Source organism: Zingiber officinale, chromosome 4A (genome assembly GCF_018446385.1).
Source record: "Zingiber officinale cultivar Zhangliang chromosome 4A, Zo_v1.1, whole genome shotgun sequence".
Classification (NCBI taxonomy): domain Eukaryota; kingdom Viridiplantae; phylum Streptophyta; class Magnoliopsida; order Zingiberales; family Zingiberaceae; genus Zingiber; species Zingiber officinale.
The window spans coordinates 11,467,737-11,527,713 of record NC_055992.1 but is presented as its reverse complement, the minus strand read 5'-3'; the positions used below and the strand labels follow the sequence as shown (position 1 = coordinate 11,527,713).

General features: G+C 41.3%; 3 protein-coding genes across 5 annotated transcripts; 2 read left to right on the top strand and 1 right to left on the bottom strand.

The window, feature by feature from the left end:
- The first annotated feature begins 24,598 nt into the window (after positions 1–24,598).
- Positions 24,599–26,157, top strand: LOC121973133 (WRKY DNA-binding transcription factor 70-like). The gene is made up of 3 exons (XM_042524719.1): positions 24,599–25,084; positions 25,251–25,355; positions 25,437–26,157. The coding sequence occupies exons 1-3, from the start codon at positions 24,717–24,719 to the stop codon at positions 25,867–25,869; spliced, it is 906 nt and encodes a 301-aa protein (XP_042380653.1). The 5' UTR covers positions 24,599–24,716; the 3' UTR covers positions 25,870–26,157.
- An 11,575-nt stretch (positions 26,158–37,732) lies between these two features.
- On the top strand, positions 37,733–41,154 carry LOC121969538 (probable serine/threonine-protein kinase WNK5). 2 transcript variants are annotated; one of them, XM_042519682.1, is made up of 7 exons: positions 37,733–38,092; positions 38,778–38,815; positions 38,936–39,163; positions 39,251–39,632; positions 39,714–40,056; positions 40,145–40,459; positions 40,553–41,154. In XM_042519682.1, the coding sequence occupies exons 1-7, from the start codon at positions 37,988–37,990 to the stop codon at positions 41,011–41,013; spliced, it is 1,872 nt and encodes a 623-aa protein (XP_042375616.1). In that variant the 5' UTR covers positions 37,733–37,987; the 3' UTR covers positions 41,014–41,154. The 2 variants fall into 2 exon arrangements, with proteins under 2 accessions (XP_042375616.1, XP_042375615.1); XM_042519681.1 differs by having other exon boundaries at positions 39,708–40,056.
- Positions 41,155–42,612: 1,458 nt separating this feature from the next.
- Positions 42,613–47,371, bottom strand: LOC121969539 (prosaposin-like). 2 transcript variants are annotated; one of them, XM_042519683.1, is made up of 6 exons: positions 47,217–47,371; positions 45,578–45,676; positions 44,032–44,228; positions 43,678–43,875; positions 43,193–43,252; positions 42,613–42,995 (listed from the first exon to the last, which is right to left on the bottom strand). In XM_042519683.1, exons 2-6 carry the CDS (start codon positions 45,669–45,671, stop codon positions 42,831–42,833), a joined length of 714 nt encoding a protein of 237 aa, XP_042375617.1. In that variant the 5' UTR covers positions 45,672–45,676; positions 47,217–47,371; the 3' UTR covers positions 42,613–42,830. The 2 variants fall into 2 exon arrangements, with proteins under 2 accessions (XP_042375617.1, XP_042375618.1); XM_042519684.1 differs by lacking the exon at positions 47,217–47,371 and adding an exon at positions 47,135–47,158.
- Between the last annotated feature and the right edge of the window lie 12,606 nt (positions 47,372–59,977).

Sequence of the window (59,977 nt, the reverse complement as noted above, 5' to 3'; positions counted from 1 at the left end):
ATCAAAAAATTTAGTTCCACGACAACTGATCATGTAAAGTTGGTGACTAAAGAGGCTACATAATTAAGTTGCTTTAGGAATCGAACCTGATCGAGTGGATGCAAATTAACTAGTCGCCGTAGAGTTATTTTCATTACATGGAGGACAAAACTAGCTTTTAACGTTCGAGGGGGGTGAGACTCATCAGGACGTTTCTGTCTTACTTTTAGCTTTAGAAAAGAAGTTCTTTAAATCATGTCAAGTAGAAAAACTCTGATAAAGTAGATCGATTCTCTACAGCCGCCACAGAAAAACTGTTCTTAGCTTGCACATCCCTAAACTCGGATAAAGTATATAACTCTGTTCTTATCCATTAGCCCTAAGCTGAACTTGTTGAAATAATAAAAGCATGATTCATTAATTCTTGAGTATATTCCTAAAATATATTCTGAGCATATTTTTAGCATCCAGTTAGGAAGAGAAATATATCTTAAAATGTATATGTGTCTTTTAAAGAATTTCTTTGTATGCAAGAGCGTAGTTATGGGCAGAAGAGGGGTGTGACCTCCCCTCTCATTTTTGGTTTCAAAAAATAATATTATATATTTAAAAACTTTCACAGTCAGTGTTCAGGGTTAGAAATTGAAATTGATTATATAGTTAGAAAGCTCACGACCTAAATTATATATTAATATTAATTTTATTAGAAAATATCATCATACTAAATATTAAGTATTAAATTTTAAAAATAAAATATATAATAATAAATGGATGGACTAAATAGTAAGATACGAAGTGAAAGAGTTATATTAAAATTGAATCGGATTAGAAATAAATCCAACGAGTAAATGCGGAGATATGGATTATCTTAGTTCAAATCAGGATTAATTTGAAGTTAATTTGGTTAAGTTACGATTGAACTAAATTTAAAGTTTAAATGTGTTCAATCGATTTAAAACAAATTAGGATTTTTTTTTTTGAAAACCTCCTTCTATTTCAATTTTTTTCTTTTTCTTTTCTCCATACGCACATTGCAATCCCGTTGTATCGTATGTCACCCCTTCGCCTATCTCTCTTTTTTATTTTTCCCTTCCTCTTCTTCCCCATCCGCTTCTTCCCCTTCTCTTCTTCAACGATAGTAAACTTATAAAATTTTCTTCTCTTATTCTCAAGCACAAGAGAGTTCTCTTTTCTTTTCCAGCAAACCAGAAATGCAGCATCTGTCATCTTCCAGTAACAAAAGCAACCCTCAACCTTGCATCTTCTTTCTCTTCTCGTGCTTTTTAGGATTTTTTATTGGCACCGCAAAGTAATCATATTGTATATGTAGGAAATGGGGAAAGTGGGAACGTGGGAACATGCCCACGTTCCCCACTACTCTTAATGGAAAAGTCCATTATACCCTTAGGTCATTTCCCTTTATAAATAGTGCGTCCAAGGATCATTAAGGGGTACGAGAAAAAAGACGTGAGAAGACGAGAAAGGGAAGAGCATCTGAGGCGGTGGGATTTGGTTCGTGGAATTGCGGAGAGCCTTCCGATCCTGTAATCGTTCTTCCGACAACGAGTCTTGCCGACGTCGATTGCAGATATGCGGGAGATCGCTGTAAGTATTTAATTATTTTGTGCAATTAATTATAATGTAATTCCTACAATGGTATCAAAGCATTAGGAATTATATTTTATTCCTCGTCGTTAAACACGCCGCAACGAGTCACGAGGTGACTTTCGGTCGAAAATCTTCGTGCTCCTGTGGCCGATAGTTTGGTCGCTGCAAAGGAGCGTCAACAACTGCATCGTGTTGAGTTTTAATTCAAACTATTCCTTTTGTTTTTTAGTAATGTATAAGTGTATGCATTTAGTCCCACATTGCTAAGCTAAGAAGGTTGGAAGGCCTTATATATGAAGTTCTTCCATCCTTGCTTAGCAAAGTTAAGGGGACCTACACGCATGCGCGGGTCAAGCCTAAATCAGGTGGTTTCGGGGGGTTCGAGATGGAAATCCATAAACCAGGCGCGACGCACGCGATCATCGCGCGTAGGGGGGGTGCAAATCCCCGGCTTATGGGCCTCCGCGTGAGGAAGGAAGCGACGCACGCTTTGGGAAGCAGTGCTTCAAAGTGAATAAATATGCAGTCTGCTTTCTGATTCTTCACTCAATCAATCTATGCACTGCTTTTCTTTCTCTTCTTCCTCTGTGTGTTCGTCCGCTCCCTTCCTTTCCTTGTTCTGAGTCTAAGGCTTGGTTCCGCAATCTGAGGTTGAGTCCGAGTGCGACGTTCGTTTTGGAGTGCACCTACGGACGACGCGAGTGGTTGTCGGATCTTGGGAGAATTTTACCGGAAAGCCTTTGCACCGTGGGTGACAATAAATTCTCTAAAGACAATCGGCACGCCGGTGCTTCAACCGGAGATAACATTTTCTCGACCTCTCTTTTTATTTACCTGTTTACTGCATGCTTGCTATTTTTGGTGCAATTATATTACTGAGTTGCTGCTCTCGTTCAAATAACTTACAACAACATTTTTAGAGAATTTAGTTTCAGCATCAGTAGACATAATGAATGATAGGGTAACGGGGTCTGATGAGGCTAGTGCTAGACCCGAAAGATTTTTCGGGCAAAATTTCAGACGTTGGCAACAACGGATGAAATTTTGGCTTACTACACTAGGGCTATTCTCCGTTATAGAAATAAATCCTCCTTCACCTGATGAGGAGGAACCTACCTATAGTACTGCCTTACAGAGGTTTAAGTAAAGGGATTATCTCTGCCATGAGAGGATCCTGTCTGCTCTCTCAGACGCACTATTTGATATATACTGTTCAACATCTTCGGCTAAAGAGCTGTGGAAATCTTTGGATAAAAAAAACAACTCCGAAGATTCTGGTTTAGAAAAGTATACTGTGGCAAAATTCCTGAACTTCAAAATGGTTGAAGGCAAATCTGTGATTGAGCAGACACATGAATTCCAAGTTCAAATTCATGGTCTTGCTGAAGGAGATATGTCATTACCTGAAAAATTTCAGGTCTTATCTATCATCGAAAAATTTCCTCCGAGTTGGGAAGATTTTGGCATGACTCTTAAACATTTAAGAGGTAAAATCTCTCTAGAAGATTTGATGATTGCCTTAAATATCGAAGAAGAACATCGGAAGCAACATAAAGATGATGATAAAAGAATGTCTATGGATTTTATTCCAAAGGCAAATGTAGTAGTCTCATCTGACAAGAAGAAATTCAAAAATCAGAAAATGAAGAACAAGATGAAACCCAAACCAAAGGTTCAAAAGAAAAATGGAACCAAACCGTGCTAGGCATGTGGACAAGTTGGGCATTATGCCAAATTCTGCCCTAAGCAAAAGAACAAGAAGAAAAACTAGAGCAATATGTCCAACACCAAGGCACAAGCAAATGTTGTGATTGCTAGTGACGGCACCAGCGATAGGTTTGTTACCTTCAAACCCGAACTAAACTTGATCTATCAACCCAATGAATGGTTAGTTGATACAGGTGCTAATATGCACTGTTGTTCTGATCGCTTTGCCTTCCTTACTTATCAGGTAATTGAAGGCACTTCCGTGACCATGGGGAACCATTCTGCAGCCAGGGTGTTTGGGATAGGACAAGTTGACCTGAGATTCACCTCTGGAAAAGTCCTATCACTGCATGAGGTGCATCATAGTTCCAGCGGTCCGTCAGAATTTGATTAGCATGTCAAAGTTAGTCTGCGCTAGTTATGAGTTGAACTTTAAATGTAATAAAGTTGTAATATTACATTTAGGAACCTTCATTAGAAAATGTTACCTTAATGAAGGTTTATTTAAACTCAATGTAGAAAATATTACTTTAAATAAATCTACTGATATTGGTTGTTCATATAACATTGAGTCTTATGATATATGACATGACAAATTAGGACATGTCAATTTTAATACCATAAAAAGAATAATGAATCTAGACATGATTCCTAAGCATGCTATAAATAATAAGAAAAAATATGAAGTTTGTGTGCAATATAAACAAACCTGAAAATCCTTCAAATCAGTTGATAGAAATTCTGACATTTTAGAATTGATTCATACTGACTGTTGTGAGTTTAACGGTGTAATAACGAGAGACCATAAAAGGTATTTCATTACCTTCATTGATGATCACTCTCGTTATTGTTATGTTTATTTGCTGAAAACTAAGGATGAAGCTTTAGATAAATTTATGGTTGTTAAATCTGAAGCTGAGAATCAAACAAATAAAACTATTAAGAGGTTAAGGTCTGATAGGGGTGGAGAGTTTACCTCGAACCTGTTTCAAAAATTTTGTCAAGATGCAGGTATAATTCACGAGGTAACTGCTCCATATAGTCCTCAATCCAACGGTATAGCAGAACGAAAAAATCGAACCCTTGAAGATATGATTAATTCCATGTTAGGCAGTTCTGGGTTACCCAACTTCATGTGGGGGGAAGCTCTATACACTCTATGTCATGTGTTAAATAGAGTCCCTATGAGGTCTAGGGATAAAAGCCCATATGAGCTTTGGAAAGGCCGGAGGACAAGTTTGAAATACCTTAAAGTGTGGGGGTGCCTTGCAAAGGTACTAGTACCTGAACAAAGAAGGAAAAAACTTTGTCCAAAGACCGTAGATGGTATCTTCTTAGGTTATGCTCAAAATAGTATTGCATATAGGTTTCTAATTATTAAATCTAAAATTTCTGGAATAGATGCAAATACTAGAATTTCGCGATGCTACATTTTTTGAGGATATATTTCTTATGAAGACGAGAACACCTCAGTCTATATCTGGTATTCCTACTAGAGATAATCCTGCTGCCGTAGAGGTTCCATTATCCGTAGTAGGTACACCTTCCTCAAGGCACTCTAGACTAGATGAAGCTAATGAGTATACAGAACCGAGAAGGAGCAAGAGGCAACGTGTGTCTACGGATTTAGGCCAGGATTTTATCACCTATAATATAAAAGGTGACCCTGTGACATATAGAGATGCTATGGCTTCTCCTGAAGCTAAACACTGGAAAGAGACCATTAAAAGTGAAATGGACTCTATTATCTCTAATGCCACTTGGGAGTTGGTAGATTTACCTCCTGGGTGTACCACTATAGGATGTAAATGAGTGTTTAAGAGAACTAAAACCTGATGGGTCAGTAGATAAATTCAAAGCCCGCCTAGTTACTAAGGGATTCAAATAGAAAGAAGGGATTGACTATTTTGATACTTATTCTCCTGTTACCAGAATTACTACAATCTGAGTGTTAATACATTGGCATCCATATATCATCTTGAGGTCCATCAAATGGATGTCAAAATGGCATTCCTTAATGGAGATCTTGAAGAAGAGATATATATAGATCAGCCTAAGGGACATGTAGTCTCTGGAAATGAGAATAAAGTATGTAGGTTAGTCAAATCTCTTTATGGTTTGAAGCAAGCCCCAAAGTAGTGGCACGAAAAATTTGATAGAGCTATGTTATCGTTTGGCTTTAAAATGAATGACTCTGATAAATGTGTGTATGCTAAAATGAAATGTGATAATTATATTATCTTATGTTTATATGTAGATGATATTCTACTTTTTTGTTCTAACCTTTCTATTATTAATGAGACTAAGACCCTCTTAAGTGGTAAGTTTGATATGAAGGATATGGGTTGTGCTGACATGATTTTAGCGCTGAAGTTGACTCGATCAATTGATGGAATAGCAATTTCTCAGTCACTCTATGTTGAGAGAGTATTAGAGAAATATGGCTATAGCCAAGTTAAATCTGTCGTCACACCCTATGATCCTTCAAAAACTCTCCACAAGAATAAGAGTAGTGTGGCAGTGTCTTAATTAAGATACTCACAAATAATAGATAGTCTAATGTATTTAGCAAATTGTTCTAGACCTGATATTTCTTTTGCTATAACGAAATTGAGCAGGTTTACCAGCTGTCCGGACAGAACGCATTGGGATGCATTAGACACAGTACTCAGATACCTAAGAGACACTATATCCTTGGGCTTGTGGTATGGGAGATTCCCTGCAGTCCTAGAGGGATATAGTGATGCTAGTTGGATAGCTGATACTGCTGAGTGTAAAGGCGTTACTAGTTATGTCTTTACACTTGGAGGCGGTGCAATTGCTTGGAGGCCTGTTAAACAGACGATTATAACCCGTTCTACATCTGAGGTAGAATTATGTGCTTTGGATACCACAGTAACTGAAGCTGATTGGCTTAAGGGTCTTCTTTCTGAAATTCCCTTGATGATGAAGCCAATACTTTCTATTTCAGTACACTGTGATAATCAAACAACAATAGCTCAGATTAGAAGCTCCAAGTATAACCAGAAACAGAAGAGACATGTACGAATAAGATTAAAGTCTATTCGTGAGCTAGTGTCTCTTGGAGGACTTGATTCTGAGAAAATCAAGAGATCTAATAAGGGAATGAGACTGAGGCATATCCTGGTTTCACCTATAGCGGCAACCCAACCTATCTGATTGGAGATCGCAAGAAGTATGTTCAATGTGGTATAAACAAATTATAAGGGTGAACCGTAAGCATCAAATTGATTGAGATGTAATCTCATAGTCTCTTCCCGGAATAGATGTTTGATTGCTAGTAAAGATGAGCTTAGGAGCTCTTAATGAGTTCAAGGTCTTAATGACAAGATGCTCGCAGTACATCCTTGGAGAACTCACCTATGTAAGTGTAACTGTGTGGCCGCAGTGTGGAGGGTCTAGGCAACTCTCCTTAGCACTTATGAAATAAGATTTGATGGCATGGCCGTAATGCACCAACCTAGAAGGATTCAACCGTCGCCCGTGATGAGTTGTTACCAATTGATTTTCACATATAAAAGGTTTAAAATCAAGACTGAGTTCTATTCAAACCTATGTGAATAAGATTGGTGTATTTAGGTAAAAATTCAAATCGGAAGGTATTTTCACTAAAAGCTCATTACAACCAAGCCTCAGAACATATCTTTGTTTTCGACCAAAAATAATTTGAATTAGTGGGGGATTGTTGAGTTTTAATTCAAACTATTCCTTTTGTTTTTTGGTAATGTATAAGTGTATGCATTTAGTCCCACATTGCTAAACTAAGAAAGTTGGAAGGCCTTATATATGGAGCTCTTCCATCCTTGCTTAGCAAAGTTAAGGGGACCTACACGCATGTGCGGGTCGAGCCCAAATCAGGTGGTTACGGGGGGTTCGAGCCGAAAATCCATAAACCGGACGCGACGCACGCGATCATCGCGCGCAGAGGGGTACAAATACCCAGCTCGTGGACCTCACGCTTGTAGGCGGCTTGGTTGGTTTTTGCCAGTCTTTGGTTTGGTTCTGTCCCTCGCACCTGGTGGTTTGGTTCTGTCTACGTGAGGAAGCGAAGCGACGCGACTCACCTGGTTGGTTCTCTTCGCGTGAGGAAGCAAAGTGACGCACCTGGTTGTTCTGTTAGCGTGAGGAAGTGACACACGCTTTGGGAAGTAGTGCTTCAGAGTGAATAAATATGCAGTCTGCTTTCTGATTCTTCACTCAATCAATCTGTGCGCTACTTTGCTTTCTCTTCTTCCTCTGTGTGTTCGTCCGCTCCCTTCCTTTCCTTGTTCTGAGTCTAAGGCTTGGTTCCGCGATATGAGGTTGAGTCCGAGTGCGACGTTCGTCTTGGAGTGCACCTACGAATGACACGAGTGGTTGTCGAATCTTGGGAGAATTTTGCCGGAGAGCCTCTGCACCGTGGGCGGCAATAAATTCTCTAAAGACAGTCGGCACGCCGACGCTTCAACCGGAGATAACATTTTCTCGACCTCTCTTTTTATTTACCTGTTTACTGCATGCTTGCTGTTTTTTGTGCAATTATATTACTGAGTTACTGCTCTCGTTCAAACAACTTACAACAACACATCGCAGCAGGAGGAGACTAGCGACAAGGTCACAAGTCAGCGAATTAGTCGCCGCCAGCGTCAGCACTGATGTTTGGCATCGAATTGTGCCAAAATCGTGACAAAGGTCGTGATTTCCATCCAAGCAGGGCTCGGGCCGTGGGGATATGCCAACAATGGCATTCTGTGGTCGGAGATGCCGTCCTGGCTGACGAGCTATGTGTTGGTGGCTGGGATAGACAGAACCATCATCGGCAATCTCATCAGGCTGAGAATGACTCGATTCAGATGCCGGAAAGGACCAAAAACTACCTCTGTAGGTAGGCAGGAGGCTGACATCGCTAGCGACCGAGTCCCGTTGCAATTGCGTGGTGTGCGACGTGCAATGTGCAATGTGCAAAGTGTGCTACGTGGGCAAAGTGCAGCGAAAAAAAATGCTAAGACGAAGCACAATACTTTGTGGTGATTCATTTTTTTTATGGATAAGTTTCATTTAAAAATATATATATATATATATATATATATATAATAGAATAGGATCTGTTGAAAACAAATGCATGCTTACTGTAGAATTTTACGAATACATGCTTAGCATTATTATTATATGCATGTGGTAATTAATTGAATATTAAGTTCAATTAATTCACCTTTTATGAAAAATGGACTAGACCAATTTTGGTCCAATCAAATCATTAGCTGGTTTGACCGTACTAATTTAATCAAAACCCAAATCAATTTGGGTTGATTAATTGGACTCGGACCAAATATGATCAAATAACCAGATTTGTTCTAATGAGTCAAATTTGATCAAATGATTAGATTTGTTCTAATCAGTCGGACTTAAACCAATGGATATTGGTTTGATCAAATAGATTTGAGTTTGATCAATGAGTCTGAAATTGGTAGAAATGGACTTAGATCAAATAGTAACAGAACATAGATACAAAAATTCCTATCCAATTAGATTAGTTCTAATTAAGGACAATGGACCGAGCTTAGGATCTGGATCCCTAATTAACCGATCCAATGAGTCTGACCAATTAGATCAGTTCTAATTGTCGACTTAGACTCCTGAAAATCGAGAAGATTTATTTTTTTTTATTTATTATGTTGGTATTATGCCTATATAAATTGAAATAAGCCAGTTTTGTACTGGTTAGTCGGTTTTGTACTGATTTATTTAATTTCAATTTTTCAGATGGCTAGTCGTGATTTTCGACAACATGAGCTTTGGGAGGAGATCAAGGAGCTTGATTTTGACCCGGTTCAAGGACTCGGATGGCTTATTGGTCGGCTCGATCAATTGTTCTGGAAACTCGACCGAGAAGAGTTTCCAGTCCAAGACACACACAAAAGATGAGCTTTGGTCTATTCACTGTCGAAAAATCTTTGACAGACAACATTCCAACTTTGGGATGATTATGATGGGTACATCTCGTATTCAGAGATGTGCAGACAGTTACTTCATTTCTATTAGGGTCTTGAAGATCTAGAGGAGGATCCAGATGAATTTGAAGAGGATTCAGAAGATCCTGTAGATCCAGAGGAGGATCCAGATGAATCTGAAGAGGATTCAGAAGATCCTGTAGTCTAGAGGAGGATCTAGATGAATTTGAAGAGGATTTAGAAGATCCTAAAGAATCAAAAGAGGATCTGGGAGAGTGTGTGGAGAATCCAGATAAGGATTCGATAGTGAATCCTGAAGTTGTCCTGCCTGAGATTACCCCAAATGAGTCCAAGATGAAAAGGATAATATTGGTCACTACACTAATGTCTACCCTAGTGGGAGTAGTAGTAGCCTATCTAGTTTACTAGAGTTCTGTTATTGTTATTTTTCATTATGTGTGAACAATTTTAGTCCATTTCGTTCATGTCAATCGGTTATATGTTAACAATATACAGCATAATTTTATATTAATGATATATTCATTTATTTATGTTGTATACTTGACATGATGCATGATTAGTTCATGATATATTAAATGATTAGCTCATTTAATTAAAGTAATCATGATTTATTAAATGATCAGTTCATTTAATTAAAGGAATTATGATATTGTAAATGATTAGTTCATTTATTGGGATGTATGTAATAGAGTTGATCAATATTGATTTAATTGGTCATACGAATGATGAATGAAAATATTGTTATCACTTGATTTTGTAAACTAACTCAAATTAATATTGAGTCAATCATAAATTGCATGCATATGATTTACACTGAATACTAAATAATGTATTTATTTATGATAGACTATGGCAACCAAAAACATTATAGCTGAACTCAACAAGGGTGAAAAACTTAATGGGGGATAACTAGAAGATCTGACACCTCAGGATACAATATGTACTTGAGGAATAAGAAGTTCTAGAGGCTGTAAATCAGGTTATGGAAGAACCTGTAGATGGTCCCACTGCACAACACAGATAAGATCTTGATGCTTATAAGGCATGGAAGAAAAAGAACTCCACTGCAAAGGGCATATTAATTAGTTTAATGGTAGATGACCTAGCTTTTGAGTATGAGTCATATCTTTCGGCTCATACAGTCTGGGTAGCCCCTAAAGAAAAATATAGTGGAGTAAGTCTGAGCAAGCTTCGACAGCTGACAATCAGGTTTGACAGCTACAAAAAGCGTCCAAATGTATCAATGGTTCAACACCTCAGTGAGATGTCGAACATGATTCGGGAGCTTAAAACTGTTGGTCATGAGTTAATCGATGAACAACAGGTTCAAGCAGTTATTCATTCACTTCCAAATTCTTGGAAAACCATGAAGCAAACCCTAACTCACAGTGAGAGTATCAAGACTTTCACTGACGTCTCACGCCATGTAGAATTGGAGGCGGAGAGAGTTGAATCTGCAAGGATTTCTGGACAAGCCTATGTGGTTGTAGGTTCTGCTGGATCATCTGGATCCATGAAAAAGAAATGGTTCAAGAAAGGGAAGGGAAAGAAGAGGGAAGCTGCTGCTATAGGGCAGGGCCCAATCAAGAAGATAGTAAAGAAGACTGGAAAGAAACCTAAAAACAAGTTTACTTGTTTTAACTGTGGCAAGCAGGATCACTTCGCTCAGGAGTGCACTGAGCCGAAAAAGGTAAATTCTAGCGTGTCTTCTTTTTCTGAGTATTTTGTTGTTAGCTGATTCTTATTCTTTGTGGATTATAGATTCGGGAGCAACCAACCATGTAGCTCGAGAGCGAGTTACATTTGTAGAGTATCGTCGGGTACTAGCTGGCAACAAGTGGATCTATGTGGGAAATAATGCAAGAGTTGAAGTCAAAGGAGTCGGCACTTGCAAACTCAACCTCCGTGGTGGTAGAGTTTTGTTTCTACATGATGTCCCATATGCTTCTGAAATTCGACGGAATCTTGTTTCCGTTACGTGTCTTCTTGACTTAGGGTATTGTATTAATTTTTACAGTCGATGTGTTGAACTTAAGATTGACTCAGTGTCCATCGGACATGATTTTTTAACAAATGATTTTATGGTTCTTGATGTAGAACCAGATGTCAATTATGCTATTGATGGTTGTTTTTCAAACATTGCTCTAACTAGTGATGCAGACATAACTGATGAGGTTTGACATGCTAGATTAGAACACATAGGATAAGAACGTATGAATCAGTTGGCTAGAGAGGGTCTATTAGGCACTCGGGCTAAGATTCAATTGTCTATATGTGAGTATTGTCTTGCTGGAAAAGCAACTAGGAAACCATTTGGTAGCCTATAAGATCTGAATCAACATTGCAGTTAATTCATTCGGATATTTGTGGTCCGATGAATGTGAAGACTAGACCTAGAGCTTCCTATTTCATTACATTTATTGATTATTTCTCTCGGTTTGGTCATGCGTATTTGATTTTTCACAAATCAGAAGCATTGGATTGCTTCATTCGTTATATGAACGAAGTTGAGAATCAAACGAAACATAAAGTTAAGACTTTACGCACTAACCGTGGAGGGAAATATTTGTCTAATATGCTCAAGATAATATGTAATGATAGAGGGATTATAAGACAACTGACAATCCCTGGAACTCCAAAGTAAAATGGGGTAGCTGAAAGAAGAAATAGGACTCTTCTTAAAATGGTTAGGTCTATGATAGCGCAGGCTAATTTGCCAATCTTCTATTGGGGAGATGCATTATTAACTACAACATATATACTTAACAAAATGCCTTCAAAGTCAGTTCCATCTACCCCATATGAACGTTGGACAGACAGAAATTCAAATTTAAGTAATTTGAGACTCTGGGGGTCAGCTGCTTATGTTCATGATAGTTCTCACAAGTATGGAAAACTGGGACCTAGAGATAAGAAATGTATCTTTATAAAATATCATGAGACCTCCAAAGGTTATGTTTTCATAGGTGAGCAACTAGATGAAACCATCTCTGAAATAGATTCGAGAGATGCAATTTTTCTCGAAACAGAATTCCCAATCAGAGGTGATGTTGATAAAAATGTTCCTCTATTTGAGGAGGATGAGATATTATCAACAAGAGAGGTGTCAAAAGATACACCTGAGTCTAGTCAACCGAGTGGGAGTGATATGCCGAGTCATGAGTTGACTTCTCAATAGCCCAACTTACGGAGAAGTGTTCTTAAGATCAAACCTAAGAAGAGGTTTGATATTGAGAATAAGGCATATTGATTACACTTCCAATTGACGACGACGAACCTCAATCTATTGAGGAAGCATTGGGATGTAGAGTTAGAGAAAAATGGAAAGCTGCAATGATTGAAGAGATAGAGTCCATGATTCAGAATCATGTTTGGGACTTAGTTGATCTTCCTCCGGGCCGAAGGGTTATTGGGAATAAGTGGATTCTCAAAATAAAGAGGAAAGCTGATGGATTGATTAACAGATACAAAGCTCGTTTAGTTGCAAAAGGATATACCCAAATGGAGGGTATTGACTTTGAAGAGACATTTTATCCCGTAGTAAAATTTGTGTCAGTACGAGTTATTTTGGCATTTGTGGCACATTATGACTTGAAATTACATCAAATGGATGTAAAAATCACTTTCCTTAACAGTGATCTTGACGAAGAAATCTATATGGTTCAGCTAGAAGGTTTCATTGCTGAAGGCCAAGAGCAAAAAATATGTAGACTCAGAAAGTCTATATATGGGTCAAAACAAGCGTTAAGACAATGAAACATAAGATTTAACAAAGTTATTTTATCTTATGGTTTCGAGATGATCAATGAGGATCATTGTGTTTTCCTAAAAAGGAAAAAAAAGAAAGTATGTCATTTAATCATTATATGTTGATGATATGCTGATAGCTAGAAATGATATAGGATATGTGAATGAAGTCAAGAAGTGGTTGTCATTATAATTTGATACAACAGATATGGGAGAAGCTGAATATTGTTAGGATCTCTTCGTACGGCTAGAGAGGGGGGGTGTGAATAGCCGACCCCAATTGCTCGCGTTTCTTTCTACAAACTAGGGTTAGCGCAGCGGAAACTAAATGCAGAAAGAAAACAGGAGAAGAAATCAAACCTCAACGCAAGGATGTAACGAGGTTCGGAGATGATACTCCTACTCCTCGGCGTGTCCGTAAGGTGGATGAGCCCTATCAATCCGTCGGTGGATGAGTCCCCGGAGAACCGGCTAATATCAACTCCTTGTGGGTGGAGAAACCTCGCCACAATCACTTGCAACAGCAAGCTAAGAGTACAAGAGAATAGCAAGAACAAAATACAACAGGAATGTAAACACAGTAGCTTTCCTTCTCGTCGACTGGGGTCCCGGATGAAATAGCAACTTCACGGACAGATGCAACAGCAAGTCAGTCGAAAAAACTGTAGGGGAAGCTCACGCGAAGCTTCACCAGCGGTTGAGCTCAGCAAAGCTCGGAGCACCAGAAGAAGCAGAAGCTTCAGGCAGGAGAGAACTTCCAGAAGGAAGAAGAAGTAGCAGAAGGAGAGTATTCACCGAAGTCCTGTAGCCCTCTTTTATACCTGCGAAGAAGAAGAGCAGAGATGCGTCGCAACAGCTAGATTCCTGATCGGTCCATGGACCGATCAGGAACCTCTGATCGGTCCACGACCGATCGGGCCGATCCTAAATCGATCGGCGTCTCTCGATCGGCGTGGACCGATCAGAACCTCTGATCGGTCCATAGGCCGATCAAGCTTCGATCCCTCGTCATCGCATCTCCTCGGGGCTGCGGTCGATCGTCCCAAATGGATCGGTCGGCAGACCGATCCACGGCTTTCTTCAGGTTGCGTTGCCTGATCGGTCTCGGGACCGATCGGATTAGAGCCTAGCACGCCCGATCGGTCACCGGACCGATCGAGGCAAGTTCTGATCGGTCACCAGACCAATCCAAACTTCTCAGCCCTAAACCTAAGGCTTCCACACCAACATCCGGTCAACCTTGACCTGTTGGTACATCATCCCTAGCATCTGGTCACTCCCTTGACCTGCTAGCACTCCCTGCTAAGTGTCCGGTCAATCCCTTTGACCCACTTAGACTTTTCCACACCAGATGTCCGATCATCTCTGATCCATCTGGATTTTCCTCTTCGTGCCAAGTATCCGATCACTCCCTTGATCTACTTGGACTTTCCAACACCAGATGTCCGATCACCCTTGATCCCTCTGGATTTTCCCTTGCCTGGCTTCACTCACCAGGATTTTCACCTAGCTTCACTCACTAGGGTTTTCACCTGGCTTTACTCACCAGAATTTCCACACTGCCTAACATCCCAGTTAGGACTTTCTCACTGCCTGGCTTCACTCACCAGGACTTTCCAACTGCCTAACATCCCAATTAGGACTTTCCCACTGCCTGGCTTCACTCACCAGGACTTTCCAACTGCCTAACATCCCAGTTAGGACTTTCCCACTGCCTGGCTTCACTCACCAGGACTTTCCAACTGCCTAACATCCCAGTTAGGACTTTCCCTCATGCCAAGCTCCCTGCTTGGACTTTTCCCGTGCCAAGCTCCCTGCTTGGACTTCTCCAGTGCCAAGTCTCCATACTTGGACTTTTCGCGTGCCAAGCTCCCTGCTTGGACTTTTCCAGTGCCAAGTCTCCATACTTGGACTTTTCAGGTCAACTAGGTCAACCTTGACCTAGGGTTGCACCAATAATCTCCCAACCATCTATTCTTGTCTCACATCAAGAATAGAACTCTCTCACGAGTGTCAAATATCAACATGCAACTCAACTAGGTCAACCTTGACCTAAGGTTGCACCGATAATCTTCCCAAGTCAAACATCAAAATACAACTCGAGTCAAGTCACCTCGAGTCGGGTCAACCAGGTCAACCTTGACCTAAGGTTGCACCAACACTTTTGATGTACTGAGCCCGTCAGTTAAGTTCCCGTAACATCCTTTTCCTAGCTTCTTCAACCATTTCCAATGTTCTTTCCTTGAACATTCTGGACATTCTCCCTTAGTTAGGTTACCTAACTTGGGTTCTCCAATAATTCTCCCCCTTTTTGACACACATCAAAAAGAATTCCAATGTTCTTCCTCGAACATTCCTTGATATTCTTCCCCTAGCTTAGGTTAACCCGATAACCTAACTTGGGTTCTCCAATAATTCTCCCCCTTTTTGACACACATCAAAAAGAATTCCAATGTTCTTCCTCGAACATTCCTTGATATTCTTCCCCTAGCTTAGGTTAACCCGATAACCTAACTTGGGTTCTCCAATAATTCTCCAATGAACACTCTCCCCTTTTTGACACACATCAAAAAGAAAAAGGAGGGTATCAAGGTCAAGAGTTTCTTCCTAATGAAAGTCCCATACCTTTCATTGAAACTCTTAATTTCCCCCTTGATACTAAACTCAACAATCAACTTAGTGATAATCCCATATCACTAATCCTCAAAAGTCTTAAGGAGTAAAAACTCCCCCTAAAAGTCAACTCCCCTTTGACAATTAGGTAAAACTCCCCCTAAAGGTCAACTCCCCCTTGACCATTGCACCAACAATGTCTTGGAGAGTTTCAAACCTTTAGAAACCCGAAGCTCACTCCCAAAAACTGAAATTTCAGACACCCGCTGAAAATCAGAAACTGGCACGCACTGATCGGTCCTCAGACCGATCAGAAGCCCCCTGGATCGGTCCCCAGACCGATCCATGCTTCAATGATCGCACTGGATCGTCACTGATCGGTCACCAGACCGATCAGGCCTTCCCTGGATCGGTCCGGTGACCGATCCAGTCTCTGAAATCAGAGATTTCTGATTTTCTCCCCGGGAGAAGTTCAGAAACTCACAGAAAATTACAGAAAATTCCAAAAATCGTAAAATTTTAAGGATACATTTCTCATAACATATACTATCAAGGAAAAATAGTTTTCTATGAAAATAGTTTCCATTTTTCAATCTTGATACAAAGTTCAAAAACTTTGAAATAGTTCAAGTTTAACTCAACTTTGTATCACAATGTTTAATGATGAATGCTATCACTAGGAAAGCTTCATCAAGGTTTTTCAAATCAATTTTAAAATGCTTTTAAAACCATTTGAATTTAGGACCATAATCTTAGGGCTAGATGTACATGACTTATACACAAGCTTTCCCTATGATCCTTAATTTCTTGAATTAGGGTCATCTCGGTACAAGGACTATGCACCTTGATCCTAACTCATGATCCTAATATCTCACACACATCTAAGGTGTATCAAACCACATTCAAGTCAATTTGATGTGAGATATGGATTAAGGTCAACTTAGGCTAAGTTCTCATGCATTTTCTAAACACCAATTTGATCTCAATATCAAATTATATGTTTGTCCTTAAATCAATTTCATTGATTATAATGCAAGAGATGATGACATGGCATATAATGATATCATAAGTAAAAACATGTGCCAATGTCATGATGTCATGGCATAAAGTTTAAAAACTTAAATAAAGCATGACATATAAACTAGCCTAAGCATTATCATGACATTTCAAATGATAATAAAACTAAGCATGATGTCATGACATGTGAGGGCAAACAAACATGGCAAGATTTAGCATAAATGACTATACCTAGATTACCTATCTAAGTATCCTTAACCACTTTGCTAACCTAAAATTTAACCCTTGATTGCCCTAAAATGCCAAAATCCTAATTTTGACACTTCTTGAACTCTAGATTAATTCATGCCACTTAAAGATCAAATTTATCCTCAAAACTTGGCATGTTTCATTTTTCCTCGAGAGTTCTCTAGATTTTCCTAAATTGTGCCAATTATAATCATTCTTTTCCATAATGGCACATTTTACTCTTCCAAGGAGTAAATGATAATTCCATTTCATTTTCAAAGGTTCACAAAACCTTGAAAATGCTCCTTGAGTGTCAATTTCCTCAAAGTTGGGTTAACTACCCTTCTTATTGGAGTTGACACTCTCTAACCCATTTATGGGGTAGCGAAGATGCTCCTAGGAACCCAATACCTATTAGAGCTCATTGGGTTCACTAAATATTCACTAGGGATAACTTCCCTAGCAACCCTCCTAATGACCCTCTTAGGCTTTAAAGCCTTGGTCATTTGGGACTCATCAAGATCAACTCTAGGGGTAACTCCCCTTGTGACCTTGGTGATGGTCTTCCTAGCCCTAGATTTTGTTCCATAATCGAATGGAACATTATGATACGTGGGCTTGACCACTTGGGACTTAGGTTTGTGACTCAAACCTTTCTTGTCCTTGGACATTGGTTTTTGACCCTTAAACCCTAGAGATGACTTCTCCAAGTTCTTAAGAGCCTTTTCCAAAGTATCAAGTCTTGACCTCAAGACTTGATTCTCCTTCTCTAATACCTCAAGTTTTAATTTGTCATTGTTCTTTGAGGCATTCCTAGGCATGTGTCTAGTTGATTTGGGATTCCTACCTAGGTTTTCCTTAGCCTTAGATGAGTTAATTCTAGGGTTGGCTTTCCTAGTGTTATCCTTATCTAGGCTCACATGTTTGGCACCTAAACACATATATTGATTCCTAAGATTATCATGCTTATCATTCTTGACAATTGCAATAAAACTACTAGCATGAGTCTTATTATTATTGCAAGAATGTGCCTTAAATGTTACCTTAGGGTTTGCCTTAGCTCCCCCTATCAACGTGCTCGGTCTCTTGTCCTTGTGAGATTGCCTCCCCCTCGGACATTGACTCCAATAATGTCCCCTTCGCTTGCATTGAAAGCACACCACGTGCTCTTTGCCTTTGCGTATCGGGACTCCGGCTTTCTTGACCTTTGGCGCCGGTGGAGTCTTCCTAACCCTCTTTGGACACTTACTCTTGTAGTGCCCAAATTCCCTACACTCAAAGCACATTATGTGTAATTTGCTTGAAATCACAGTGTTTGAGTTACCTAGGGTTGTGGATGTAGATGAGCTTTCTTCTTCATCCCTTCCGGAGGTAGATGCCTCTTCTTGCTCCGATCTTGAACAAGAGCTCTCCTCCTCTTCTTCCTTGGATGTTGAGTAGCCCTCAACTCCCAATTCGCTTCCTCCATGATGTGAGCTATTTGGCTCACTAGGCTCCTTTTCATGGAATTTTGCCAAATTGTTCCACAATTCCTTGGCGTTGTTGTACCTATCTATCTTGCACAAAACATTATTAGGCAAAGCAAATTCAATAATTTTTGTTACCTCGTCATTGATTTCGGATTGTCGGATTTGCTCTTTCGTCCACTCCTTCTTCTTGATAGGTTTTCCTTCCTCATCCATCAGAGGGGAAAACCCTTCTTGTACACAAAACCAATGTAACATATTAGTTCTAAGAAAATACATCATCCTTACCTTCCAATATGCGAAGTTGTCGTGAGACTCATAGAAGGGTTGAATCGTGACATCTTCTCCATAGAGATCCATCTCTAGCTCGTGCTCCCCGGGTGTTAATCCGATGAAGAGCAAACCTTCGCTCTGATACCACTTGTTAGGATCTCTTCGTACGGCTAGAGAGTGGGGGTGTGAATAGCCGACCCCAATTGCTCGCGTTTCTTTCTACAAACTAGGGTTAGCGCAGCGGAAACTAAATGCAGAAAGAAAACAGGAGAAGAAATCAAACCTCAACGCAAGGATGTAACGAGGTTCGGAGATGATACTCCTACTCCTCGGCGTGTCCGTAAGGTGGACGAGCCCTATCAATCCGTCGGTGGATGAGTCCCCGGAGAACCGGCTAATATCAACTCCTTGTGGGTGGAGAAACCTCGCCACAATCACTTGCAACAGCAAGCTAAGAGTACAAGAGAATAGCAAGAACAAAATACAACAGGAATGTAAACACAGTAGCTTTCCTTCTCGTCGACTGGGGTCCCGGATGAAGTAGCAACTTCACGGACAGATGCAACAGCAAGCCAGTCGAGAAAACTGTCGGGGAAGCTCACGCGAAGCTTCAGCAGCGGTTGAGCTCAGCAAAGCTCGGAGCACCAGAAGAAGCAGAAGCTTCAGGCAGGAGAGAACTTCCAGAAGGAAGAAGAAGTAGCAGAAGGAGAGTATTCACCGAAGTCCTGTAGCCCTCTTTTATACCTGCGAAGAAGAAGAGCAGAGAACTAGCCGTTGCGTCACAGACTTCTGATCGGTCCATGGACCGATCAGGAACCTCTGATCGGTCCACGCATCGATCGGCCGATCCTCGTCGATCGGCGTCTCGATCGGTGCGTGGACCGATCGAGGAACCTCCTAATCGGTCCATAGACCGATCGGGCCAGTTCCTCGGCCAGCGATCTATGCCGATCGGTCCGCCGTCGGGCCATAAATGGATCGGTCGGCGAGACCGATCCACGGCTTTCTTCTCGCGGGTTGCGTTGCCTGATCGGTCTCCGGGACCGATCAGTTACAGATGAGCTCGATCGATTACGATCGGTCACTGCGCGAAGCACATAATGCTTCCGGATCGGTCACCAGACCGATCCAAACTTCTCAGCCCTAAACCTAAGGCTTCCACACCAACATCCGGTCAACCTTGACCTGTTGGTACATCATCCCTAGCATCTGGTCACTCCCTTGACCTGCTAGCACTCCCTGCTAAGTGTCCGATCAATCCCTTTGACCCACTTAGACTTTTCCACACCAGATGTCCGATCATCTCTGATCCATCTGGATTTTCCTCTTCGTGCCAAGTATCCGATCACTCCCTTGATCTACTTGGACTTTCCAACACCAGATGTCCGATCACCCTTGATCCCTCTGGATTTTCCCTTGTCTGGCTTCACTCACCAGGACTTTCACCTAGCTTCACTCACTAGGGTTTTCACCTGGCTTTACTCACCAGAATTTCCACACTGCCTAACATCCCAGTTAGGACTTTCTCACTGCCTGGCTTCACTCACTAGGACTTTCCAACTGCCTAACATCCCAGTTAGGACTTTCCCACTGTCTGGCTTCACTCACCAGGACTTTCCAACTGCCTAACATCCCAGTTAGGACTTTCCCACTGCCTGGCTTCACTCACCAGGACTTTCCAACTGCCTAACATCCCAGTTAGGACTTTCCCTCATGCCAAGCTCCCTGCTTGGACTTTTCCCGTGCCAAGCTCCCTGCTTGGACTTCTCCGGTGCCAAGTCTCCATACTTGGACTTTTCGTGTGCCAAGCTCCCTGCTTGGACTTTTCCAGTGCCAAGTCTCCATACTTGGACTTTTCAGGTCAACTAGGTCAACCTTGACCTAGGGTTGCACCAATAATCTCCCAACCATCTATTCTTGTCTCACATCAAGAATAGAACTCTCTCACGAGTGTCAAATATCAACATGCAACTCAACTAGGTCAACCTTGACCTAAGGTTGCACCGATAATCTTCCCAAGTCAAATATCAAAATACAACTCGAGTCAAGTCACCTCGAGTCGGGTCAACCAGGTCAACCTTGACCTAAGGTTGCACCAACAAATATATCTTAGGAGTGAAGATCATAAGAGATCGTCCTAAAATACTTTTGGGTCGGTCACAAGAGTCTTATATAAATAAGATGTTACATCATCTCAGCATGTCAAATTGTAATGTAGAACATACACCTATTGTGAAAGATACTGTTTTAAGCAAGAGTATATATCCTAAAACTCCAGAGGAAATAGCTGTCATGAATAAAAAATCATATTCCAGTGCTACTAGTAGTTTAATGTACACTATGTTGTGTACACGTCCCGATATCAGCTATGTTGTGAGCTTGGTCAGTCACTTCCAGTCAAACCCAGGACTGAGACACTGGAAGGTAGTAAAAAGGATATTCAGATATCTGAAGGCGACAACAGATTATTGTCTCTGTTTTCAAGGATCAGATATGAGTCTGAAAGGTTATTTAAATGCAGATTGGGTTGGGGACCTGAATGATAGAAAATCCACATCATGCTATGCATTCTTGCTTAATGGTGGCCCCATCTCCTTGAACAGCAAGAAACAAGCTTATGTAGCTTTGTCGACTATGGAAGCTGAATATATGGCATGTTCAGCGGCTGTGCAAGAAGCAGTCTGGTTAAGAAGGTTCTTGAAACATCTGAAAATTGTTGAGGATAGTGAGAGTCCAGTAATTGTCTACTGTGACAATCAAACCAAGGATCCCAAATATCACAGCAAAGACAAATATATAGAAATTAAATATAATTTTGTGAGGGATATTGTGGCTAAAAGAAAAGTAATTCTTGAGTATGTCCCTACACGTGTTATGCTTGCAGATCCTTTTACTAAGCCAATGACTAAAGAGTCATTTAAAGAACATGTAAAGTCTTTGGGACTTCGTAGAATGTAACAATATTGAAATAACAATCAGACTTTGTGATTTGATTGTGTCATTTGCCATAATTTATTCAGTGTATTTGTTGTATTTGTTACATTCATATAAGATCTCGGTGAGCATGTTGGCAGGTGGAGATTGGTCCACTCACATGGACAATCATCTCTGTTTGTTAAGTACAAATAAGGGTAAGACTGTTACTTATGGAACAACTTACAGCTGAAATTAGAGACAGATCTATAAGTTAAGGTCGCCTTGATAATTGTGTCAAGATGAGATCATTTATGTGTTAATAATCATCAAATTAAATGAATCCACCATTTACTGAACCTGTTGAAGGTCAGATTAAAATTCATATGTTGAATTCAGGTGGCAAAAGGCGAATACGCTCGCCCTCAATGCCTCCGCCAACCCGTCCCAGGGCCAACACAGAAGAAGTAAATCACGGGCGGCTACTAGTCTTTGGAATAGTGACTAGCACATAAGGGAGACATTTACCTCGGCTTTGCCGAGATTTGAACCCCCAAACCTCATGGTGGCAACACCTCATGTGCTAGTCACTAGACCGTCCCGAGGGGACTCATATGTTTAATTTAGGATTAGACATTAGGTATGTCTAGATCAAAATCTGTACGATGTTAAATTTGAAGACAACATGCACTCTTTTTAGTAAAGAGAATAATATCATAACATGTGATTCATACCACATGTGCTATTGAAATAATAAAGGTAGTACGAGAATGAATCCATGTTTCTCTACTTTGTTAGACCTTTGAGATTATAAGTTAATCTCATTTTTTGCCTTAGTGACTACTTAGCTGTTTACTTGAAATTTTAATCAGTGTCTGCTACTTTAGCGTGTATCCTATGGCTATGTATAATTCGGTCTATGGAGCATAACTAGTAAAGTAACTGATTAAAATAAATAGATTCTAGCTAAAAAGGAAGATTAAATATATTTACATCTTTTGATATTATTCACTAGTCGACTCATTTCTGTTATGTATAGAAATAAATGTGAATATTAGATATGGAACATGCTCTTGATATAATGGTCATTATAAGGGATTAGAGATGTTCATATTGATGTAAATGAAAATTATTTAATCTGGGTAAATAGCAAGACATGGATATCTCCAAGATAATAGTTGTGTGCTACTTGAAGATTGGATGGATCCTGGATAAAGGCTATGTGCCACCAGGAAAGAGGCTATGTGTCATGCAAAGTTTGTCTCTAATTTATTTGAGCGGCTAAGTAAAGTGTAACAACTTTGTTAGTATTGATCGTTCAAAGAGCAGCTAAGTAAAGGTGTAACAATCTTCTTAGCAACTATCGCTCAGTGTATTTGCTGTCGCACGAATCATTTTCTCTAAGTATGGATTGAATGGTCTTATATGGTCTTTGTGACCAAACTCTCAAATAGTCTATGTTACTTATTATATCTTTGTGACCAAATTCTCAAATAGTCTATGTGACTTATTAGGTCTTTGTGACCAAACTCTCAAATAGTATGTGTGACTTATTAGGTCTTTGTGACTAACTAGTCTTTGTAACTTACCTGAATGAACTAGTCTTAGTGACTTACCTTGGACGAGTGGGAGATGTAGGAAATGAGGAAAGTGAGAACGTGGGAACATGCCCACGTTCCCCACTACTATTAATAGAAAAGTTCATTATACCCCTAGGTCATTTCCCTTTATAAATAGTACATCCAAGGATCATTAAGGGGTACGAGAAAAAAGACGTGAGAAGACGAAAGAGGGAAGAACATCTGAGGCGGTGGGATTTGGTTCGTGGAATTGCGGAGAGCCTTCCGATCCTGTGATCTTTCTTCCGACAATGAGTTACCGACGTCGATTGCAGATCTGCGAGAGATCGCTGTAAGTATTTAATTATTTTGTGCAATTAATTACAATATAATTCCTACAGTATCTTACCTTAGCTTACTCTCTTTGTATCGTTGTCGAGCTAACCAAAACTAGTCAAAATTACTAATTAAGAAAGTCTCCTAGTATGTTTCTTCCTCCTTATATTCTTTTTTCTATTTTTTTCAAAAGCAACCATTTTTCAAGAGAGTAAGTTATTCTTTTCTTCGTTTATGTTTATTAATTGAAGGAGAGTTGTAAAGTATAAATTTTAATTTATCAAGTTAGTAATTAGGATGGTTATTTAAATCATAATGAAGATCTCATATGAATATTAGATATTATGAGGAACAAGATCATAAATAATTTTTTAAATCATTATTTCAATTAGAATGAAGAGCTATGGTTAAAATTTTTAAATTTAAATTTCAGTTTATATAATTCAAAATTTAGGTTTTTAAATAGTGAATATTAACGTATACTAATATTTAAATTTTTTAAAAATTACATCTTCTCGTTGAAAATATTGGTTACCCCACTGTTTGTATATATAAATATGTTCTTCTACACGACATTTTGATTAATTAATTAAGAAAATTAAGAATAATTATTATTGACTTCTCTTTCTCTTTACAAAGATTTATATTTCGTTCTCTCCAACCGAACTTAGATGGAATTAGAGATGATATTAAAAATATCATATGAAATGCCCACTGAAAAGACTTCAGTATCGTTTACTCACTGGGAGCTCAACATCCGACCGAATCCACGAACTGACCCTACACAAGATTTGATTAGAATTATTTATTTCAAAAGAATTTATTAACTATTCATTACTTTTAATTATTTGAGCCCATCTCACAGATTTCCTTGTCCGCCAATTACCCAACCTCAGTCTGAACAGAGCAGTATGAACGAGTTCAATCTGAATGGAGAATTCAAACCTTCTTATACAAATAACACTTTCGACGCGAACCTAACAGTGGAATCTAACGAAGATCGAAAAGTATACGCAAAATACAGAAAATGAGCGAGTTAAATCAAGAAATTTCGAAGTTGATTTATGACGGCGGCGCCAAGAACGTCACGCTGATTGCATCGCCGCTTTTGTCGTCTTGCATGCGTCTTGCTTAATGATTGACGTCGATTCCTCTATTTACGAGCGTGGTGATTCATCATCTGTCCCCATTCCACGGCCGCACTCCTTTTTAAGGCAGGGCAAACGAATTCTAAGCCAACAACTTCGCGATAGAAGATCTCGGAGGAATAAAGAACTCCAGCAGAATCGAATCGATCAATGGAGAGTGTGAAATCTAATGGCACTGAGCAAGTAGCGAAGTCGTCGTCACTGTCGTCGTCGCTGTCGTCATGGCAGAGCAACCTGCAGGAGGCGGCAATGGAGGAGTTGAACAGAGGCCAGAAGCAGGCGGCGCGGCTGCTGCTTCTTCTTAAGGGCGTGCTGTCGTCGCCGGAGAGCCGCCCGGCGGCGGAGCTGCTGGTGGACGTCGGCGCCGCCTTCGCCAAAGCACTGACTTTCATGGAACTAAAGAAGGATGAATCCGAATCGGATAAGGCACCAATTAACTCTGAAGGGATGAGTAGCTGCAGCCATGAACAGATCAAGAGGAAGTTCCAAACTTCGAGGAGAAGAAGCTGCAGAAGAAGGTAAATTAATGCATAAAAAACTGTTTTTTTTTTTAAAAAAACATTTTGGGATTCATTTCAACAGGTGCAATAACAAATCATGGAAATAATTGTCCAAACTTCTTGGGATAATTAAAGAGACATGTTCTGTAAACATGTGCATGCGCTCATATGTTCAAATTTGCAGAGCACATCCATACTCATGCACAACAATATTCTCCACTAAGATTGAAGACGGCCATGGATGGCGCAAATATGGGCAGAAGGGAATCTATGGATCCAAGCATCCAAGGTCAATCTTCATGTCTATATATATTTCTCCAGAAAATCTATTTAATTTGATCAGTGCAGCTATTCGTTTATGTAACTGCAGGAGCTACTACAGATGCGTCCACAAGCATGACAGAGGCTGCCCAGTCACAAGACAAGTGCAGAGGACCGAAGAGAACGACTCCATCTTCGCAATCACCTACGTGGGACAACACACCTGCACGGAGGACGATCGTACTACTGCAGCCACCGACCTGCAGGCGCTCACTCTCGAATCGAAAATGAACAAGAACGATGATGCTTCGGATGATGATGATAAGGAATTAGCGGCTCCTCCATCGGCGATGAAGCGAGACTGTGAGGAAGAGATGATAAGCATTGAGTCGACGACTGCAGGGAGTTGTTCTTCCTCAGAGATCAGTTCCACGTTCTCCGGCTTGGCTCCGTTGAGTGCTGAAGATGGCAATTACAGCTCTGCTAATTTAGGCTTTGGTATGGGGTTTGACGAGTTAATTGCGTTGATGAGTGCTCACTGAAAGAAAATATCTTGCTGGAAAATAGTGGTGAATGTAGTAGTAACTGTGTGATGAAAACCCCAAAATATTGGTGGTTGATTGTCTATGCGCAGAGTAACTGAGTGATAACGATAGCTGTGGATGAAATCGTCTATATTATATTTTATGTGTTGAAAATGTGAATAGAAATAAGAAGGGGATAGAGAGAACTCTAATGTGTAAAAAATTTTTAAAATAAGGTTGTTTGTTTATATTGTATCAGAGGTATTATAGTTGTGAATAAATGTATGAATATTTTGTAGTCTTTCATATAGTAATAGTTGATTATTGATGGTTGATGGCTATCATTTAACGAGTACCTCTTGATTCACTGTGGCCAACAGTGTTTGGTGGGGATTAAACGACCTACGACAACCTTGAAGTATGGAGGTGGGACGAATCCCTTTCAAAGATAGTGTGTTTCTTCTCAATTCATGCATTCTTTGAGCAATCTCACTTCCAACTTGGTTGCAACATCCAGTTAAGGATACTTCTTGAGCATTTAGCACTCGGGCGAAAGTAAGTAGTCGGGCACGTGTCTTCCTTGACTCAGCAAGGCTCGCCATTCAACGAGAGCACTTGGGCATCTCGACCGCCTTGGGGCAAAGAAGAGAATCTCCATCCACTTGCATTCCTCCTCGTTCTCATCCTCTGTGTTGTACATCTCTTACTCGGCAGAATATCTGTAATAACATTCGGATATATCTCAGTTCACTGAGACCAATAGTATTGGGTGGGGATCGCGGTTTACCATTGTGTCTTGAGAAATAGATGACACACGATAATCTTGAGGCGCAGCTGGAGATGAGATGAATCTGTTTTAAGGGCACTGCATTATATGCAGGCCTCAACATCGTTTCTTCCCGATTCAGGCATTTAGGTAATCTCACTTCCAACTCAACTGCGACATTCACTTGTGAATACTTCTAGAGAACTTGGCACTCGGGCCACAGTTAGGAGTAAAGTACATGTCTTCCCTGACTCAGTACGCTCTCCATTAGGCTGGAGAACTTGGGCATCTCGACCACCTCGAGAAACTTCCTGAGTATTTGGTGTTCAGCGATCCACTCAGAAGTCGACAAACTCTCTCGACTTGTGACTAAGTGACTTGGCACTTGGTGTACTCGATTGACCTAACACTCAGGGTACTCGGTTGGCATCCCACTCGAACTCAGGAAACATCAGATTAGCAAACCTCGCTATAATTGAGAGAACATGACCGCGACCAAAGAGGGTCCACTCCTACTTGGACAATCTAGCAACCCAGCCTAATTAATTTCAAGGCCGATAGTTTGAGATTATCACTACTCAATAGATAACTTTGATTTGATCTATAATTTTAATTTGGATCCCCGGTGTCAAAGATTGGGTTAACAATATGTGTGGATTTTGTAGATAGCTAGCTTTTTTAAGTTGTAAAATCCAGTCTCATTATTTATGACATGATCACTGTGTGTTTTTGGCAATTAGAAGTCGTTTCATTTTAACTGGACTAATATCCTCTGAATCTGTTTGACATCATGGATCAAAAGGTCGATGATTACTGTGGATTTATCAAATCATGTTTTGGGCAACCTACAGGGCAAGAATTCAAACTTCTCATCCTTAATAAAATGAAAGGGAAATTGTAATAAATGGTATCTAATGATGAAGCCTTTCTTGGCTCTCAAGATGTGTGGATGAAAAGCCTTAGAATGAAAGAAGATTTATCTCAAGTAGAGAAGGAGACCATGTCAAAGACAAAAAATAATAATAATAAAAGAACATTGAGTCTTCGCCTTCATCCATAAGTATTTGAATGATGCCTACTACTTCAAAGAAACATATTGGGAAATATTGGTAGAGGCTCGACTTTGAAATTTGATTATATTGTACGATCATTAAAGAAATAAAACATTTAGACATAATAAAAGCATTAGAAGATTCACTATTATGCGGAGATAGAGGGAGGCTCATCCGATACGGGTCAACTGTCGAGGTGAAGGTCAAAGTCAAGGTCAACGCCAAGATGTCAAAAGACTCGCCTATGGTGGCCAAGCGGAGGACGGCTACATCAGCCAATCAGGGCAATCAAGGTCTGATACAAAGGCTGGTCGGGTAATAAGGTGTCCGGGCGGGCCAACCGTGTAGCTTGGATAATACGGTAAGACAGTCAGACGCTCAGTGTGGAGCAGTAGGATACTAAGGAGACCGGAGAGCTTGTCTGAACGAGAGGAACATGCTACTACACTCAGTCACCGTAAGGAATAGCAGCTGAGATTAACAGAGTGGAGGAATCCCGATCGAGCGGCTGCCTCGCTCGGCCAAGCAGCGAGACCTGGCTATCAACGAAGTGGAGGAGTCTTGGCCGAGTGGCTACCACGCTCGGCCAAGCTGTTGGACCATTGTTATATCTCTCGATATCCTTCTGGGAAATAGTGTCGCTGACACGAGACATGGTCGACAGGCGGATCGTACAGCGGAAGCTTCTATTATCTTATTAGGGATATGCGTGCCCTGTTAAGGTATGGTGTCAGAGATACTTTCCTGATATGTCCCTTCATAGGACATATTGGAGAACGTGCCCGTGTCTCTAGGAGCATGCATGTCGCCCACAGGGGTCTATATAAAATGAGGTCAATCATCGATGGAGGTACGCATTATTACTGTTTGCGCTTGCGTTACTGTTGCTCTGCTTTCCTCTATGGTTTCGGTGATTGACTTGAGCATCGGAGGTCCAACGTCGGGGACCCCTTCCCTGGTTCGACACTGACGTTACTTATTTTGCAGAGTGGAGTATGTTCTACAGCCAATTAGCATAGTAGCCACATCCCCAGCTTTCCACCCTCCCGTTTTTTGACAGGATCATTTTGGCGTCGTCTGTGGGAACGTAGTCTCCATCCGAAACGAGAAGATGGAGGTCGCTGGATGACTCACCACAGTGATGCAAAGGAGCTCGATATGCTTATACAAGCCTGAGCGACAAGGATAGTGGAGTAGCAACAACAACAAGCGCTGGCTGAGCGCTAAGTGCATGAGCCCGTGGCATCAGCGGCGGGGCATCAAGCAGGATATGGAGGTCGAGCGGAGCATGTATCCGTTCAGGGAAAAAACAAGTAGTCGATCGGCACATATGAGGAGGTACCTAATGCGTTGATCCCCTTTCATTGAGTACTATTCCGAACTCCATTAGAGAAACGGGGCCGAGTGGACAAGGACCGGGGGTCTTCCTCGAACGACGCACCCGTTCGGGACGCGTGAAAAGGAAAGACACCAAGGGAAGATGATTAACAATTCTCGCAGGGGATTCTGGACGACCCTCTGTCGAGGTACTACACCTCGCTGGAGATCGAGAAATACAACCGAACTACCAATCTAGACGATCACTTGGCCAAGTTCGATAACACGGTCACACTTCATCAGTACAATAACAGGGTGAAGTGTCGGGTCTTCCTCACCACCCTCTCCCGATCAGCACAACGTTGGTTCAAGAGATTGCTGAACAGATCAATCCACAGCTTCAAGAACTTTCTAGTGGCGTTTCTACATCACTTCGCTAGTAGTCGCCGCCACCCAAAAACAAGCGTCAATTTATTCTCCCTGAAGCAAGGGCCTAGGGAGACACTGAGGGTCTACATCCAACGCTTTAACTAGGTGGCCATGGATATTCCCTCGATCTCCACATAAGTATTGGTGAATGTCTTCGCCCAAGGCCTCACCGAAGGGAAGTTCTTCCGATAACTTATCCGGAGGCCACCGAGGGACTTCGACCATCTGCTCAGGAGAGCCACGGAATACATAAATGTAGAGAAATCTCAAGCGGCCAGAAGAAAGGAGACGCCTGTCGAGTCCATAGCAGCATCCGAGCGATGTCAATCGAGTAGCCATCAACCCCTAAAGGGGCCTCGATTGGGAGGAACACAGCCACACCTTGAGCCCAGGACGCATGTCGTGCAGCATGTGATAGTCGGTCGCTCGAAAGCTGCAAAAGGTAAGGCATGGAAGCCATTATTCTACTCCTTTTATCAGTCGGCAATGCATAAGACGAGCGACTATTATGATCTGACTCCGATTGCAAGCCAACTAGCTCCACGAGGATATCGTCGGCGGTCACCATCACCTGATCGACATCATAGACATCGGTCAACTTGTCGGAAGGAGGAATATAAAGGGACGTCTGAGTGGTGACATCAATAGCCCTAACGAAGGAACAACACGAGTCCCGCCCAAGCTTTTGCTGAGCGGAACAGACCCTAGGCTGGGGAAAAAGAAAACAAGAATAACACCCCTCGGGGAGAAATTGGAATAAGTGCTAGTGGGCCAACTAGCGGTGATTCCAACCAAACGAGGAAGTCGCACACTCGGTGACTGGAGATCAACGTTGTTGGGTGCAGCAAAGCGAAGGCTGAAGGACCTGAAATAAGCTTTGGCTCCCGAGACTTGGAGGGAGTGAAGATCCCTCATGACGATGCCTTGATCATCCTAGCGATAATCGCTAATTATACTATTCATCGAACCTTTATCGATACAGAGAACTTAGTGAATATTATATTCAAGAAGACGCTCGACCAGTTGTAAGTCGACTGGAGCGAGTTGCAGCCAATGACGACCCCACTCTACGGCTTCACAGGCAATGAAGTGCTGCCAATCGACCAGGCACAGCTAGCCATTTCGCTCGGAGAGGAGCCGCTGAAGAGGACCAGGACGACGAATTTCATTGTAGTGGACGCGACGTCTACGTACAACGTCATACTGGGCCAACCCGCCCTCAACGAGTTCCAAGCAGTGGTGTTTACCTTCAACCAGAAGATTAAGTTTCCAGTAGACAACGAGGTGGGTGAGGTCAAAGGCGACCAGTACATCGAGATGGTCAAGTCCGAAGCAAGAGCCATTTGGAAGAACCCGCGCTTGGAGGTGAATGCTATCAGGGAGAGACCTCCTTCGCTGGTCTATAAATAAAAGAAGAAGGTTCATATTCACCCCTGTCGGTCGTAGGTACATGAATAAATCTAGATGTATCTGTATAAGTGTATGTCTTGTGGATGCATGAGGTAAACGATGTATAAAATTCACAAGTATTCAAGACTCTTGTTTCAATCAGCCAAGTTAAAAGTTGAGCAGCAACTATAAATCCTAGTCTACACCAACGATTAAGCGGTGACCTTAAACCCCTGTCTTCGTCAACGGTCGAGCGGCGAACTTAAATCCCTGTCTTCGCCAACGATCGAGGGATGACCTTAAACCCCCGTCTTTGTCAACGGTCGAGTGACGACCTTAAACTCAAGTCTTCGTCAACAGTCAAGCGGCGGCTATAAAATCGAGTCTACAATGAATAACGGCTGAGCGATCACTCTAAAAATAAAGTCTACGACAAATGAAAAGGATCGATGAATATATAAGCTGAGAGTAAGGCTGACCAGGAAACGTGCTGCTCCAAGAAGCAATTTTCACTAAAATAAGGTCGCTCGGTAGTTTTGGAGTGATCGCTCGGATATCCTAGCAACTGGTTACATTGACGATTGGACAAACATGGAACCACACTTAGAAATTTTTCACAAAACGTAAGTGGTTCGTAGTCCTACTCGAGCCGAACGATGATGCATGAACAGGTGGGACAACTAACAAAGCAAAGAAACTCCAAACGGTGAAATACAGAATCAAATAAACAAGGATACGCCGAACGGACGATCATACATTAAAACTTAGAAAATTTTTACAAGCTTGCGAGGGGAAATACAAAAAGAAGCAAGCTTCGCATGGGACGGGTTCACTCCAGGTAGTCCGGCACATCATCAGGTAGTGACTCGGTCAGCTTGTCCCGACTGATGACCTTGTTTGTCAAGGAGGTGGGATGTAGCCGCTATCCTTCAGCTAGTCGCGCATCCCATCAATGACAAGGTTGAAGAGGCAGAGCACCTGATCGATGAGCCGGTCGTTGAAAGGATCCGAGCGGAGGTAGTCTTGCTTCAGAATCTTGAACCGGCTTAACTCTGCACCTTGATAAACTTCCAATTTCATTTGAGAGGCCTCCAGGTCAGCCTTCAAAGTAGTCAGCCCGCCATCCTTAGTGGCGAGCTATACTTGCGCTGCTACTTGCTTAGTCGATCAGCTCTCCCACTTGGCATTCAGAGATAGGACCATCTCCTTCAGGTTTTGAGTCAAGACCTGAGCCTCTTTGTTCTTGATCTCTAGGTCCTCAATGGCTCGAAGCTTCCTAGTATTGGCCGAAAGGATCTTCGCCTCGAAGGAGCGGATCTGCTTATTGAGCCTCGCCAGTTGCAAAACCTGCTCGACACTCTTGCCCCTCTCTGCCTCTAACAGCTCAGTGCTCTTTTGTATATTAGCCTTTAATTGAGTGGCCTCGGCAATCAGCTGCTCCAAGCGCGCCTCAGAAGCCAATGACTAGCCGCTCGGAGCGCGCAATTGCTGGACTTCATGCTCCAAAAATATGAGCCTTTAACACATAGTCAGACTCTCGACCTAGTACTATAAAAACAAAGAAATTGTAAGAGCCTAGTGGATAAAAAGAAGTAAGCACAAAAACAACGTGCATACCCCAGTGAACATTTGAGTATAGCTGTTCGGGAGCTCTCCTAGAGAGATGACCGTCGCACGGGCCCAGACATCGACCCATATTTGTGCGAGCGACCCTTAGATTCATATCTGGTGCTCGAGGGTTCGGGATGCAATGTCGTCCGGACTATGCCACTAATCGATTTGCAAATGGATAAGTGTCGTTATCTGCCTCTGGCCTCTCGAACCAGAGGGTTCTGAGGTAGCTCTGCTCACAAATTGGGGCGTGGGGACCGATCGAATGTGGGACACTTGGGCCACCGACAAAGTTTGGGGAGACATGAAGGCGACCGGTGATGCTCAAATTGTCCCCAGCGGCAGCCCGGACAACAACATCATCCGATCGGATGACAGTGAGGTGTGAAGTGACGTGGCTCGTTGCTCTGGAAGAGTAGGCGTGGACATCTCACCCCGCTCGGAAGATGGTCATGAGTCGGCTTGGGCTAGAGTCGGCAAGGCAGAAGTGGTAGAACAAGAGGATGCTTCTGCGCGGCACCTCTTGCACTGTCGTAGGGATTCACCTGAAGTGGCCGACTCAGAAGTTATCACGATCGACAGTATCGAGGGTCGTTCGGGGGAAGGTCTGTTGTAGCGGTCGCCCCACTAGTTGCAGTTTGACCTCTTCCACCCTTGTTGGTCGGCACTTCCACTCTTTCGACCTTGCCAAGAAGATCCACGTGGGAGTTGACCGACTGTAGGCTTCGGCTCTCTAGTTCGGCCACTGCCGTAGCATTGATCTCAACGTCTGTGAGTTTGCTCTTGCAAACCAGACGCACCCTTAACATGATGCGAGCTGCAATAAAGGAAAGCAAAATCAGTTAGATACAAGGGTGAAGAAAAGAAATGGCATACCTAGGCTGGACGAAAGCCTCGTGCGGATCGGGCTCAAGTTGAACACGTAAAGAAGGTCCTCCAACAGCAACCGGTGAATGTGATATTTCTAACTGGCCAAACTGGAAGCTGCCTAATGAAAGTCTGATCGGCTTCTGTACTTCCCGAGCGATAAGGGATTCGTCGCTTCTATCTGCCAGCCAGTTGGAAAGTCTGGTCGCTCAGAAAAATGAAGAAAGAAGTAGTGGTCCCTCCAATGCTTATTGGAGGACGACGTCTTAACAAAAAAGATCAAGCCGACTCGGGCTTGGAACAGGAAGGTCCCCGGCTCAGACAATTTAGGGTAACAAAAATAATGAAAGAGTCAAGGAATCAAAGGAATGTTGTATAGGTGGAACAAAACAACGACCCCGCACAACAATTTAAAGAAGTTTAGCACTAACTAGTTAAGGGAAATATAGAAATATTTGCAAACAGTGGAGAAGAATGGATGAACAGGGAACCTCAGGCCAGTGGTAAACTAGTCCTTAAAAAAACACAAAAAAAAACCGCGGGTGGTTCGTGTGGCCAGTCATACGTAGAAGGAATAGCAACTTGGTAGTTGGATGCAAATTGGTAGGCGGATTTCATACTTTCAATATCATCCCCGTCGAACCTGGACTCGGTGGAAGTATACCAGAGCCCAGGGATAGGGACGGGGGGTTGCGAAAAACTGGCCATCGAAAATAAAAGATGCAGGAAGGAGTAGCAAACGGATTCAGATATGGAAAAGGTGAAGAAGCTTATAGAAAAGATCCCCGGAGAAGAAGAAAAGGTGAAGCGTCGCAGAAGGCTCAAAGACGAAGGCACACGGAGTGAAGCAGACGACGATGCAAGTGAGGTTTATAAACCTCACACCCGATCGCCCTAAATCGTCCAATCCAGGGTTCGAAAAATCGGGAGAAGATCTAGTCATAGATTTGAAAAGGTATCTGTTACATCACCAGTGGATATCCGCCTGTCATGTCAAACATACTGCGGCAGAAAGTGGGACACGTGGCGTTCAGCTAGCGGAAGACATTCATGAGGCTTAATTAAAAGGTATGGTCTGCTCGGTCATAATGATCAGAGATTTATACCACTTTTAAGAAATTTGGATGACGTCAGCTACTATGAAAGGACGCTCATCCGAGGGAGCACAGGGAAAAGAAGAATTTCACCAAGTGTTGTCACCCATTGTCCCGATCGGCACAGAGAGTGGGTTATCACACTACCGAGCGGTCGATTCACTATCTACCTTGGTAGGTATGATCCGAGCGGCAACTACAAATCAAGCCTACCAAAACAAAGCCGAACGGTGTAAACTTTTGTTCCGAACAGAAACTTGGGAGCATATCTGGTCCGATCAGACGTGGAAGCCACCGAAGACTCTACTAGTCTAGTCAGTTGGACTTGCAACCTCCTTCGACTAGATTTGAAGGGGAGGCTTGTGATGCGACGATAGAGGGGGGCCCACCCGGCACAGATCAACTGTCGAGGTGGAGGTCAAAGTCAAGGTGGTCAATGCCAAAGTATCAAAAAGCTCGCCAACGGTGGCCAAGCCTAGGACGGCTACAGCGGCCAGTCATGGTAATCAGGGTCTGATTGGCAAGAGCCTACAAAGGCCGGTCGAGTAATAAGTGTCTGGGCGGACCAACCATCTAGCTCGGATAACCAGACACTAAGTGTGGAGCAATAGGACGCTAAGGAGATCGGAGAGCTTGTTCGAACGGGAGGGGCATGCTACTACACTCAGTCACCATAGGGAAGAGCAGCTGAAGTCAACAGAGCGGAGGAATTCCGGCCGAACGGCTGCCCTGCTCGGCCAAGCAACGGCAATAGAGCGGAGGAGTCTCGGCCGAGCAACTACCCTGCTCGGCCAAACAGTTGGATCATTGTTATATCTCTCGATATCCTTCTGGGAAATAATGTCGTTGACACGAGGCATGGTTGACAGGCAGATCATACGATGGAAGCTTCTACTATCTTGTCAGGGATATGCATGCCCTATTAAGGTATGATGTCAGAAGTACTTTCCTGACAGACCCCTTCATAGGACTTATTGGAATACATATCCATACCTCGAGGAGCGTGCACGCATCCATCAGGGCTCTATATAAAGGGGTGATGTACGCATTATTACTGTTTGCGCTTGCGTTACTGTTGCTTCGCTTTCCTCTATAATTCCGGTGACTAATTTGAGCATCGAAGGGCCAACGCCGAGGACCTCTTGCTTGACTCAACACTGACGTTACTTGTTTTGCAGAACAGAACACGTTCTACAGCCAGTCAACGCGGTAACCATATATCTAGCTTTCCATCCTCTCATTGTGGGATGGGATCAACTACAAATCCATAAAAGAAAATTGAAGATAACAGAAGTCATTAGAACAAGTTCTCAAAACTGACGAGACAATGTTGAAGAAAGATGGGAGAGGAAACAACTATTTTAAAGGATATACACCGATCGACAAAGAAGAGGTCATGAATATATAAGAAGGAAAATGTGCAAATTGGATTATGTAAACTAATTGATGAAGAATATAATTAATTGTTGAAGAAAGGCAAATAAGGATTAAAAGTGCACAGGGAGAGTTCGATGCGTTGGAGGATCAACAGTGTTTACTCAGTGGGAAGTGATCGATTGAAAGGATCCAAAATGAAAGGGAAAGGAGATGGGTTCAAAATTAAAGGGAAAGCTACTGCAGCGATTCTTTAATCTTTCTATCCGGTGGAAAACATGTGTTATCGTTGTTAATAAAATTAAATGACAAAATTATCTCTGGTCGTCGAGCCACGGACACGTAGAAAGTTTTGTCTTAAAATAAAAAAACAATTTGTGGCTGATAGTGGGAGATCCGAATATAATAATATCATAACGTAATCCACGAGTCTAAGTAAATAAATATTAAACGTAAGAAAGATTAATCTTTATCATACTAAATAAAGATTTCACATGATCGTTCTAATTAATTATCATAATTTGAGTTGACTAGTCAATTGGACGTGCTCAAATTGCGTGTGATCGAGTTCAAAATCGGTGACGGTAGGGAGTTGAGACGTGGTTTTGTTATTAACTTGATAAAGACTTTGTGTAATAAAAGAGAAGAAGTCCTCGATAATGATCCTTCAAAATTTAAATCAATGTTCGATCTCAAAGAGAAAAATAATGAACTAGAGTGAATGATGTGTATAAATAAGAAACATCGTATATCTCCGTTTGTAGATGGAGATCCTTTTGATAATGTTACTGTTGTATTATTCACGCATCTCAAAGCATTAATACGTTTCTCAAAATTTTTCTAAGAAAAGATAGGTCATAAAGTGCCTCCGACACTTTTTCGCAAATCGTTATGAGTTGACAAATTGAAAGCTTCTAAAGGACGATTTACCGACGAGCTATTCTCTGTTCTTTCCGACAAAAACTTTCAAAAGTGTTACTGTATGACAGGTATCTAAGTTTCTCTATAGGTCGACCGACGGCCATTTGGTAAGTATATCGTTAGTTTGGTCATACAGAGTGAAGCTACTGACTTATTCTTCACTCGATTTTCATATTATCGAAGAGGCGCACTAAGGGTCAATTGATAAGGATGGTGGGCCGGATAACTTAGTATTTGACTCTTAATTTCAATTGCAAGTTGCGAATAACGACCGTTCGGACAGTCTGATCGGTCTTTCACATCCGACCATCACTGAAGACCCACTCGGCTAGCATTGCTTGATCCGTAGTCTACAATCTCATGGTCCTCCACAACAACCGTTCTGACTACTTCGACCCACTCTTGGATGGAACCTCTTATCACCGTATAAGTGTGCTTGCTTAATCATCTAATAATGTCAAAGATCAATTTGCACACAAATGTCAAAATCAAGCTCAAAAAATCATCTCATCACAAGGCAACATCTGGCCAACAATCTAATCATCAGCTGAAATATCTGACTCTAACCATGTTGATGAATCGCACAAGGAAACAATATTGACCCAAACACTCGCCTCTCCTTCCCTGTTCTTTCACCGAACTGACGTACGTCTGCCACCGCCGGAAAACCTCATCTCCGGCCGCCGTCGGTCTCTTAATTATTACTCCCCCCCTATTTTGAGCACTGCAATAGGATGATAAAAAAATTTTAAAAACCACAATTTTCTGCACCGTGATTTTCACATGCAAATTCCGCTTCCACCTTTTCGTAATTTGTAATTTCTCGTATCGATCGATATGTGACGTGCGAGAACTTTCTTCCATTTAATTTTTAGATCAAAAACAAGAAGAAAAAAAAACCTTACGAATAAGTAATCGACCACAATTTATTTATTTCTTTGACTAATCTCCAGCCACAATATATATTCCATCAATTTCCCAAAAAAATAAAATAAATAAATTCTCAAAGTGTGCGCGTGTAGACGGACCAGAACAGAGGATATATACGCGACGTTGGCCTGCAAAAGCCGCCACTTGAACCACCGCCACAAGCAGTGCGTTCACCAGACCAAGCACAAAGAAAATTCTCAGACACAATCACAGAGGCGAAGAAAACAAGCATCTCGATTCCTTATCCTCCTCCACTTATATATGACGACGATGACTGTTTCTTCTCCATAAATTCTCAATTCCCTTCTTGTTGATCATCTTCCTATGAGAGTCGCTTGCTGCCGGAACCCAACCACGACACTCCACCGCCGTCCTCGTCCTTCGCCATGTTGGAGGCACGCCGCTGGGAGAGGGAGCGCAGAAGCCCCGAGAGGAGCCTCACCGCCGGTAATGGTTACGTGGAGGTCGATCCCTCCGGCCGCTATGGACGCGTAAGCTTTCTCATGCTGATTTCTAAAATAATTAAAGTTCATCCCTTTGCTTCTTTGTTTAATGAATCATATAAAGTTCAATCTCTCTTTTTATTATTATATACGAAACAATTCCTTCTGTCGTTGTTGGTTCTTGATTATTCAGGGAATTAAAGAGGCAGAGCTCTTCGTAAATTGGGCAAAACATGCCCTGTTACAATATTAATGAATTCCTTGAGTTGACGTATACTCAAACTCAATTATTGATTTATTGTAGCTGTAATTATTTTCTTTATCGTCTCCATTTCCATGGAATTAGCTATTGGGCGTGATGCCTTTACAGAAAAGAAAGAAAGCATATTTTTCTCCATGGAAAGTCACATGGAGAAAACGATGTGGAGCATCTAATAATACTGAATGATGAGAATTGCGAGTTGCCAACCATCTCTGCAATTTTCTAAAGAATCAACGTCATTTTTTTTTGACATATATGAGACGATTTGCTGCGTGAGTCTGTCGCAGTGAGAGATTTGTCTGCAGTAGTATATCTGAACTATTAATTAATTCTTGGAATCGACTTGATTAATTGTCATATATCTTAGCGTATAATTCAATCGTTTTTCTTATGAAATGCATAATGAAAGAACTGAGAACCATGCAGACTTCTCATGATCTCTCTGTTTCTGTGTGATATACCTGATAACAGTTTGATGAAGTGCTCGGGAAAGGAGCAACCAAGACTGTGTATCCTCCGAAAGAAAAACAATTTAATTTCAATGTTTAGCAAGAAATTAAATAAATAAGTAGAATTTTGTCTTGAGAAGAGAAGGGAAGCTAAAGAGATATCTTAACTGAGAAATTCAGATACAAGGCATTTGATGAGTTAAATGGCACGGAGGTGGCCTGGAACCAGGCCAAGCTCTGCATCGTGATGCAGTCGCCGGAGGCGCTGCAGCGGATGTACTCGGAGGTGCACCTGCTCAGCTCCCTTAGCCATGAATCCATCATCCGATTCCACGCCTCGTGGGTCGACATCCAGCACCGGACTCTCAACTTCATCACTGAGATGTTCACCTCCGGTACCCTCCGAGAGTACGTCAACTAATTCATGCGATAATTTCTAATCATATATCGAATTTCGTGTTGTTTTAAATTGAATCAAACGAGCTCGACGTTCAGGTACCGGCAGACGTATCCACGAGTCGACATCAGAGCCATCAAGAGCTGGGCGCGCCAAATCCTGCATGGTCTCGTCTACTTGCACGGCCACGATCCCCCGGTGATCCACAGGGACATCAAGTGCGACAATATCTTCGTCAACGGCCATCTCGGGCAAGTCAAGATCGGCGATCTCGGCCTCGCTGCCGTCCTCCGCCGCCACCAGTCCGCGCACAGCGTCATCGGTACTCCCGAGTTCATGGCGCCGGAGCTTTACGAGGAAGAGTACAACGAGCTTGTCGATATCTATTCCTACGGCATGTGCATGGTTGAGATGCTCACAGCCGAATGCCCTTACAGCGAGTGCTGCAATCCAGCTCAGATCTACAAGAAAGTTACTTCGGTGAGAGAATTAATTAATTACCTGTGGATTTTGAGTTGAATTTCTAAGACTGAAACTAATTAATTAATTTGGTAGGGGAAGTTGCCTGAAGCATTCTATCGCATACAAGATCCGGAGGCGAAGCGATTCATCAGTAGGTGTTTAGAAAACGTGGCGAACAGATCATCGGCGAAGGAGCTACTTCTTGATCCTTTTCTTGCACTGGATGATCATCATGGTCCGCCATTGACACTGAAGAACACCCCTGCTCACGTGGCTGATCAGGACTCCATTTTGCATGATCACAAGAAGAACTTGAACTCGTCTGATCAGGTTGACGACATTGTCGATTGCACGATCAAGAGAACTGATATGAGTATCACCGGGAAGATGAACCCCGAGGGCGATACGATCTTTCTCAAAGTTCAAATTGCTGACAAAGAAGGTAATTAATCTCGGGAGCTTGCGCTGCTGCGAGATCTTGAACTTCTTTTGTAAAACTGATCATGTATGCTCACGATCGCTCTCGCTAGGCCACGTGAGGAACATCTACTTCCCCTTCGATGTCGTGAGCGATACACCGATGAATGTGGCGAATGAAATGGTGAAGGAGCTCGAGATTACGGATCGAGAGCCTTTGGAGATTGCGGATATGATAGCTCAGGAGATATCGATTCTGGTGCCGGATTGGAAGGAAAGTGCTAGCGGAGGCAATGACCTTCACCATGCCTATAACTATGTGGATGATGCTGAGGATGGCTGCAATCACCCATTTTACAATATCGCATCGCCGACTTCCTCCCAAGGCTCTGTGTTTGGAACAGGGCAAAGAGAAGGGTGGTTTCAAGGCGCGAACAATAATTAATTATAGATTCTTACTCGGGATCGATTTTGACGGAATTAATTAATTATTGATTACTCTCATCTGAATCCTTATGCAGGTGGTTTGTTTTCTGATGACGACGACATGAGCTCCACTCACTCAGGCAAGTATTCTTGCATGAATTACACCTCGAGCAACGAGCAAGAAAGCGAAATGAGCTTCCACCAGAGCAATCACGAGGCGAAAGAAGATGCCGCACTGACGAGGGAGCTCGAGAAGAAGTGCAGCGTAGGACAACCGGAGTCTTCCTCCTCAAGGACCTCTTGTGCTCCAAAGGGAAGCACTGCAGATAGCCGGAGGTTGACGCGAAACTGCTCGATGGTCGACATGCGAAGTCAGCTACTTCATCGGAATCTCGTGGAGCATTTGAAGAAGAGGCTGTTTAAGACCGTCGGCGCGGTGGAGCAGATTGGGTTTCAGAACCCATTGAATGGCTCTCGCAAGGCAACTTCATCCTCTAGGGGAGGAGGAGGAGAGTACAGGAAACAAAAGCCAGGGTTTACATGGGCAAGAAGTTGATTTCCTCTGAGAAAAGGGAAAACAACAACTTTTGAGTTCTTAGCAAGTGTTTTGAGGTGCTTGTAATGTATTCTTGAAAGCATCTGAATTTGGGTGCTTGTAATCCTAAGGAGTAGTCGGTCAACTACTCATCTGCGTTAATTATGCGTGATTGAAAAGTCATAATCGACGTTCGACTTAATCCTTTCTCATCCCCAATTTCGTCGCAGTATAATAATATTCATCGAACATATATATGATCATCGTCGGTAGTGATTCAGAATTCACTCCGCTACATGGAATTAAACAAAATGAAATTGTCTTTGATATTAATCGTCCTGCAATGCAAGACGTTTACATATTGTTTTACCGATGATAAAAAAAAGACAAAATTTTCCTTTAAGTGGAAAAAATAATAAACAAATAAATTATGTATGCGTGTTCTTCTTCTCCTCCATCCTGTGCTAGTTTTTGTCGCCGTCGATTCCCGGGTCTGGGCCAGCGGGCGGCGTTGTTCCCCTCGGAAGAATGTTGAGAAGCAGCGGCTTGTAGCTGTCCACCAGAATCTGCCGGACGCTGCTTCCCGACGGCGGTGGCGGGACCGCCGCTTGGCCCTCTCTCGGCAAAGCTATGTTGAAGCTCGGCTCGCCGGACAGGAACACTCCGTTCAGAGGCCGAGAGAAAGTCAGCTGTGGAGGGCCAAGGACGAGGAGGAGGAGGAGAAGCAAGCCAAAGAGCGAATTTTGCGCCATGATTAGCTGATCGAGAGCAGAAAAAGAAGGATTCTGATACGAAAGACAGGGAGAGAGAGAGAGGAGGAGGAGGAATTTATAGGGAGCAGGGGAACGAACTGAAGCAGAGCAAAGTTGACTTTACACCACCGGCGGCTTCTTGACTTTGACTCTTCAGCGATCTTGTAGAACACGAAATTTAACACCAGGGAACTTGGTGGAGAAGTTTCAGAGAATGTAGCCATTAAAAAATGCACAGGTTGTTGCAGTGAGGTCAAGAACTGATGTGAGGAGTTTGGTGGGGATTGTATATAATTGAACGGAGTCAACGCCGTGCTGCAACGTGAACAAAGGGAGAGTTCCTAGAAATTTATTCCTTTTTTTCTTCTTAAAGTCTAAGGCAGTTCGTCAATTTGCATTAGTTAACACTTTACGACCCTTTCAAAATATGGCATCGTCTGCGATATGACGGGAATTCAGCTTGAATTTTAAGAAAATTTGTGTTTTTCTTTCTATAAAATATAAACCAAAAAGATTATGCAATCGGCACAATATCTTATACTTGATCAACGGAATCAATAAATTTGGTGGTGTTAGATGAATCTTTGGAGCACGACGATACTGTTGTCATTTACATTAATACGCGCTAGTGGCCTTTTCCAAGCCCCTTGACCCATGTGTATGCTAAGACTTACGAATACGCGTTCAAGTCAAACTCAAATTTGCTAAAAGGAGGAAAGAGTCAAAGTCTTCCGATTAAAAAAGACACCTCTCGGATATAAGCTAGTAATTAAATTTGACTTTTGCTTAAACATTATTTTGTCATCATATAATTCATATACTTTTTATTTCATCCTTAATAATTAAAAAAATAAAAATTCATCTTCACTATACAAATATACAATACTCATCTTTTGATTGATAAGTTTACAGAATATGGTCTTGGCACACGAGCACAAGATCTTGCAGTCGATAATACAAATAGTTTGCAATTAAAGTTGATCGGGCAACAAACATAGCAATGTGGATGGGCAAGCCTCCAAGCTTTACATAAGTTGTATGATACAAGTTGTGCAACTTTCAATTATTTCTGCTGCATTGGTCATGCTACATTGAGACGGCTAGAGATCGCACTTCTGAGACAGCGTCATTGACGAGTTCAGCTTTGTCAGTCTTGCATGCATGAATGGCAACGCAAACATCTGTGTCCTCTAGAAACTTTTCGCCATTGACAAGGATCAAAGGGCCATACTGGAGCACCAGCCTCTTACACTGTTCAGAGAGAAGAAAGGAAACATCAGATCTGAAACAAGCAAAAAATTTGATACGTAAGATGTTCAGCAACAGATGCAAGTGCCTTTTAAGCACGAAATTTATCTGAAACCTGAAAGGTTATTCAGTAAAGAAACATTGTTGATTTCTGTTGCAAATAATTTTCAACTCTTATCAAAACTACTCGAAATGTTTACCTGTTGGACATATTGTTCCATCTGGTTGCATTCCTTCAGAAGCATCTTGATTACCTCAAACTGCCAATTTCGTTAGGGGCATATTTAGGTCAGCATTTGCAAATAACAGTCACCAATATTTTGTTTAGTCTTAGCATAGTCATAGTCCAGCAAACGATGACAAACCAAGAAACAATTATTTGCATTGGAAAAAGCAGGGATAACTTTGCAATTGGTGACAAGATGCAAAAATAGGAAACAAATAAAGGATTAACTACAAGGACATCAAAGATAATGGCTATAACATGTTGAAGTAGGAAATGAAATGATGGGTGAAATCCAACTGTTGAATAAAAAAAATAGTATTAATAAAATTCATGCTGCATAACAGTCTATAAATGAATGATGAAAACAAACAAACGTAGTTCTAATATAACACACGGGAAATATTGAAATAAAAACATGAAGATGGAAAAGAAAAAAATGGGAAAGAAAACAATGCTTACCTGTGTGTCAGGATCTTTCAGCTTAACTAGTACTTGGGCCATGACATTGCGACAAACGGAGCAAGAATTTTCACTTTTTAGTAGACTAACAGAAAGCATCTGCTCACAAAGATTGAACTTCGTGCAAAAGTCCTCTGGATGTATCTTAGATATCTCAGCAAAGAAAAGTGCCGAATAGTAGTCCACTAGCAGAAGACACTGCAAGAAAAGTTCATGAGAACAGGAGACATGAAAATTTAAACAGAACCCTTATATGTGCAACCATTGAGAAACTCCTGAATAGAAGGGAATTCTATCAAAAATAAAAAATAACATAAAATAAAATAACTTGGTTCTATTGATGTAAAGAATTACCTGCTCCTCAAACGGTTTCCACTCAGAACACGCTTGATGAAGGGTCTCAATTATCTCAGTTTGAGTTTTATTTTTGCTGAGATACTGAATGGCCTGTGCAGTAAAGTTCTCGCACACTGTGCACAATTGTTCATTTCTCTTGACTTCTGTAAATGCTCTGATTGGGTTTTCAGGTAATTCAAGGTCAATTTCTGTTACTGGAACGATAAAGATAGGTGTTACAACATAAATTTTAGCATACGGCATTAGGAAATTAAAACACCAAAAAGTTTCTTTAGAAATTCAATGTCACAGTTAAGGTGTGTATTGTTCACAACTCGAAACAAAAAAGGCAAAATAAATTAACAGACTAACATGCAAGATAATGAACGAAAATGCTGTGACTTCAAAAGATACATTTAGACTTTGTCATCAGTCTTCCTATTTCTTATTAATGACAATGTAAAAGATCAAATTCCATTCGTAGCAGCGCTTACCACTCTGATACATTAAATGGAGTTCCTGAAATCTGTACATAACCAGTGACATTAATACTCACTTTTGAGGAGTTCAATAATGCAAAAAAGATAGTGACAAGAAGCACAACTTGATATGCAAGGAAAAAAGGTCCAATCTGCTATCACTACAGCTACAATTCATCCACAAAAACAACAGTCAAGATTTTATCTCACTAAGTGAAGTTGGCTATATGAATCCTCCTATGTAGCTCGATCCCCTACTATCTCTTTATCTATATACAAGAGTTCATCAGTGTATTTCATCAAAAAAAAAAAAAAAGAGTTGATCAGTGTAATTTAAATTTTATTTAGCTTTGAGTCATTATCTTCTAAATTTATCTCCACAATCAAATTTTATAATTATTCTAACACAACAACAATTGACTAAACAAAGTGATCTAAAAATAAGACAAAATTGAAGTTCATCCTGACTACATGATATGGCCTTAAGTAGAACCAAAACAATAGTAGAAAGATAAAAACAAAGCAGTAACACTTTGTCCTTCTAGTAATTGAAAATTTAATTGGTACTTAATAGATTATCCTAATGTCAGCATGTCAATCCAATCATGAAACTACTGGGGCTTCTTTTCAGAAACTTAAACCATGAACAAACTTTTTCCAAGTTAAAAGAAATTGTGCAATACAACATTATTTTCCCTTTTAATAATTCCACTAACTACTTTCTCGTAAACAAATAGCTCATCTGGGCTGCCTACTCTACATGAAATCAAAGGGTTTGCATAATGCCCCATCATGACTTAATCTTCAGCGGAACATTTTTACCAAATATTTTATCCTGGCACAATTTCGAAAAACCTTTCAACACTCTTTTACTCCAAATATTTAGAAATTTGTTATCATTCCGCAACAAGATAACTAATTGATGATATCTACTGCCTTCTGTAATAGATTGAAGTGTTGTAACAGAAACTAGATCCAACAGCTATTCTAATTCATTTGTCTTGTAAAAAAATTTATGCAAAACAAAATGTAATTGAAGAATAGCCATATGGAAGATAGGAGAAACAAGAATTATTGTTACATACTCAAAACTTCAATTTTGGCAAAACTTCTAGCATCAGCATTTTCCCAGCCAATAACAAAAATAAGAACAAGGAAGAACCACTCTCTTGAAGCCATTGACCCTTGCAAATAAAGTAGTCACAGGTTAGAAGAGACTCAATAGTTATAAAAAGAAATGCTCTCACAAAGGAAGAATCTTCTATGTACAATTTCATCACAAGTCTAATTGGACTACTGATTTGTAATCAGCCTTGAAATAGCAAAACAACATGTCAAATACAAGCATTGATGAGGGTGAACATTTACCTCACAATAAAATTGTTTAATTGTAACTTAACGACAACACTGCATATCACAAATTTAATTTATTTTTATTTATATTAACAAGGGTAATCCACTAGTAGTGTGAAACTGATGGATTTGCTGCTTCGTACCAGTTATTGCCTCTAGCAACATGTCTATTCATAATATCACCCAAAAGGGAAAACACATACAGATTTTGTGATATGACATCAAGCTTATGCTTCATTTGAAATTTAAGAAATTCCTGGCATCATCACTTAGATGGTTGGTTCACAAAACAGAGCCTACCTTTCAAAGTGAAGATATGATTTGTTTGTAATCCAAGTAAACAATTGCAAGAGTTCAAAATTCTGAACCAAGAATATTGTTAGTATCGACGTGTTGAAACACCACAATAAGATGACTTCCCTCCCTTCATGCCCTAATATTTCTTTATCATGACAATGATATACTATTGTTTTTCTATCTCCTTCTCATAGTTCCGCCTAGTCTCATTCGTATAGATTATATTCTCATCTTAGTATGTCTATGTATAGTTATCAATTATCATAACCTCTTTCTACCATCCTCCCTTATTTATTCCTTGTTCCTCCCTTCTCATTAACACTGCTCCATATAGATGATGTTAATGACTCAAATAAAAATAAGGAAAAGAGGTTCCAATTGTGAAAGTACATGAAATAGAAATGTAGTAAAATTCTGCAGTAGCTGTAAGATGACTTGTGGACATAGAAACCACCCCTTCTCTAAGTCTCGCTTCTTCAGTTGCTTTAATCTATTCTTTGCACTCAATTGTATAGAACGGAGAAAACAGGTATCCCATTTCACCCATGACACAACTATGCATTAAGGAGGAAACACAAGAAACTAGAATAAATTCCACTACGTACTACAAAATATCATGACGTAGATAAAAAATAAAAATAAAAAACAGTTAACAAAATATAAATTATGTAATAATTAATAAGAAATAAACAACAATTTTTTTATTTTTTTATTTTTAAAAACACAGTTCTTCTAGATCGACTTAAGCTGATTTGATAGCCTAAAATTTCGAACGTATAGCAATTGTCGAAACCTAAACCTAATTTGTTCGTAGGCCATTTCAACCAATTTCACTAGCTAAAAAAATTCTAAAAGTACGATACCAAGCTGACTCGCTGCATATCCAAATCATCATTCTCGCAAATTTATATAAAAAAAAACACCGTTGAGAAGAAGGAAAAAAACGAAATACTGCAAATCAAAAAGTGAATTAGAACTTAAACGCTAATCACCGCAACACAGATAAAGAAAAGGGGCCTGATCGAAGAGAAATCCCTAAGAGGAAATTGCTAAGGGAGAAGATTTGCATACAACCTCAGAGCTCCTCCGCTGCAATCCTTCCTCTCCGATTCGGATTCTTGATGAGGGGCCAGGGAAGAATGAAGGAGGGGATGATTGCTAGCAAGGAGACAAAACGATATCGACAATTAATTTATTGCATGATTGCCAAGCCCAAAATGGCTTTGTCCGGTGTCTTTAACCCTGCCGCTAATCAGCAAAACTTCCCGGTTAAAGTTCCCTACAAACTGTACCTGCCTTATTATTAGTTGGAGTTTGTAGGCCCTCATTGAGGAAAATTTAAGTAAATTTTTATTTTTAAAAGGATTTAAATGTGTTTACTATTAGAGCATTTTTCATTATTTTCAAATGTATAATTTAAAATGAAAAAAAATCACTTTATTAAACTTAGATTCGCTTTTCATTGGACACTATATCACCTTTCTTTGTTATTTCCTCTCTCTTTTATAATATTGAAAAAAATAGAATTTATTATCTAAATTTAGAAAATATAATTCATAAATCTTAAATTTAAAGAATAGATAAAATAATTTATTTAAAGATTTTTTAAATAGACTATCTAAAATTTAATGTAAAATCTTGAATTGCTCTTCCACTCTTTGAAAAATAAAACTTTATTTTAAAAATAAATTTTTGATATATATATATATATATATATATAGCTTCGGAGTTAAGCTAATTAGATTATGCTATTAGCATTCAGGAGTTAAGTTATAGTATTCAAATAAAAAAATAAAAATAAAATGAAAATAATTTTAGGTGCTCACAGGATATATTTAAGATATTTAAGATTTCATATTTAAGGAATTTTTTATTTTAAAATAAAAATAAAAATAAAATCGAAGCGGATTAAATCTCGATGCCTTAACTAAAAATAAAAAAGGAATCGAGGCATCCACAGTGGAAGCTCTTTCAGAGCTCCCATTGTGACGTGGCAACTGGAAGATTACACAAAGAAGCGGCTATGTGGTTACAGAGCCGCTTCTTCTTGTTTTTTAATTTTTTTATAATTGTAAAAAATAAAAACAATGGCGGAGTTTTAATTAGAGTTTTTGTGTGCTATGCGGTTGAACAACGACTATTTTAGTCGTTGTTCAACGGTTAAATTTATTTTTTTAATTTATTTTTTTTATAAATACATAATCGATTTCATTTTTTTCATTCATCTCATTGTTATCTTCGCTTTCGATTTCTTTCCTCAACTCTCTAAATTTTTCAATCACAAAAATATCTTGATTTATTTCAAATGACTCAAAATCCAGATCGATCTATGCTCCATGAATTCTGGAGAAATGAATTGGCGAAAGATGCGGAGGATATAGGTGAACGAAGAATGCTCCAACTATATGAGCAGCGACAAACGGTACGTCAAAGAGCTCAAAGTTCTTCCAGTAGAACACAGAGGAGAAGGTATTTGAATCGGGATCGTGAAGTTGGGCATGCTTGTCTTTTCAATGATTACTTTTCCGATGATCCGGTATATCCTGATGACATATTTCGACGTCGATTTCGAATGCAAAAAGAGTTATTCCTTCGTATAGTTGACGCCGTGAAAAATCATTCCGAATATTTTCAATGGAAGGTCGATGCAACGGGGAAAAAAGGTTTGTCACCACTTCAGAAATGCACAATGGTTATTCGTCAATTGGCGTATGGAGTTCTAGCTGATCATTATGATGAGTATCTACGAATTGTTGAAACAACTATCATCCAATATTTATTCAACTTTTGTCGATGTGTAATTGAAGTGTTCGGGGCTCAATATTTAAGAAGACATAATGCTGCTGATATCCAACACTTGCTTGAAATGCATGAACAGAGACATGGTTTCCTTGGCATGTTGGGCAGTCTTGATTGTATGCATTGGCAATGGAAAAATTGCCCTGTCGCTTGGCAAGGTCAGTTTACTCGAGGAGATCATGGGGTCCCAACAATTGTGCTCGAAGTCGTTGCTGTTGATACAGTCTGACCTGACTGTTGTTTTGATGTTGACACTGATTTAAGTTTGTATCAGATATTAATTAAACTCAGACTGATTATTGATCAAGGTTGATCATATGAAGAAGAAAAGTCCAAGTACGGATACTTGGCACGCGAAGTCAGAGAGGGCTCGGTAGCTCGTTCTCCGGACTAGGTCAGAGAGGGCTCGGTAGCTCGTTCTCTGGACCAGATGAAGTCGGAGAGGGCTCGGTAGCTCATTCTCCGAACTAGGTCAGGAAGGGCTCGGTAGCTCGTTCTCTTGACCAGACAAAGTCGGAGAGGGCTCGGTAGCTCGTTCTCTTGACCAGACAAAGTCGGAGAGGGCTTGGTAGCTCGTTCTCCGGACTAGGTCAGAGAGGGCTCGGTAGCTCGTTCTCTGGACCGGACGAAGTCGGAGAGGGCTCGGTAGCTCGTTCTCCGGACTAGGTCAGAGAGTGCTCGGTAGCTCGTTCTCTGGACCAAGGAGACGTTAGGATTTAGGGCTGGGAAGCTCTAAAACTAACTCAGGGAACTTGGATCGGTCTCCAGACCGATCCAGTGATACTCTGTGTGACTGGATCGGTCGGCAGACCGATCCAGTGATACTTGAAGTCTCTGATCGGTCTATGGACCGATCAGAAACCACACAGAAAGTTTAGAGAGTTTCTGTGGGTATTCTGATCGGTCTGTGGACCAATCAGTAACCACACGGAAGGTTCTGTGGGTATTCTGATCGGTCTGTGGACCAATCAGTAACCACACGGAAGGTTCTGTGGGTATTCTGATCGGTCTGTGGACCGATCAGTAACCACACAGAATCGTTCTGTGAGTTTTTCTGATCGGTCTACAGACCGATCAGAAAGAGATCAGAAAGAAGAGCGAGAAGGGGGATCGGTCTGTGGACCGATCCACCCATCATCTGATCGGTCCACAGACCGATCAGACTCCCTTCAGACCGATCAGGATGAGTCCTGATCGGTCCAGAGATCTGTGGATCGGTCTGTTGACCGATCCACAACATGTCGTTTTATGTCTGCTGCTTCTCTGATTTTGCTGATTCACCTCTGATTCACTTCTGATTCACCTGATCGAATTATCTGCTATGAGATCTTTAAGTTACAGGTTGCAGGTATCCTGCCATTGGTTAATTTCAAATGAAGTTCCATCAGAAGAATAAGAACAAGTGCCCTTTATGCTGTATTTCACTGCAAGCGATGCATTTGAAGCATCAACGTTCACTGGCGGCGATCAGTGGCTTCAGCTTGACTATTGCTCATTGGTTCGAGCTCAGAGACACCAGTGAAGACCATGGATGGTATTGGTGTGAGTCCAGAGAACCAGATGAGTGACTGGCGACGCAGTGATCCGATACAGGTGACAGTGATTCTCTCTCGGGTGAGAAACTGCTGTCTGTGAGTTCTCTGTTTTTCACTGATCCTCGCGTGGTTGTAAGCGTTAGCTCAATCTCCTTTAGCCACCACTGTAAGTCTTGTGCTTTAACATATATATTTCTTGAGACTTTGTGGAGAGGTTACTCCACCGAGAAGGAGGATCTTTAGCCGGAATTTATCCGGGGTGCGATCTACCGAAGATCAAGGGGTCGTCCACCTTACGGACACGCCGAGGAGTAGGGGCAAGTTATCCCCGAACCTCGTAAATCCGTGTGTTAGTGTGCTTGTTTCCTTTTGTTTTAGTTTTCTAATTCCGCTGTGCTAACAAGTTTCTCTGTAGAAATTTTTGCTTAAGTTTTTAAGAGGCTATTCACCCCCCCCCTCTAGCCATCTAAGATCCTAACAAGTGGTATCAGAGCCTGGTGCTCTTCATCTGGACTAACATCCTAGAGAAAAAGAAGATGACTATGAAGGAAGGATTTAGCACCAATCGTCCTCCCTATTTCGACGGAGCAGATTTTCAGTATTGGAAGAGTCACATGGAGTATTACCTCAAGACTGATATCTCCATGTGGTTCTTGGTCAAGGAAGGATTCACACCACCGAAGGACGAAGAAGGTAAGGAACTCGATTCATCAAGGTGGTCTACCGAACAAACTCGTAAAGGGCAAGCTGATGCCAAGGCGGTAGTTACCTTACAATGTGGGATTGCCAAGGACCAACTCGTCAAGGTAGGTCCATTCTCGAGTGCAAAAGACTTATGAAACAAACTTATCGAGCTCCAAGAAGGAACTCGTGATTCTCGGATAGCCAAGAGGGACCTATTCTTGAATCAACTACAAAATCTCACCATGAAGGAAAACGAAACGGTAAGTGAACTACATGGGAGATTCAAGGAAATCATCAATGGTCTACATTCCGTGGATGAACGCGTGGAGAATCGCGATCTAGTAAGGTACGCTCTTAAATCCTTTCCAAGGAATGTCTTGTGGTCATCTATGGTAGATGCCTACAAGGTTTCCAAGGATCTTTCCATTGTTAAATTAGACGAATTCTTTTGTGAAATGGAACTTCATGAACTTGCTAACAAAGGTCAAAGAGAGAAAGGTATTGCCTTAGTTGCAGGACCAAAGAACAAGGATGGAAGAAGACAGAGGGAAAAGAAGAAGGAGAAAGAGATTTCTTCATCTACATCCTCCTCCGAGTCCGATGATGAAGGTGGATCATCATCAAGCGAGATGGCCAACTTCGTGAGGAGAATTATGAGAAGAAGCCGAAGATACAAAGGAAAAGGTAAACCTAGTGATCAAAATATCGATAAGACTAATGTTACATGTTATGAGTGTAGCAAGAAAGGCCACTACCGGAGTGAGTGTCCAAAACTCAAGAAGGAGGAACGGGCCAAAAAGAAGGAGGAAAGAGCCAAGAAGAAGAAAGCTCTCAAGGCCACTTGGGATGAATCTTCCTCAAGCTCATCGGAGGAGGAAGAGAAGAAGGAGAAGAGTACTCGGCAATTGGCACTCATGGCAAGGGAGGAGTCCGAGTCCGAGAGTGATGACTCAAGCACTTCAGCCGCGGCTTCATCATTTTCGGATGATGAAGAGGTAACCTCTTCTCACTTAGAAAAATGCTATAAGACTATTACACATTTGTCTACCTTGCTTAAAAATCAAAAACAGAAAATAAATCATTAAAAGGAGAAGTAGAAAACTTGAGGGCCCTTAGGGAAGATGAGGTTGATGACCTACATCTAGAGGTCCTTGAGGATGAAAACAAGGCCTTGAAGGGTGAGGTTGAGAAACTCAAGAAAATGCTTGAAAAATTCTCAACTAGCTCTAAGACCCTAGACATGATTCTAAATGCCCAAAGGGCGGTCTACAACAAGGCTGGATTAGGATACCAACCTAAGGAGTCTAGCTTTATTTCTTTAGTATCAAGAACCCAATTTCATAGATCACATGTTTTTAGGGTTCATGAGACTAGGAAGAAGGTAACAAAGGCATGGGTGCCTAAGTCTTTCATTGTAGATGCATTAGGTCCCAAGATTTGGGTACCTAAAACATCTATCTTTCGTGTCTTGTAGGCATTGGTAAAGGGGGAGCGTCTATCAACTTGGTTTGTTGATAGTGGATGCTCCAAGCACATGACCGGGGACAAGTCACTATTTTCTACCATTCAAAACAAAAATAGAGGTAATGTGTCCTTTGGTAATAATGGTAGCCTTAAGGTTATAGGGGTTGGAGACATTCATATATCCGAATATCTCCAAATCAAAAATGTCCTTCTAGTCAAGGGGATGACTTTTAATCTCCTAAGTGTCAGTCAATTGTGTGATACGGGTTACACAATTGAGTTTCATTCGAGTCAATGTCTAGTCAAAAACATTGACACACTTGACACGGTACTAGTAGGCACAAGGGTAGATAACATTTATCAAGTTTCCTTTAAAAGTGCTACTAATGCTCTTGCTAAGTGTTTCATGTCAAAAGAAGAAGAATCGTGGCTTTGGCATAGGAGGTTGGCTCATGTGAACATGAAGAATATCCGGAAGCTGGTCAACAAAGAGTTAGTGCGAGGCTTACCAAGCATCAAGTACCAAAAGACCAAATTGTGTGATGCATGTCAGAAGGGTAAGCAAACTAAAGCGCCTCATAAAGGTAAAAGCGTTGTAAGTACAACTACTGCCTTAGACTTATTACATATGGATTTGTTTGATTGCAGTGATGTTATTTCATTAAATGGAAGTAGATACTGTTTAGTGATTATTGATGACTTTACTAGGTATACATGGACCTTCTTTTTGAAAACTAAGGATCAAACCATAGATATTTTTATTTCCTTTTGTAGAAGAACTGAAAATGAAAAATCAACAACAATTAAAACCATTAGAAGTGATCATGGTGGGGAATTTCAAAATCATAGGTTTATAGAATTCTATCAAGAAAAAGGATATAGGCATGAGTTCTCTACTCCAAGGACCCCACAACAAAATGGGGTTGTGGAGAGAAAGAACCGAGCCTTGCAAGAGGCTGCACGAAGCATGCTCAATGAGTACTCACTACCGAGCTACTTGTGGGTTGAAGCTGTGAATACAGCTTGCTATGTGCAAAATCGAGTCCTGATACATAGGTTTTTAGGAAAAACTCCTCATGAACTTTGGTTTGGAAAACCCCCTACAATTAAACATCTTAGGGTGTTTGGTTGTAAGGTGTTTATTTTGAACACCAAGGACCATCTTGGAAAATTTTCGGCCAAGGCTGATGAAGGGATACTGGTTGGGTACTCGCTCACCAGCAAAGCCTATCGAGTCTACAACAATAGGACTAAATTGATTGAAGAGTCCTCTAATGTAGCTTTTGAAGAAATCCCTAACTTAAATGATCAAGCAAGGGATGTAGGAGAAATTCAATTCGAACTTAGAAGGCTAAGTTTGAATGATCGAAACATAGAAAGAGTCGAAGTTGACTCTGATGATGATGAGCAAAGGCAACAAAGAACTCAATCTGATCCTTTGCCTGATATTGAGTCCTTGCCTGTGCCTAGTGAGACCATTCATGAGGCACCACCAACACTAAGACAATCTAGGATAGCCACTAGTCATCCCCAAGACCAAATTGTGGGAGACATCCAACAAGGGGTTAGGACTAGGTCATTCTTTAGAAATGAGTCTAATGAAGTCGCATTGATTTCAGAGATTGAACCAAAATTAGTTGATGAGGCATTGCGCGATCCTGATTGGATCATAGCTATGCAAGATGAGTTAGGTCAATTTGAAAGGAGCCAAGTGTGGGACTTAGTTCCTAGACCTAAGAAGACCACCATTATTGGAACTAAATGAGTCTTCAAAAATAAGTCAAATCAAAAGGGAGAAGTTGTAAGAAACAAGGCAAGACTTGTAGCCAAGGGCTATAGTCAAGTCGAAGGTCTCGATTATGATGAGACTTATGCTCCCGTGGCCCGATTAGAGTCCATTCGTTTGATGCTAGCTTTTGCTGCACATAGAGGTTTCAAGCTCTATCAAATGGATGTTAAATCTGCCTTCTTAAATGGCTTTATTAAAGAAGAAGTCTATGTTGAACAACCACCGGGGTTTGTGAATACCGAAGCTCCAAACCACGTGTACAAGCTCAAGAAAGCTCTTTATGGGCTTAAACAAGCACCTCGAGCATGGTACGAAAGGTTGTCAACTTACTTACTCGAAAAGAGTTTTGTAAGAGGTCAAATAGACCAAACACTATTTCTGCGTAGAGATGGTGAAAACATTTTTGTAGCCCAAGTGTATATCGATGACATAATTTGTGGCTCAAATAACAAGGGTTATTTAAATGAATTTATTTTTCACATGGAAAGTGAGTTTGAGATGAGTCTAGTAGGAGAATTGACATTCTTCCTTGGACTTGAAATCAAACAAACTCGAGATGGAATTTATGTCCATCAGACGAAATACACTCAAGAGATGTTCAAAAAATTCAAAATGAGTGACTCTAAGGAAGTATCCACTCCAATGGCGACAAACACTCGTCTTGACAATGATGAGAGCGGGAAACCAGTTGATCTAACGCAATATAGAAGCATGATCGGTAGTCTTCTATATCTCATAGCTAGTCGATCGGACATACTTTTTGCTGTGGGCATGTGCGCTAGATATCAAGTTTGTGCCAAGGAATCTTATTTAACTGCAGTTAAGAGAATTCTAAGATATCTCAAGGGCACGATTAGTGTAGGACTGTGGTACCCTCGTACGGAGTCTTTTGATTTGATAGGCTATACCGATTCCGATTATGCTGGATGCAAATTGGATCGGAAAAGCACTAGTGGGGGTTGCCAATTTTTAGGTTCATCATTGGTTAGTTGGTCAAGTCGGAAGCAACATTGTGTTGCTCTCTCCACGACCGAGGCTGAATACATTGCTATGGGAGAGAGTGTATCACAATTGTTGTGGATGATCCACACTGTAGAGGATTATGGACTTTCGTATAAGGGAGTGCAAGTGTTGTGTGACAACATTAGCACAATAAACCTAACGAAAAATCCAGTCCATCATTCTAGGACCAAACACATTGAAGTGCGTCATCACTTCATTAGAGATCACGTAGCTAGGGGAGACATTGCACTCACTTACGTTGAGTCCAAGTCAAACCTAGCCGATATTTTCACCAAACCTCTTCCGGAAAATGAATTTAGTCATTTAAGGAGAGAATTAGGAATGTGTTTGGCTCAGTAGGTCATTAGGACCCCATCATGATCAATAAGGACAATTAAAACGACAAGAGAAATTGGGAAATTAATTTGGGCAACTTGGGAACATCTCACACAAACTATAAGGTTTAACAAATGATTTTTGTTTGCTAGAAATGGGGTGAGATGCTAGGATCAGCCAAATTATTCAAAATGTATCATGCATCTCTTGAATAATTAGGTTGACGAGACATAAATTGAGTATGGAGAAGACCATTACATAATTCATGTGTATTTGGTTCCTAGATCTTACTCATATATTCCAACCAAGGAAACTTGGTTGGGCCTTTGCCTAGATTTTATCTAACCTTGATTAATGTGTTGTTTGATATGGCTGTTTGATATTGTTCATGATTTTGAGTGAAAAATAAGACAAGCTATTGAAGTAATAATAACAATTTGAATATATTTTGACAAATTTGAAACTGTACATAACAAAGGTCAAAAATTTCAGTTTTCAGGCCTTAAGCTGTTTGTTTTCTAAATGTCTGCAACTTTAGGGCTATAAACAAGTTCAGGCCATAATTTTTAGGTAATAGTTATGCTTATAGATCCTCCAGGTTCTAGGTTCTGAACTTGGAAGTTTTCCTAGAGAAACTCCCAGGAACTATCAAACATCTCTATGTATTTCAGTCACTGAAACTGCAAATTTCAGTTACTGAAATATCTAGTATCAGACACTGATCGGTCTACGGACCGATCAGGTCAGCCTGAGCCCGCTACAGACCGCTTTCTGATCGGTCTACAGACCGATCAGGGAGTTCCCTGATCAGTCCGGAGACCGATCAGGTCAAGCCGGTACAAAAGCCGCTGATCAACCTTTGATCGGTCTACCGACCGATCAGGAAGTTTCCTGATCGATCCAGGGACCGATCAGTGAGTACTGATGCTCCTGAATCGGTCCAGGGACCGATCAGGAGGCTTCTGATACCTCCTGATCGGACAACCGTCTGATCATTTCTTCACTGTACACCCATCTAAACCCTTAAAATCTCCCGATTCCTTCTCTTCCTCTTTCATGCGAAACCCTAGCCGACTTTTCCCAACACTTCACTCCTTCTCTTCTCCTTGCATGCCGGAACACTAGTACGCCGGAACACTAGTCGCAGTTCTAGCCCTCCGAAGCTCTAGCCAAGAGTTCAATGGCACCAAGGTAACTCCTATTTCTCTAGAACTTTGGCATTTCGATTTCATTTCTCACATATATGTGGCTTTGTGTTTCGGGTGGCTCCGGTGCTCTTCTTTTTCCCATTGTATCCCATTAGAAAGAAACCAGTGGGTGAGGGGACCTCTAAATCACCTGAGAAGTCGAAATCTAAGGCTTCTTCCCGACCTCAACCATCTCTTTCCGGGAGATTCCCGAACCACAATTTTGAGGAAGCCTTTAGACAGAGAACTTTTAAGTTACTCCCTTGTAGGTCTGTAGATCGTAAATTCATGGACGAATTTTGTCCAACTATATCTGAAACCATTGCCTACTACAAACTTGACTCACTTGTTTACTTAGAACGGGATATCAACTATGACTTGGTCTCTGAGTTTTACAATAACCTTCATCAGACTAATGAAGTAGGTTATAAAACAAGAGTTGCTAAGCGTAATCTCGATTTTAGTTTCTCATCCTTCTTTGAATATCTCGGTTGTCGGTTGTGTTCTGGTAATGTTTGTTCGATATTTCCTGATTTACCAGATCCTTTACCTCCCCCCTTTGATATCTCATCTAACGAGATTTATGAGTACTTCTTCAGACATCCTAGACCAGGGGGCCTTGATGAGCTAGATGTTGACTTTCCTACTTTCGCAGCCTTGAGATTATCCCCTCAAGACTACATTCTTTTCAAAATTGTCACAAACTGTCTTCTGCCTATCACATCCAAACCATTGTCTGAGATCCGACCATATCACTGCCTGATGCTTTATGGATTGCGTCGGCGTCTCGACTTTGACATCGTATCTAGCATCTACTCATCGATCATCTCCTATAGTGAGCCGAGCGGCTACACTGTTTATATGCCTTATGGGCATATAATTACAGATTGGCTCGAGACCCTTCAGGTTGATGTTTCTAAGGGTAGGATAATCAAGATGGTCAGACAAGATTATAGACTTGGGAAGCGGGCATTTTCCAAATCTGGGATCATAGGACGAAATGAGGATGTTTGGTGGAAGGATGGGAGAGCTCTAGGGGAGTTACCACGGAGACCTCCACAGGTTGCGGCTGCTCCTGTTGCTCCTCCTGCTGCTGCTGACGATGGAGAGGCCGACCCTGATCTGCGCTGGCAGATCGCAGAGCTGGAGAGTCGCTTTGACCGACACGACGAGCTGCTGGTTGCTGAGCTTCACGGGCTACGCGTCCGGATTGACCAGCGCTACGATGACTTACGCAGTCAGCAGCTGGCGACCCATCAGACGATCATGGACTGGATGGCCAGATACCCACCTCCGCAGGATTTCCCGGGTCATCCATCTTCGAGCAGCGGCTTGCCACCTCAGGGATCCTTTCCTCCCGCTGATATTGCTGATGCTCCTCATGATGAGGAGGCTGACTGACACACACTGTTCTATGATATCATTTTGATGTTTTGGATGTTGCTTGTTGATACTTATGTCTGACCAGACTTCATATATTTATGCTGTCCCTTTTTCTTATTTTTCTATATGTTTCATTTCCTATTTGTTTTCTTTATATAAATTTGCTGCTCATATACAATGTCTGGTATGTCTCTTATGTTGTTATCACTGTCTTGTAATACACTTAGAGGCATTTTAGGTGGATTAAGAAAGAAAACAGTATGAGTTAAGGGGGAGTCTTTTAACACTTTCTTACTTAGTTCGCACCTTTTCGGTGTTTGACAAAGGGGGAGAAGGTAACTAAGTTTAGAATTAAATGAAAGTTTGAGTTAGGGGGAGAATCATGATTCCCCTATTCTTACATGGTATTGTATCTATCTTAGGGGAAGGATCTTGATTCCTCTAAAATTAGGGAAACATGAACATCTCTGATCTAAACTTAAATCTCGTGTTGTCAAACAACAAAAAGGGGGAGATTGTTGATATAGTCTGACCTGGCTGTTGTTTTGATGTTGACACTGATTTAAGTTTGTATCAGATATTAATTAAACTCAGACTGATTATTGATCAAGGTTGATCATATGAAGAAGAAAAGTCCAAGTACGGATACTTGGCACGCGAAGTCAGAGAGGGCTCGGTAGCTCGTTCTCTGGACCAGATGAAGTCGGAGAGGGCTCGGTAGCTCGTTCTCCGGACTAGGTCAGGAAGGGCTCGGTAGCTCGTTCTCTGGACCAGACAAAGTCGGAGAGGGCTCGGTAGCTCGTTCTCTGGACCAGACAAAGTCAGAGAGGGCTCGGTAGCTCGTTCTCCGGACTAGGTCAAAGAGGGCTTGGTAGCTCGTTCTCTGGACCGGACGAAGTCGGAGAGGGCTCGGTAGCTCGTTCTCCGGACTAGGTCAGAGAGGGCTCGGTAGCTCGTTCTCTGGAGACGTTAGGGTTTAGGGCTGGGAAGCTCTAAAACTAACTCAGGGAACTTGGATCGGTCTCCAGACTGATCCAGTGATACTCTGTGTGACTGGATCGGTCGGCAGACCGATCCAGTGATACTTGAAGTCTCTGATCGGTCTATGGACCGATCAGAAACCACACAGAAAGTTTAGAGAGTTTCTGTGGGTATTCTGATCGGTCTGTGGACCGATCAGTAACCACATAGATGCGTTCTGTGGGTATTCTGATCGGTCTGTGGACCGATCAGTAACCACACAGAAGCGTTCTGTGAGTTTTTCTGATCGGTCTACAGACCAATCAGAAAGAGATCAGAAAGAAGAGCGAGAAGGGGGATCGGTCTGTGGACCGATCCACCCATCGTCTGATCGGTCCACAGACCGATCAGACTCCCTCCAGACCGATCAGGATGAGTCCTGATCGGTCCAGAGATCTGTGGATCAATCTGTTGACCGATCCACAACATGTCGTTTTCTGTCTGCTGCTTCTCTGATTTTGCTGATTCACCTCTGATTCACTTCTGATTCACCTGATCGAATTATCTGCTGTGAGATCTTTAAGTTACAGGTTGCAGGTATCATGTCATTGGTTAATTTCAAATGAAGTTCCATCAGAAGAATAAGAACAAGTGCCCTTTATGCTGTATTTCACTGCAAGCGATGCATTTGAAGCA

Bases quoted from the DNA above. Each gene is read 5' to 3' on its own strand.
- LOC121973133 (XM_042524719.1), top strand. From the start codon at position 24,717: ATGGAGAGTGTGAAATCTAATGGCACTGAGCAAGTAGCGAAGTCGTCG. The intron at 25,085-25,250 runs GTAAATTAATGC...TCAAATTTGCAG, and splicing joins AGAAGAAGCTGCAGAAGAAG to AGCACATCCATACTCATGCA. The intron at 25,356-25,436 runs GTCAATCTTCAT...ATGTAACTGCAG, and splicing joins TATGGATCCAAGCATCCAAG to GAGCTACTACAGATGCGTCC.
- LOC121969538 (XM_042519681.1), top strand. From the start codon at position 37,988: ATGTTGGAGGCACGCCGCTGGGAGAGGGAGCGCAGAAGCCCCGAGAGG. The intron at 39,164-39,250 runs GTACGTCAACTA...CTCGACGTTCAG, and splicing joins ACCTCCGGTACCCTCCGAGA to GTACCGGCAGACGTATCCAC. The intron at 39,633-39,707 runs GTGAGAGAATTA...TTAATTTGGTAG, and splicing joins TCTACAAGAAAGTTACTTCG to GGGAAGTTGCCTGAAGCATT.
- LOC121969539 (XM_042519683.1), bottom strand. From the start codon at position 45,671: ATGGCTTCAAGAGAGTGGTTCTTCCTTGTTCTTATTTTTGTTATTGGC. The intron at 43,876-44,031 runs GTAATTCTTTAC...CTTTTCTTGCAG, and splicing joins GGAAACCGTTTGAGGAGCAG to TGTCTTCTGCTAGTGGACTA. The intron at 43,253-43,677 runs GTAAGCATTGTT...CGAAATTGGCAG, and splicing joins TGAAAGATCCTGACACACAG to TTTGAGGTAATCAAGATGCT.